The sequence below is a fragment of the Cyanistes caeruleus genome, unplaced genomic scaffold, assembly GCF_971803275.1.
Source record: "Cyanistes caeruleus unplaced genomic scaffold, bCyaCae1.hap1.1 HAP1_SCAFFOLD_91, whole genome shotgun sequence".
Taxonomy (NCBI): domain Eukaryota; kingdom Metazoa; phylum Chordata; class Aves; order Passeriformes; family Paridae; genus Cyanistes; species Cyanistes caeruleus.
In genome coordinates, this window is record NW_028255895.1 from 1574022 (window position 1) to 1642406 (window position 68385).

At 49.4% G+C, this 68385-nt stretch overlaps 3 protein-coding genes across 3 annotated transcripts in view; 2 read left to right on the forward strand and 1 right to left on the reverse strand.

The window, feature by feature from the left end:
* Positions 1-17616: 17616 nt before the first annotated feature.
* On the forward strand, positions 17617-20920 carry LOC147646597 (maestro heat-like repeat-containing protein family member 7). The gene is made up of 9 exons (XM_086873283.1): positions 17617-17748; positions 18015-18129; positions 18302-18439; positions 18653-18829; positions 18966-19121; positions 19280-19381; positions 19752-19854; positions 20135-20191; positions 20482-20920. Exons 1-9 carry the CDS (start codon positions 17675-17677, stop codon positions 20679-20681), a joined length of 1122 nt encoding a protein of 373 aa, XP_086729409.1. The 5' UTR covers positions 17617-17674; the 3' UTR covers positions 20682-20920.
* An 18353-nt stretch (positions 20921-39273) lies between these two features.
* On the reverse strand, positions 39274-45209 carry LOC147646598 (maestro heat-like repeat-containing protein family member 7). Its single transcript, XM_086873284.1, has 16 exons — positions 44603-45209; positions 44348-44503; positions 44014-44078; positions 43755-43904; positions 43417-43565; positions 42965-43112; positions 42529-42716; positions 42302-42439; positions 41909-42023; positions 41599-41736; positions 41209-41385; positions 40917-41072; positions 40657-40758; positions 40331-40433; positions 39994-40050; positions 39274-39703 (listed from the first exon to the last, which is right to left on the reverse strand). Exons 1-16 carry the CDS (start codon positions 44724-44726, stop codon positions 39504-39506), a joined length of 2166 nt encoding a protein of 721 aa, XP_086729410.1. The 5' UTR covers positions 44727-45209; the 3' UTR covers positions 39274-39503.
* A 22134-nt stretch (positions 45210-67343) lies between these two features.
* Positions 67344-68385, forward strand: part of LOC147646599 (uncharacterized) — a 3769-nt gene continuing 2727 nt past the window's right edge. The window contains exons 1-2 of the mRNA XM_086873248.1: positions 67344-68150; positions 68279-68329. Of these exons, the coding sequence (XP_086729374.1) occupies positions 67581-68150; positions 68279-68329 (621 nt within the window). The 5' untranslated portion in view covers positions 67344-67580. The remainder of the gene's footprint in view (positions 68151-68278; positions 68330-68385) is intronic.

Genomic DNA, 68385 nt, shown 5'->3' on the forward strand with positions numbered 1-68385 from the left:
TATGGAATTTTGTGGGATTTTTCTTGAAGTTTGTGGACATTTGTGGACATTTTATGGAATGTCTCTGGAATTTGGTAATATTTTGCGGAGATTTAAGGAATTTTGTGGGATTCTTCTGCAATTTTGTGGAATTTCTCTAGAATTTTGCGGAATATTTCTTAGATTTTGTGGGAATTGGAGATTTTGTCGGATGTTTCATGAATTTGAAAGAATTTTGAGAAGGTTTAAGGAATATTTTGACATTTTCTTGGAAATTTGTGGGATTTTCCTGGAATTTTGTGGAGTTTCTCTAGAATTTTGTGGCATTTAGAGGAGACTTGAAGAATTTTGTGGGATTTTTCTTAGATTTTGTGGGAATTGGTGGAGATTTCGTGAGATGTTGCAGGAGTTTGGTTGGGTTTTGAGGGGATTTAGGGATTTTTGTTGGATTTTTCTGGAATTTTGTGGGGCTTTTCCAGAATTTTGTATGATGTTTTTTGAATTTTGTAGAATTTCTGTTGAATTTTGTGGTATGTTTCCGGAACTTTGTGGGATATTGAGGAGATTTAGTGAATTTTGTGGGATTTTTCTTGAATTTGGTGGACATTTGTGGATATTTTGTGGGATGTTGTGTGGAAGCTAAGGCCCAGCGCTCGGAAGATATCGGGATGTAACGGAAAGATAGTAACCCCCCCTCCTCCACAGAGTATGGTAATGCTCCCTGCAATTGGCCAACAGCACCTGGCTGTGATGAAAGCAGATGGGACTGACATAGTGACCCTCGGTTATAAAATGTCAAATTCTCCAGCAATAAACGCCATTCTGCCATCCATCACATTGGTGTCGTGGGTAATGGACCGAGTGGCCAAAGATGCTGGCCACCGTGCTGTTCCTGGAACCAGGGTGTCTGCCTTGCTTAAAAGACAACAAATATCCCACAAAATACCAGAAACATCCCACAAATTTCTGCAAAATTCAAGAAAAATCCCACAAAATTCCCGAAGGCTTCTCAAAACCCTACCAAATTTCTGAAACATCCAACAAAATCTCTAATTCCCACAAAATCTAAGAAAAATTCCTCAAAATTCTTCAAGTCTCTTCAAAATCCACAAAAATCACACAAAAATCCCATAAAATTCCAGAAACATCCCACAAAATCTCCTCAATATCCCACAAAATTCCAGATAAATTCCACAAAATTCCAATATAATCCAAAAAAATTCAATAAATCACCTCAATATCCCACAAAATTTCAGAAACATCCAACAAAATGTCCACAAATTTCCACAAAATTCCAGAAAAATCCCACAAAATTCCCTAAATCTTCTCAAAACCCAACCAAATTCCTGCAACATCTTACAAAATCTCTACCAATTTCCACAAAATCTAAGAAAAATTCCTCAAAATTCTTTAAGTCTCTTCCAAATCCCACAAAATTCAAGAGAAATCCTCAAAATTCCAGGAAAATGCCACAAAATTCCCTAAATCTTCTCAATATCCCACAAAATTCCACAAACATCCCACAAAGTGTCCACAAATTTCCACAAAATTCAAAAAAAGCCCCACACAATACCAGAAAAATCCCAAAAAATTTTTTAAATTTTCTCAAAACTTCACGAAAGTCAGGAAACATCCCACAAAATCTTTACAAATTAACACAAAATCTAAGAAAAATACCTCAAAATTCTTCAACTCTTTTCAAAATCCCACAAAATTCCAGAAAATTCTAAAACATTCCATAAAATTCCACAACATTCCAGCAAAATCCCAAAAATTACAGAGGAATAAAAAAATATCCCTAAATCTTCTCAAAACCCTTCAAAATTCCAGGAACATCCCACAAAATGTCCACAAATGTCCACAAAATTCATGAAAAATCCCACAAAATTCCCTAAATCTTCTCAAAACCCTGCCAAATTCCAGAAACATGCCACAAAATCTTCACCAATTCCCTCAAAATCTAAGAAAAATCCTTCAAAATTCTTCCAGTCTCCTCAAAATCTTACAAAAATCCCACAAATTTCCAGAAACATCCCAAAAAATCTCTTCAATATCCCACAAAACTCCTGAAAAGCCCCTCAAAATTCCAGAAAAATCCCACAAAATTCCATAAATCTCCTCAATACCCCAAAAAATTTTTGAAAAGCCCCTCAAAATTCCAGAAAAAAATCCCACAAAATTCCCTAAATCTTCTCAAAACTCTACCAAATTCTGGAAATATCCCACACAATGTCCACAAATGTCCACAAAATTCAAGAGAAATCCACAAAATTCCAGTAAAATCTGATGAAATTAGTGCTCAGGAACACACATCATCACAGAATGATTATATGAAGGTGCTTTATTGAAGAGCTCTGGGTGTCAGGGGTACACAGACCCAAATCTGACCCATCTTGCTTTTGAGCTGAACATGTTTTATACTCTATCGTTATACAACTTAGATATTAACAATTAAACTTACATTGTTCTATTGTATGCATTGTTTTTGCCCAAGCATGGATTTCTCGTGATCCCCCCCAGCTTCCTAACATTGTTCCTCATGTTCTTTAAACAATAATTATATCTAATCACATCTAACAATTCTATCATTTATCATATATTGATTCCACAGGTGCAGTTTCACATGATCTTTAGCAAGCACAAGGCCTAACATTTCCAGGGCCTACTTGTCCCACGTCTTTCCAAACCCAACTTTCTAAGTCCCCAGATTTTCTAAGATTTTAAGACCTTTTACTCTCAGTTCCATCTGATCCACCTGTGCCTTTTCCTTTCTCCAGAGAACGATCAAAAAGCTCTGCTGAAGGCGGCGTTTCCCGGAGGAAGCAGTGGCCCATGGGCAGCCTCTGCTGCAGGAAGGGAGGCCATGCCAGGCACAGTCACAGGAGGTAATTGCTGTGCCTCTGGGCCTGAGCCCTGCTGAGGCTTGAGCTGCCATCTCTGCTGCTTGGCTGTGCCTGCCCTTCAGGGATGTTGCACAGAGCATGGAAAGGGTATTGAGAGTAACCAGAGCCAGCCCAGAGCTCCCCAGGCCCCTCTGCAGCTTTGGCCATGTCCATTGACATCTGGCTCCCACAGCCTTACCCAAACCCCTCGCAGTGCCCAGTTCCCTAAGGCAGAAGGGGATCTCAGCACACCATGGAATGGTTCTGATGTGTGCTGCCTTCTAGACTGGGACCATGACATGGATTATCTGAAAGTGCTGGTTAATGGTGGTTTGAAGACCTTGCCAGACGCTGGAGGCAAGTTCTCTATGTCCCTTTCCACACAGAATAATCAGTGTCAATGTGGCAAGAGCACTCTCACGTTCCATTTCCCTTAAGAGTCTGAAGGTTGATGGATTCTGGAAATGTCGCCCTGCTCCCTTCTGGAGCCCTGAGTGATCCCACAGCATTGCTGTCAGTGGGAGGAAGGAGCATTTAGCTGTCAATTTTCTTCCCGTGTGCAATGCCAGTGTCTCCTTCCATGTGCTCTGTGCAGCCACGGAGAGGAGCAGAGAGGGAAGGGGCCAGGCCCAGGGCTGTGCCCCAGGGCTGTGCCTTGTGTGGCTCCTTTGCCAGCCCCAGGGAGCCTGAGCTGCTCCCACTGCTGCTGCCAAGCCCTGGCCCTGCCTGGGGCTCAGTTCAGAGCTGCTGGCAGCTCCAGGGAGTCCTTTCTCTCCTGACTGCCATGCAAGGGGCTCTTTCCATCCCAGTGTGGGCCCACTGCAGGCACGTGGTCCCCCTGCTCCTGCTCCGGAGTGCAAGGCAGAGATGAGGGAGTGCCTTGGAGGGCACCAGTCACCCAGGTGCACTCACTGCCACTCCAGCCTGAAGGAGAATTTTCAGCAGTGTCACGGGAGCTGTTCTGCCCTGCCTTTCTTTGCAGATGAACTTGATGATGAAGATGATCTGGATTCCCAGTCCGTATCAGTTACTGAGCCTGATAATGAGGAAGATGATGAGGGTAGGTCAAAGCCTTTCCTTCTGGGAGACCAATGGAGGAATTCAAACATCTGGACATAATCCTGAGTGATCTGGAGAGATGCCGTGGTGGGTCCATGTCCCTCAGCCTTCTCCTGAGACTCAGCAGCCGGGGGCTTTCTCTGCACATCTGGACACGCCATGCCCAGCACAGCGGGAAGGGATCCATGGCAGCCTCGCTGCTCCACTGCTGCTTTCCTGGCCTGCAAGGCTTTTTCCCAGCCTGGCCTGGCTGCAGCTTCTCCCCAGCCTCTGCAGGAAGGCGTTTGGCATCAGCTGACAGGGAGCCCAAACAGCAGCACAGGCCATGCACACCCTGAGATCCCCTGCAATTTCCCGGTCTCAGGGTAGGTCAGGTGTAGGGGCTGTTTGGAGGATGGAGGGCCATGGAGCAGCTTCAAAAGCCTGGGCATTTTCCTGATCCTTATCCATGTTTTTGCAAAGTATTGCCTGGACAAGACCAGCACAGCACAGAGAAATTGTGCCATGCAAGCTCAAGGGCTTGAGCAGTCTTGTGCCAAGGGGTGGCAAGGTGCCTGCAGGCCCCAGCTCTGGGGGAAACAGAGAACGTCCTGGCCGTATCCAGCGTGCTGCCAGCTCAGCAGTGGAGCACAGCACAGGCTCACGCTGCCCATTGCTCCCACAGATGCAGCCGGCACCACAAGACATGCTCAGAAGATCTGGGAGAGCATGAGAAGAGTTTTCTACCAGGGAACACATGGTTTGACTAAGTTAATGGCCATTGTGGCTGGTGGAGCACTTTTCCTGATGATGTGCTATGCTGGAATCTGGTATTGCTGGAAGAGAAAACGGTGAGTATTTTGCTGATCTCGGCCTCAAGCAGTCGGGAAGCACTCCCAGTGAGGCTGCTGTGCACTTGTGGCTAGTCCTTAGTTGCCCAAATAACTCTGCCAAGAGTTCTGCTGCTGCCCAGGGCTTTCATTGGCCTCTTAATTGCTGGGCCTTGTCCTGGGGAGCCCGCTGGGGCTGCAGCCAGTGCTGGCTCCCACTGAGGCTGCCTGGCCAAGAGCAGCCCCAGGAGCAGCGGGCAGAGGCAAAGCAAGGTGGGCAGGAGAAAGAGCGGGAATGAGATTGCCCTTGAAAGGCAGAGGCGCTCTGGGGCCCGCTCCTGGCCAGGGACCCTGCCCAGAGCCATCCCCTGCTCGCCGGGGCCTTGAGGGGCAGCTGTCCAGCTGGGCCAAGCTGTGCCAGCAGCTCCAGCCGTGCTGGGGAGCCTTGGCCGCTCTGGGCCCTGCTGTGCAGGAGGGTCCCTGCGTGCCAGCGGCAGCTGGGGGCCTCAGCCACCTCCTCTCTCCACAGGAGCACCTCTGCACCTTCAGAAGAGCAGCCAAAGACTTTAATCACCGAGAAGCTGACCTCTCATCCCCACTCTTCACCTCTGTCTTCCTCTGCTCTGCTGCGGCTCCATCCCCGTCTTGAGGGCGTCCCAAGACCCACACCTGCAAAGTGAGAGCCTCTGCCCCTGAGCCCCCTGGCCCTGGTCCCTGGCCAGGACTGAAATTGGGCAGCCCCTGTCCACCAGAGCAGGGCTTGGCCTATGGTTTTTGTTCAAATAAAGAGATGGAGCTTTCACCTCAGTGTCTGGCTGGTACCACCAGCAAAGCCCTCATGGCACCAGCCCTGGCTGAGCTCCATGTCCAGGAGCAGCCAGGGGTGCCCACAGTGTGGGCAGGCAGGAGCCAGGCAGGGGCTGCCATGACCAGTGGTGGGGCCACGAGGGGCTGGGGGAGCCCATGCTGAGCGTCCCTGGGTTGTGAGGGCACATTTCCTTCAGTGGCATCACCTGGGCCTGCACCTCATGAGGCACCCAGGGCTAATTTGGGCTCTCTGCTAAGGTGTGCAGGGATCCCCCATGAGGTGTGCAGCGGGGTTAAATTGAGAGGGTTTTTTCCTCTTCTCAGCACAGCAAAGGGGACACTCTTGGCTGAGGTTTTGCAGAGCTGGGAGGAAGCCTCTTGCGAGCCCTTGGGCCCCGCCTGTGGGCACAGCGGGCAGGCAGAGCCCATCCCTTGAGGCCAGTCCGGGCTGCTCGGGCCGGGCCGGGCCGGGCCAGGTGAGGGCCCCGGCAGGGAAGGGCTGTGGCCGTGGGCTCTGATGAGGCTGCCGAGCTTCACCCTGGCCCTGTGCTGCGGCCAAACACACATTTACAGCCACAGCCATTCTCTGGGGCACAGGAGGCACCCGGGGCTGGAACTGAGGCCATGGCTTCTCACCCTGAAGGGAGGCTGGCTCTCTTGGTTTGGAGGGCACAGCTTAGATCCCAGTTCCCTTTGTAAACCTGCTGGGGAAGTCTGGAGGGGCAGAGAGTTCCAACCCTTCTCATTGGGAAGTGTGGCTGATGCTGTGGGGTTTTTCAATTTTTTGCCCTCTGAATTTGTGTCCTGGAAGAGGGTTAAGTTTGCTTGCTCTCACAAAGGCCCTTTTCTTCTTGGTGCTCAGTGGGACTGCAATGCAGCCGGGGTTGAAGGAGGATCTGTGGCCGCTTGGGCCATGATTGTGGGACACTGTGTGGGACCTGCTACTTTTGGCTGTGATTTGTGGTGGTGCTTGTGCAGGCCTTTTACAGTAACTGACTTCAGTTTGTTCACCTTGTCACCAAAGGTTGGGAATAAATCTCTTGAACACCCCTGTAATATTAAGAGACAGGCATTGCTTTCTTGAAGTGCTGCATGCACAGGCCATGGGGATCACAGGGCCTTCTTGGTGGGGTCTTCAGGGAGCCTGGTGGTCATTGAGGGAGGAAGCTGATTCTACTGGAAAAAAGAGGGTTTTCCATGTGTGGAAAAGAATAACCTCTCACTTCCCCATCCCTTTATGTACAAAGTTATACAGGCAAGTGCATTCAAATATCTCTATCTGCCATGTCAAACTATTTTTCTTTCTCTACCTATCTATCTATCTATCTATCTATCTATCTATCTATCTATCTATCTATCTATCTACTTTACTAATCTATGAAATATTTTTATGCACGAGATTTTGTTTATATATAAATTATGACACATCTATTGAGAGCTGGAAGATGATACCATCCATGTTTGATATAGCAAAGCTTGGGTTTAGGAACACACATGAAGTGTGATTTCTTTCTTGCTAGACATATGCTGGCTCGTTTAGATTGACTATGAACTGATATCCTGCAAAGCTGGAAAATGCCTGGTTGCCATTGCTGTGATATCCTTTAAAATCCTTTTTTCATTTTTATTTTTTTTCTTTTGTGCTGGTTGGTAAATACCTTTCTTCCTTAAGCTCTTTGCTGGCAATATTGGAAGTAGAAAACAACAGAATACTGCATTTTTTGGATACTTGATAGCTGTCCTGTGAAATTTTATTGTAGTATCTTCTGTCTAATACCCACTCAGAATTAAATCAGCTGGTCAGCTACTGAGCACAACTTACTGCACAGCTGCAGCTCAAGTTTCCACAGTGCAAGTGGCTTTTTCTTCTTCTGTACGTGTATCAAACACAACCAAGTGCAAGGCTGCTGACAGAGGAAAGAGCCTTGTTTAGTGGAGCCTGGACTTTGGGAAGGTGGTAACTGTTAGATCAACACCCAGCAAACTGCCTAAATTCCTTTTTGTGACTGCTGTCTAGAGACTTTGGCCTGGCTTCTTGAGGAGGTTCAATTTTCATTTAGAAATGGCACGAGAACACTCCGTGTGCTCCCGTGGAGCCAGGGCTGTCCCAGGACACATGGAGCTGGGACAAAGGGCACATTGATTCTCATCTCAAGAAGCCACCTGAGCTCCTCATGGCAGCAACCCCACGCACTGCTAATGGATCCATTACAATTAACTCAGCACACAGCTTGGAACTTGAAGCTCTGACATACGGAGCTTGTTCAGTTCTGCCATGGAGGAATGGAGTTTGGAAACAAAGAGGTTTAGCAAGGAGATCCACGCACAGCTAAACTCTTTGTACTCTAGCAAAGGAAGTCTTAGGATGCAAAACCTCACCCATCCTCTGGTTTTACCCCTCCATTGAGCCAAATTCTTGGTCTTCATTCCTGTGTCAGTAGGAAAATATGACAGGGAAGTGGAGATTTTCCTTGGCTTCTTCAGCTGGCCAGCTTGTAACCTCATCCTCTGCCACAAACAGGAACAGACAAACTGGGATTTTGTTATGAAACTTACTTGGTGTTTGATTTTACCCAGAAGTAACTGAGATTCACTGAAATATTTACAAGCCATAAATGATGGATTTTTTGTGGTTGCTAGAATCTTTCAGATTTTACAACTTTTCTGCTGCACGAGAACCTGGCACTTGCAGAACTCTTGCCCCATGCACTTCTCTAGTGCTTCTTGCAGAGAAGTGCTTTGGGATTAATCAGGATGAGTGCCACGTTCACGTGTGGTTTATGGAGCCCACAGGACAGGGAATTGTCTTTGCTGAGGGCACTGGCTGTCATTCCAAAACCTGCATCACTTTTTCTACAGTAATCCTTGTGAGAAAGGTTGTTCTTTGCCATAGAGATTTTTAGTCCACATTTTTTATCTCAAACATCCAAAAGTTTTCCATCTCACAGGTTTCTGATGCTGATTTTTCCATTCCAGTCTGTTGTTGGCCTTGTCAGGAAAATTCATCTACAAACACCAGAGGTTTATGTCTAAAAAGGAGACAGAGGAGTCCTTTTACTTGATTTGAATAAAGGGAGAGGCCATGGGCCATTCTCCTGGGGTCTCTCAAATTTTTGGAGGACACAGCCTCCTTTTTATCCGAATTTCCCAGCCACGTCCCTGTCTCTTTCCCCACTGGCTGAGGTACTTGAGAGGTCCAGACTCCCCGGACTGCCTGATACCTAAGATTCCCCTCTAATGTATAACCCTCCTTCTTCATTTTTAATTCTTATGGAATTTATGGTTTTCCCCCATTGTTTCTTTCATCTTTCAATATCAAATTTCATTTATCAGCGAACTTACAGTTTGTTTGTAAAGGCAAATATCTTTCTTCCATTCATCAATCAGAGGAATCCTTCCCATTGTTTCTTTTATCTCTCAGTGCTAGTTTTATTTACCAGCAGACCCACAGCTTGTTTCTAAAGACAAATCTCTCATTCCTCTCAACCTCTCTTTTTAAAAAAAATTTCTTACTAATTGTCTTTACAAACTTTAGTTATCATTGACTTTATTTCCTATTCCTCGATTTTTTTTTTTGTTTTGCAATTATTTGCAGTGACATCAATTTCTGTCCTTTTGTAGCTATTCCTGGATTAGTAGCTATGGCTACTACCTGCATCCTTTTTAGCACACGTTTAAGAAATTGTACTAAGCAAGGGATCATGCATGCTAAAAGATAAGAGTTGCTACAGCACAAGAAAAGCATTTCTTAAACCCACAGTTTACTAGATAACCACGAAAACATATCTTATTCTCATTCTTTCCATGTTTGGACTGATACATGAGTTAACTTTCCCATTGCTTTTGTAATTTGTTTCACCACCTTTTAGCTATCATTTAATTTGCCCCACTCTCCCTTCTTCTGCTGACAGTGTTTGCATTTCTAAGCTCTCACACGAAGCTTCTACCTGCAGTTCCATTTAAATCTGTTTTGTTGGATCTGGACCAGAACCTATTACAAAGGATTTGAGTTTTGTTTCAGTGTTGCTACTTCTACTGATTGTCGTGGACAACACGTGTCCTGCTTGTGGAATTGTTTTGGGGGCAGCTTAAAAATAAGGGCTCCAAAAAACCTTCTCTTTCCCCTCTGCTTTATAGCCTTCAAAATCTTTTTGGTAATTATGGAAGGAACACCTTGCTTAGCTGCTGGTAGTGAACTTAACAAACATTTGATTCTATTTGCCTTGATATCTGAAACAATTATAAGGAGGGAAGCTGGGGGTCTAACACTCTGAACCTAAAGTCTGGTCAGAAATGCTTTTTCCCACGTATGTGCTTCTTGTTCTATTTAGACAATAAATGCTTTTTTCAGAAGAATGAAGCCACCATAGACTTCGTTCTTCATCTCAAAATCTTGTTTATTATGGACTTAACTCGTTGTTTAGGTTTGACTGTGCTGGGCAGCCACGGCCAGTCTTCAGATCTTCCTGGCCTTCCACAGACTTCACAATTTTTCAGGTAAAAGGATTTGCTACTTCTTCTCTTATGGTTAAAAATTACTTTTCTACTTTTGGTTTCAACTTCAAGTGGCTGACAATATCAAGGTAAGATTATTAAGGCAGACATTTTAATGGTGTAATTTAATTTCCTAACTTAACTTTTACTTTCATGTTGTCTTTACACGACCTGTAGAGGCGAGTGAAGGCACAGAAAGAGCTTTAACATAAAGAAAACAATGACAGTGAGGATTGGCCTCTAATGACTGGAGATTTGCAAGAAGGGATGCCCACACAAACTATTTCAGCAGCCAGGCTGTGGGAGGCACATGGGGCTTCCCCTGATGTTGATGGCCTGGCTACTGCTCCAGTCCCCTCTTGTGGAGCATCAGTGGCAGCCTGCCGAGCTTCTCCTCTAGCTGAGATGTCTGAATTTCTGGGGCCTTAGAGACCTTGACTCGAGAGGGATGGCTCTACCCGTGTTCAGCTCTCCTGACGGCTGTTTCTGTGCTCAGCAACACTTGCACAGGTCTACACTACTTTGCTGCTGCTGCTGCTGCTGCTTCTCTCTACTCCTTCACTAGGACTCAATCTCCTGGCTGGATGTTGTGAACAGCAAAGTCTAAAGGCAGGCTCTGTGCTAGCTGAGCTTCTTGTCAAAGAGCTTTTACAAGAGACACTATCCAGGCTACATATTGTTTCCAATAGATATCCTTTATCCCTACCCCCAGGTAATTCTCAAGGCTGAGGATTACCAGGATAAGGAATTCTAAACATCAGTTCAAAGGGAGATAATTGAGTATCCCCACTGGGTCTGGCCCTTCTTCTTGCCCAAGCCAGTGGCAAGAGCCGGCATCTTAGTTTCTATCACCAGCTTCAGAAGGTGTTTCTTTATTTCCCCATTCATCTTTTCATCTCAGCCAGAACTCTGGGGGTGCCAGGGGCTATGGAGGTTCCATTGGATCCTTAAAGCAGTCAAAACTCTGAGACATAAACTTTGAAGAATTTAAGATTTTAGAGAAGCTGAGGCCTTAATTAGAAAGAAGCCTTGCTAAATCTAAATAAAATAAATAGATGTGCCTTGCTAAAATTAAAGGGAGCTAGAGAAGCTTTGCTAAAATTAGAGGTTAATCATTGGCTAATAACTAATTGTCTGTCAACTCTATGCTTGTTCAGCTGGGCTTATAATGAGAAGCAATGAATCTGGTAAGGAACTTGAAGAACAGAAGAGAATTGCAAATCAGAAACTCCTGGAAGACATGAAACTAGGAGCCCAGCCAAGGGTCCATTTGTCACTTTGCATTGAAAAGGTAGAAAGGTCAGAAGGAGGAAGAGCCATATCCCTTCCCTCCCTTCTCTCACCCCTCCTCATAAAAGGACCACCAACCCATTTCAAGGAACAAACTACGCATGCTTAATTGCTTTTTTCCTAATTAGCATAGGAAGCAGAGTGTGGGTGGCAACGGGGTTATGAATATGCATTTGTGTTCCATATTTCTGGAAATAAAAAGCCTGTATTCACCAGTATTCGGGGCCGTGTGTATTAAGGGGTGATCTGACACATGGGCCCAGCGCTGCTAATAATCATACACTTTTTAACCCTAAACCAGTTCAAGAGTCTTTGTCTGTCTCAGTTGGATAGTGATACTAGACCATATCCATATTTTAGTAAATCAGTCTTAGAATGCAGCCAAAAATTGCATGTGGAAAAAGGAAAAGAACTTGTGGGTTTGGGAAGATGAGGATGGATTTTGTTAACAGCACATTGGAAACAGCACCAAGAGAAGGAACAATTGTTTTTGGAATGCTCCCATGTGAAGGTACAGCAGGTTTTAGTCTTGAGCTCAGGTTTGTTTGTGCAAGTGAAACAACAAAAACAACAATGATGATGATGATAATGATAGCAATAATGATAATAATAGTAATAATTATAATAATGATAATAATAATAATCAATAATATATATTTATATCCAAAATTAAAAATTGATAATGTGAAATAATGTTGACAATACTAATTTGTGAGCTTTGGTTGCTCACTGTAACACTAAATACCCTACAAAAAAGGACTAGCAAAGGCCCAAATGTCAATGGTAAACTTTGTGAATTGTATACACAGAATAAAGGAGGAAGGGGTGAAGTTGGCTGTTTTTATATGGTTTGCTGATGCTGTGATGTGGAATGCTTTGTCTGTTCCTGGGAAAAATACAGAGATTAAAACTGCTGGGTTTTTCATGTACCACACTATCCACAAATGGCAGGATTGGTTCCATGGCTGAAGAGGCTGTTAATAGAGCAGTTGATAAAATGAGGAGATGGGAACCTGTCCCGGTGGAGAACCCATCTCCCAGATGGGCTCCATGCCCTTAACAATGGGCCCACTGGGAAATGGAAACCCCTGGGTGTGCACGGCTGCACCCAATTTGCAAACACAGCCATGGACAGTGAGACTTGGACTGCCTGGGAAATTGTTCTGGCTGTGATGGCCCCTGCCAGGGCCAGCCCAGAGGCTGCAGGGCTGGACCTTCATGCACTGGAATTCATTAGGAGAAATCAGAAGCAAATGAGAGTTTACAATGCAGGAATAAGAATTCAGATTCCTCCAGGACACTTTGGTTTGATAACTGCTCACTGGAGCTTGGCGTTGCAAAGGGTTCATGTCATGGGAGGAGGAATTGATGCAGATTATCAAGGAGAAATTGAAGTAAGTCTGTTAAACAATAATGAACAAGATTTGGTTTTCCACCACAATGCAGGGTAATACAGTTATCAATATTGCAGTTTTAAAAACAATTGTAAAAAAAGGACATCCACCTCAAATCACCTCCATTTGAGGAGATAAAAGATATGAATCCAGCAGTCCTAATAAAGGAGCCAGAGTGTGGGTCCAGAGGCCAAATGGCCCTCCCAAGCCAGCTGAAGGAACATCTCTGGACAAAGACAACACTGTTGGAATCCTGAGACCTGGGCAGGAACAATGGGAATATGTCCCTGCAGCCAAGTGTTCTCTGCCAGAACAAGTCGATGGGATGGGATATTGTTTTACAGACCCTGCCAGACCAAATCTCCCTGTTTGCCCCAACGGCCCCTTTGGAAAATGCTCAGATCCACGGGGCTCCATGTGAAGGCTGATGTGACCCTGAGGGACTTCCACACCAATTCCAACCAGGAGCCTGGCTGTCCCTCAGGGACTGGGACCCAGCACCTCTCCAGCCGAAGGGAAAAGGACCCCAGCAAGCCTTGTTAGCCACAGACAGCGCGGTAAAGCTGAACAGCAAAGGACCTTGGGGACATTATTCTGGAATTCAAAAGGTGCCAGCTCCATGGACAACAGAATTATTGTTCCTAACATGAATGAGAGTGAGGAAAAAGAATGAGTAAGCTTGTGATGGTAAAGCACAGAAATCCTTTCACATTGTGGCCTCCAACTAGAACAGGGCTTGGTTTCTCCGGAAGGGAAATCTCAGTCAATCCTGTAAAACTGATAATTGCATTCCTGTGTTCCACAGCACAGTTTTCTCTGAGTGTCCCTGCACTGGATCCGTTACGAGTCAGAGCCCATTGACAGAGTTTTGGCCACCCCACAGGGTGAGCCCTCCGAGGGAACCCCATTCCTCCCAACCTGAGCTGAGAACATACCCAGCAATTAGTTACATTGAGTATTTTGGCTACTTTGATCTTTAAATTTTCAAAATAATTTTGATGACTAATGCCTTGATTAAACTTCAGAGGTGTTTCTGGCAAACAAAGATCCTGGCTGACTCTCAAGATACAACTTACAGGTGTTGGGGGTTAGGTGTTATTTATTTTCTATTTAGTTCTGGCTTGCCTGTGGAATTTTTACTCATGACTTGCAGGGAAAACTTAACTGCGGGTACCTGGTGGGTGCTTGAGGAAAAACAAAGAGTTTGGCTGGGCCCAGGGGGGGAAGGGGGCAGGAAAAGGGGAGGGTGGGGACAGTTTGGTGGCTTCTTCAGTTTCGGAGAAGAACACTTTGGGTACAGAGCTGTTGTGGTGGGGAGAAGGGAATTTCGCCATCACCCAGATGGAGCTGCTGCTTCTTCTCCTTCTTCCCTCTTCGTTGGTGGCCTCACACCCCCTGTCCTGCCGGGACGTGTGGCAGTGCCAGCCACCGCCACGGAGCTGCTGATCCACCTCAGCCACTGGCCCGGGATCTCAGCTCATCCCTGCTGTTCCAGCTGAGTGTTCCTCAGAGCCCTGCAGGAGCACCAGCACTGACTGTCAACCCGAGGCGGTTTGTGAAACAAAGCCTCTCCTCCATCCTTTCCCGTCTCAGCCCAGAAAGCTGTCACGGGATTCCTGGTTCTGTTTTCTTGCTAACGCTGTAGTTATTGTTGTTTGTTTGCCTGGTTATAAATACTAGTAAAGAACTGTTATTCCTATCCCCAGATCTCTGCCTGAGAGCCCCTTGATTTCAGGATTATCATAATTCGGAGGGAGGGGGTCTACATTTTTCATTCCAAGGGAGGCTCCTGCCCTCCCTAGCAGACACCTGTCTCTCAACACTGAGACATTTCCATGAGTAAATTTTGCAAAGTTTTCAATAAAATTCTTATTGATAAATTTGACTCCATTTCATTTCTAACAAGCTGTTCCTAAAGATCCCGTCACGCTGTCTTAGACACTTTGGGCAAGGGATTCCTTCCAAGCTGTGCCACTTGGGGGGGGGATGGGGGCGGCCCCAGGGCGGAGGGCAGGGTGTGCAAGGCCCCTTTGTGACACGCTGCAGCACGGTCACCGTGGGATGGTGGCAACGGGAGCAGATGTCAATGGGCCCTTTGTGACACATGCTGACATAGGAGCTGGCGGTGACAGGGCCACGCCACAGTGCTCGGTGCACGCGACGGGTCAGGACGCGCCAGAGCGGTGCTGTGAGGAGCCCCCGCACAGCGCACTCCTTTGTGTCGGACCTGGAGCTTTTCTGAAGCACTGTTCCTACAGGTGACCTCGAGGCCAGACCACAGGTCTTGCTGACTTGTGGCCTTCCCGAGGCTTCCTTCTTAAGGTTCTCTTGAGGGCAGACCGTGGGACTTGGTGACCCGGAGCTTTGCCGACGTGTCGCCAATCCCTGCAGTCTCTGCCCTTGAGACCAGACCACAATCCCTGTTGAGGAGCCTCCTGTCCTTGTGGCAGGAGCCCTCAAGACCCAAGTGCAGGACTCGCTGTCTTGCAATCTTGCCAGGACTTGAGTCTTGCAGGTGCCTTCCAGGCACGACTGCAGGACTTGCTGACTCCGAGCTTTTCTGAGCCATCTCTCCTGCAAGCAGCCATAAATCCAGTCACTGCCATGGAGCAGCGACCCCCAAGAGTGCCCAAGTTGGCCTGGCTTGAGGAGGAGGAAGAAGAAGGCTCTGGAGCTGTCCTGGCACAGGAGTCTGAAGAGGTGCAGGAGTTCCAGGCACCACAGGAGGGTGAGTTGCAGAGCTCGGCCTTAGGGCTAGTGCCTGTTGCCAGCTTGGCCCCATCCCATTCCATGCCATGCCATCCCCTGTTGCTGTTCCTATGGAAAGGATGGGAGAGTCCGAAAGAAGATAGGGAGCAGCGACCCCCAAGAGTGCCCAAGCTGGCCTGGGTGGAGGAGGAGGCGGAGGAGGTCGAGGAAGAAGGCCCTGGAGCTGCCCCAGCACCAGAGACCGAAGAGGTGCAGCAGTTGCAGCCGCTGGAGGAGGGTGAGTGGCAGAGCTGGGCCACAGGGCTGGTGCCTGCGGCCATCTTGGCCCCATCCCATCCCATTGCATCCCATCTCATCCCATCCCACACTGTCCTGTGGACACACACCCATGGACAGCACAAAAAAGGGGCTGGGGCTGCCCCCGCAGCAGTGGCCGTGCTGCATCCCCTGGGGTATCCGCGGGACTGTCCCTGCCTGGGGAACGCAGGGCTGGGCTGTGCTCTCCGGCCTCTCCCGCAGCCCCTCAGCTCTGGCTGCTCTTTGCCAGATGCAGCCATGGACGGCACACAAGAGCAGGACACCGCCCGTGGCCGCTTCCGCAGAGCAGCGCAGGTACCTGCAGCCATCCCCACCTGTGCTGGGCCTGCTGGCACTGCTCAGCCCAGCACTGCACTTGGAGCACTCCATGCAACTTCCCTGCCTTCCTGCCCTTCTCCTACAGTTTCTTTACCAATTCATCACGAGAATTGGCAAGGAAGAGACCAGTCCCATGGACACTGAGGTCAAAGCATCCTCAGAGGTCTTGGCAGAACAGAGCAGCGCTGCCCAGCTGGATCTGCTTGTAGAGTCAGCTCTTTTCAATCCAGAGCAAGTAAGCAGCCTGTGGCCAGCCTTTGATCCTCCAGCAATTGCTTGGCTTTCCCAAGCCACGCCTGCTGCTCACTTGAAGCTTTTGAGGCCATGGCAGTGGGCTGGAAGAGAAGCACTTGTCTGGGGAAGAAGCTGGGCACATTGCTGACTCCCTCTGCTAGCATTCCAAGTCTCCCTGTGCCTTCTCCAGGTGCCCGGCGTGGTGAGGTACATCCACCAGTGGCTCATGGCCAATGAGGCTGCTGAGCACAGGATGGACTGGGCCCTGATGCAAGTGGCCGAGGCAGAGCCCGATGATGTGGCCATCACTCTCCTGCGGGTGGCCCCAACGTGTGACAGGTATGGGGCCCAGCTGGCCCAAGGCCTCAGGGCTCCCCAGCCCATCACCCTGTACAGCCCGGCCCAGGGCTGTGAGCAACACAGACTTGCAGGGCCCTCTGGCTGCTCCCTTTGCCAGCCCTGCTACAAAGTCGGCCCCCGAGCCCGCTGCCGTGCTGCCAGCCTGCCCCTCAGGGGCCTGTCCCCACAGGGCTGGGCTGCCTGGCTGCTGCTGCTGCTCAGGGGCAGTGGGCACAGGCAGAGCTGGCGGCCAGCTCAGCTCCCCGCTGCTGCCCAGCCCACGGTGCTGTGTCTGACCCCGCAGAGCTGCTATGGCCATGTGGACGACCATCTTGCTCTCGCCCTGGATTTCAGAGGAAGTGACACCGCTCCTCATCAATGTGGTGGGGAGCTGGCCGCAGAAAAACCTGGGCACCTCTGATGGGGACAAGACGGCTGTCTTTTCCCTGACTGTGAGTTTCTGGAGCTGGCCTTTGCTCACTGCAAGGCCGGCCGCCTCTCCAGCAGCTCTGTTGCCTCCTTCCCCCACTGCATCTCCCTGCTTCAGGCACTGGCCACAAACCTGGCCTAGGGGCAGCTTCAGGGCCACCAGGCCCGCTGCTCCCCCTGCGTCTGCCCCGGCCTCTCCCTGCCACGCTCAGGCCCTGCCACACGGACGCCCCGGCACTGAGCGCTGTCTCGGGCTGCTTTGTCCTCTGCAGGCAACTCTGGTGATGTGGAAGATCCTCCAGGGGCCCTGTTGCCCACAGATCCTCACAGTCTATTTCCCCCGCCTCTTCGTGCATCTGCTCTTCCAAACGTACTTCAGTACTTTGTATATGACAGAGGACGTCCATACCTTCTGGAAGGAATGCCAGGAGCAACACGGCCTCTCCACCAGCCCCAACAGGTGCTCCATGCCACTCCTCCTGTCCCTGCCACTTCCCCAGCCTCGGAGCCAGCGCTCCCAGCGTCACCTGGGCTTTGCTGTGCACACAGGTTTGCAGTGCAGACCCTGAAGGCCCTGCTCTGCAGTCTCCACTTGGAGCATGTGGTGGTGGCAATGGAACGCAAGCGTGGCTGGGACACGCTGCTCTGTGCTGACACCCACCACTATGCCGTGGGTCTGCTGGCCAGGTGAGCCCCCCTTCTCCCCACTGCCTCTGGCATTTGTGCCCCCTGCCCGGGATGCCCCCCACAGTCCCCGTGGCCATGGGCCTGAGGGCCTCGTCAGCGAGGGATGGCCAAGGAGACTGCAAAAGGCTGCGAGAGGAACCTGTCCTGGAGCAGCCACATCTCAAGGGCCCTAATCGCCTCACAGGGTGCTGGGGCAATAGGACAACTGTGTCCATCAGTCCTCCGCACCCTTGCTGAGACTCTTTCTGCCATTTTCCGCCTTCCAGGGTAATGCGCCGTGCATCCATCCACTTGTGCAAAAGCATCTTAAGCTACCTGCTTGAGGTGCTCAGCAAACCGTTGCCACTCTGGGATGTCTCTGCCATGGCATTCCTTGTGGAGGTGAGCCTGATGGCCAGCACTACCTCGCTCAGCTCCCTGCCAGCCCTGTCCCCTGGCAAAGCCACAGCTGCCTGGGACGGCACCTGCGCCCTGTGCTGCTGCCTGAACCCAGCCCTGCGCACTTCCAGGCTCCTGCCGGCCGGCTCCCCTCTCACTGCCCTGTGCCTTTCAGCTCCTAGATTGCCTGGACTTGAGTGACTGTGGTGACAGCCTAATGGACATCTTGTATAAGTACCTGTGGTACAATTCCACAGAGATGCATCACCAGGTGCTCAGGGCTCTCCTCCTGCTAAAGGACCGTCCCTCCATGGTGAGAAGGGGGCAGCAGCTGAAGCCGTGTGGGCAGCATGAGGCTGGGCAATGCTGTCACTTGGCCTTGGCTGGCCTTTGCCTTGCGCGCTGAGGCAGCTCCTCGCAGCTCTCCTGCCTCCTGCTTCAGCTGCCCGAGTGCTTTGGGACAGCCCTTTGGCCTCTGGGCCCTGCGGCAGCTGCCCGGGCTTTCACACCCTTGTGTTCTGCACAGGCCGAAAGAATTCAGAGCCTGACAGGAAGACTAGTGCACCTCCTGTGGGACTTGGACAGTGACGTGGCCAGGATGAGCACTGCTCTTCTGAGCCATATTTTCCTGAAAGAAGACACCCCAATATCCTGGCGCAGGGCCCTGCAGCTGGCTGAGCCGCTCCTGAAACTCCTGGACAATGTAAGGCTCTGTGCCCCAGCCACGGCCACTGCCTGCTGCCCGGACACTTTGTGCCCTGTGCATTTGCAGACCTGTGCCGATGTGGGCCATAAGAAGCCAATGATAAGGTCATTTTTCCTTCCTTCCTTTCATACAGCCTGATAGCCACGTGCAGCTGCTCTCCATGTCTCTCCTTCAAAGAGTGATGTCTTCGGCAAAAGAAGAAGGAAGAAAGCCCCTGAAGGAACGAGTGTACCAGAGCCTGCTCCCACTCTTTTTCCACTGCCAAGATGAGAATCGGCATGTGGCAGAGGTGAGGACTCCTGGGCTGCTGCTGCGCCTTGGCAGGGGGCTCAGCTGCCTCCTGCCCTGACGCAGGCTTGCAGGCTGCAGCCTCCTCCAGCCCTTGGCACTGGGACACTCCTGTGCCCTGCCTTGTGGGGCCATTTGCGGCTCTCTGCTGCTCCCCAGGCCTCTCGGACAACGCTCCTTCGCGCGGCTGACTTCCTGAAGAGGCCAGACCTGGAGAAAGCTGTGAGGAAGGAGAAGCTGTGGAAGTTTGCCAAGCTCGTGGTAAGGACAGCCTGGAAGTCCCAGCCTCAAGCTACAGAAGCCCCCTGGCCCCGGTGGTCGGTGTGTGGGGCTGGCAGCTGTGCCCCTGCCCACTGCTGCAGCCGGGGGCCGCACGGCTTCTTCTCCAGCCGCCTGTGGCCCCGAACCGGGTGCCGATGGAGCCCCAGCCCAGCGGGGCTGCGGGCCGGGCCGGCACCGCGGCTCCCCGGGCAGCAGCCGGCCCTCTGCCCCCTCCAGAGCCCGGCGCCAGCAGCTGCTGGCCGGGCCTCAGGGCTGGCCGGGCACGGGAGGCCGGGACTGGCCGCAGGCAGCAGCGCCCGGCCGAGGGGCAGAGCCCGCGCCAACCCTTCCCTCCTGCCGCTCTCTCCAGCTGGCAGACCACAGGATCCCCTTGGCCGAGCACCTGCGCCGGGCCCTGCAGTACCTGCAGGACCCACAGGAGACCCTGCGAGCGACGGCCATCAGGGTCATCGGTGAGTCCCGAGCCCGGGCTCCCTCCCCGCCCCGCCGCAGCTCGGCCCCAGCCCCGGCTGCTGCCCCGGCAGCGGCACCCGGGCCCGGCGCCCTGGAGCCCCGGCTGCCCTCGGGGCTGCTGCTGCCGGCCTCTGGCAGCCGTGCCCTTGGGCTGAGTCAGGATGCGGCAAGGGCCCGGGCTGAGCCCTGCCGGGGCAAGAGGCCCTGTGGCCACAGGGCTGGCAGCGCCGCTGGCAGGGAGCTGTGCTGCTGGGACCCTGACAGGCTCTGTGTTCTCAGGGATGGCCGGGGAGCAGCTGAGGGGGCAGCACGCAGAGCTCCAGGTGTTGTGCAGAGGTGAGCCAGGGCAGCGGGCTGACAGCAGTGGCTGTCGGGGGCAGCTGCAAGCCCTGGCCAGGCTGTGGAGGGCTCTGCTCCCTGTGCCGATGAGGGGCGGCGTGGGCATAGCACAGTGAGATTTCAGGACCACGTGGGGCATTTGTGGCCAGCAGCTTCGGGCTGACCCCCTTGGTCCCTGCTCCCTCCTGGCCAAGGCAAGAGCTGGCTGGCATGGCCCTGGCAGGGGGCTCTCGCTGGGCCCCCGCAGCTCTGGGGTCTGAGCGTGGCTCTGTTTGTCTCTCTTGCAGCCCTCGAACGCCTGACGGAGGACAGAAGCGGTGCCGTGTCAGACCTGGCACTTGAGACGCTGTATGTCCTCCGGGCCATCCAGAGTGCCCGATATTCCATCCTCCAGAGGGTGCACGATCAATTCCTCAGGGCATGGAGGACACGGCCTCGTCTGTCGGGCCTGGGCTGGCTGCGCTGCTGGAGATGTGCTCAGCGCTGATCTGGGACGTTCTGTTTGCTGGGGCCACCTGGGCCAGCCGGGAGTTTTTATTTCATAAGGATTGTTTTCTTCTATTTTTTTCTTTTTAGTATGTACATAATATAGGATATGTTAGGGCTGAGAGGCTCTATCTTCTGGGGCCACATGGGCCATCTGTTATTTTTTTTTTCATAGAGATTATTCTTTTCTTCGTTTCGTTTCCATCTAGTATGTAAATAATATAGGATATGTTATAAACCACAAGAGTCCCAAGACCTTTCTTTTGCTGCCCAGGTTGTGTGGGGCATAGGGGAAGAGAGGGAAAAGGGTTCTTGTGCTCAGCAACCTGCCGGGGCGTGCAGTGGTGCAGGGGAAATGGCCAGAAGCCCCTTGGCCTTTGGTGGTTGTGCTGAAGCCACAAGCCCTGTGGCAGGCAGGAAGCGCCATCTGTGTCCTGCTGCCCGTGTGTTGCTGCCGTGATGGCTGAGGAGCTGCTGGAGCTCCTGTGGGGCTGCGGCGCTGCTGCCGGGCCAGGCTGGGGGAGCCCCTGAGGGCACGGGGTGCTGGGAGGCTGTGAAGGGATGAGGGGCTGCGGAGGCCCAGACGGGACAAGGCAGTGGGAAGGCACGAGGGGGATGTGTGAGGGAGTGGGTGGCAGGAGGTTCCAAGGGGACAGAAGGCCCTGGAGGAGCCGGGGTGGTGGAAAGCCCTGAGGAATTGGGTGTCAGAGGCCATAAGCAGCCCCCGGGCAGCCGCCTCTTCCCTGACACCCGGCTGCTCCGGTGCTTCCCCAAAATGTCTCCCAGGCCTGCAGCAGAAGGCCTGGAGGCTGGGACACCACCCCAGCGGGAGGGTGGGGACAGCCCGAGGTGCCCAGGCTGGGCTGGCTGGGGACATGGAGGGCAGGGAGTGCTGCCAGGCCACGGCCACTGGGTGCCTCCAGGAAGGGGCAGTGGGCAGAGGCAGGGCTGGCGGCCAGCCCGGGCCCTCGCGGCTGCCCAGGCCACGCTGCTGTGACCGAGGCCCCCCTGACGCAGAGCTCGGGGCCCACAGAGCTGCTGCCACCATGGGGAGGGTGGCGATGTCTCCTCCAGCAGGGCTGCCCAGTGGCTGCTGCCCAAGCAGCTCTGGAGCCCACAGAAACAGCAGCAGAGTGTGCCCAGGAACAGCAGCAGCCCCAACGTCGGCACCTGCGCACTGCGGCGTCCGCAGCAGCCGGGTGCCAAACAGGGGGAGGCTGTGGGCACAATTGCCTTTGCTTTGGCAAAAGGCTTCAGCAGAGTTGGCCACAATGGCTTTCTCTTCACTTGCAGCCTTACAACAACGCTTGCCAGCTTCAGCTGCAGCCTGTGCCCGTGACTGACTTGGATGGCCGTGCTTGAGGGCGAGCTCGCCTTCCACACTCAGGTGTCCCAAGGCAGAGGCACTGGCACCATCCTGAGAAAGAGAGAGAGAGAGAGAGAGAGAGTCTGATGGGGCAGGAGGCCTGTGCTGCAGCTGCCCTCCCTCTCTTCTGTCCAGGCACCTTAAAGACACATGAAACCAAATCCTGGACTTGCTTGGAACAATGGAAGAAGCAGCATGTGCTGAAAAAAAGCAGGGACTTACACGGCTCAGTTTTGCTCTCCACTTGGGCAATCCCAGAATCCCTGAGCACTTGGTGTTGCAAAGTATCATCAACATCATCCAGTCTCCAAGCACACTGCCATGGGCACAGGTGGTGTGCAGGCAGAAGGTGTCACTAGAATTGGGAGAACACTTTTCCATGTTGACCTTTTCCTCTCCTGGATTTCAAGCAAAGATGAAAATATCATCTGGTGAATGACAGGTGAATAGTGTAGCTCACAGAACTAGGAGTAGGAGTCTCCAGTGGCCCATGGTGTGTCCATTCAACCATTGTTAGATTGTCCAGTTGGAGCTCAGCGCGGTGCAGCCCGGGCAGAGGCACCAGGCTGGTCCATTTCAGCATCCCAAAGTCTTGGTGGCTCCCTGTGCACCCGTTGTCTCCTGAATCCATTCTTGAACTCCCAGTTACTGCTGTGCAGGACATGAGAACACAGGAGCAGCTTGTTTGGCTCATTCTTGCCTTTGCTGCTCCTGCCTAAAGGAATCATCAGGACTATATGCTGATGGAATGGGATCGCCAAACAGCAGGGACTTTGTCTGTAGGGTCTAAAACTAAAACCTTGTCTGACTGCTCAGACACTCTAAAATCCAGGGTGAGAATGACAGCTTTGGTATGGAAGAATCCTAGAAATCTTGACTTGTGATTTTTCTAGTCAAGGATTTGAATGCCAGTGTGGAAATTACCAAAATATTCAAACTTGTTTTCATTGGCAACCGCTTTGAAATGGCATCAGCACACCTCCAGGGGACAGGGTATGACAGTGGGGACAGTACTTGGCAGCTCATGGCTTCAGATGTGGGAGGTAAATATTTTGCCTAGGTACACATTTAAGTTCGAGTTTTCCCAGGGTTTGGATTGACTGGTCGTTGCAGGTAACTTTAATCAATGCAAAAGGATGTAAAAGCAGAGTTTCTGGAGAATGTGCACTAGGGAGGAAATAGGGAGAAAACCTTGAACACAGCCAGCAGGCTCTGGAAAAATTTATAAAAGTTAAAATTAAAAATAGATGTAGCTCTCTGACTGTTCAGGCAAGACTCTTTGTGTCTGGAGTTGATCGTAAGATGCTTTAAAATCTTAGGAAATTCAGGAACTCAGAAAGAATTTAGGCTTGGCAAGCCCTGGGAAAAGTAGGCCCGGGGAAATGTTAGGCCTTGTGCTTGCTAAAGATCATGTGAAACTGCATCTGTGTAATCAATATATGATAAATGATACAATTGTTAGATGTGATTAGATATAATTATTGTTTAAAGAACATGAGGAACATTGTTAGGGGGCTGAGGTGGGATCACGAGAAATCCATGCTTGGGTAAAAACAATGCATACAATAGAACAATGTAAGTTTAATAATTAATATCTAAGTTGTATAACGATAGAGTATAAAACATGTTCAACTCAAAAGCAAGATGGGTCAGATTTGGGTCTGTGTACCCCTGACACCCAGAGCTCTTCAATAAAGCACCTTCATATAATCATTGTGTGATGATGTGTGTTCCTGAACTCTAACATTTTGGTGCCCCAGATGGGACCTTGTGAGTGCTGCTGAGCGAGCTCGCGACCTGATCCTGCTCCAGCCGGCACCGAGGGATTCTCGGGGAGCCCATCGGCCGCGACCGTCTGCGCTGCTCACAGCGTCCCCAGGAGAAGAGGTAAGGTGCTTTCACTTTGGTTTGGGTGCCTGCCAATAAGACGCAGCAAAAGCTGCGCTTGGTTGGGCTAAAGGAATTCCTGTTGGGATTGCCTGGGCACCGTCCGTCAGACGACTGCGAAAGCGTTGCAGGTTCGGCATTTGTGGTGTATTGTAGTTGTGACATGGAGAAGCTTAAAGGGGTTTTGGGCAGCAATGCTCTCATAGCAGGAACTTCTCCTTTGGGGTGCTTCTTAGCACATTGGAAACAAGGTCACTTTGGGGAAGAATTACATAAGGCTAAATTGATTTTGGCGAGATCTCCCCATGGAAAAACACTCCAGCGTCCCCCCCATCTCATCTGTTGGTAGTGATAACCTCCTCTGCTCTCTTTCTTTACTTTGTTTTCTTTATCTCTCTCTCTCTCTCTCTCTCTCTCTCTCCCCCTCCTCTATCACATAACACTTGTTGTCACTAAAATAAATGTACATTATTGCTGTTGTGATTTAAACTGAAATCTTTTTGTGTTCTTTTTGTCCTCTGAGATCAAAGAAACTTCTCGCGACTCCCACTGGCGTTAGCGAATCATGACATTTAAACTGGAGTCACAGACAGGATTTCTGACAGACAGAAGGGGCTGCAGGTTTGTTGTGCAGTCTGTATTAGGGGAAAGATGTTTTGCTCCAGCCGCACCCAGCCCGACACTCCCAAGAGAGTGAGCGGTGTCTAGAAAGCAAGGGGGGCAACTCGAATTTCCCACAAACTGCACACGCTGAGGTGAAAAGCACCCCACACTCACTTGAGGGCTCTGTCTGCAGAATTTCACAAAAGATCTCTTAGTGCAAAAGGGTGGGAATGTTTTTGTTGTTGTTGTGTGTGTGAATTTTGAGTGCTTGGTGTAGTGAAGAGACAATCAGAATTTTAAACTGAAAGAGTGCCTCCTGAGCAGATTTGGTCTTTTTACCCACACAGGGAAGCAAAAAGCAGTGTGTGTGTGTGTGTGTGTGTGTGTGGGTGGGTGGGTGTGTATAATTGAAGTTTATACCTCCCTGTAGTGGTTTTCCCTTTGTAAAAATGACTGAAAAGGGCAGTGCAGAAGTTAAAGCTGCATTTTATGCTCTGTTAGCAAAACACAATGCCAGACCTTCTCCAAGAGGGAAAAAGTGGGCGCTTAGTTACTGGTTTAATTTGGAAAATGTGATTGATAGAGTATGTTCTTTACAAGGTGAAAGAAAATTTAAATTGGTCAAAAATCAAACTCTACTCTGCTCAGTTTTGGGAGCTTGTTTTACAGCAGCTCCAAAAACTGGCTTTAAGGAAAGAAGTGAGGAAAGAACTAGAATAGACTTCTTCTAAAACCTAATTGAAATTTTGCAAAAACAATTCAATGAAGAAAAGAGTAAGATCCATCTGTTGCGAGCAGCCCTCCAGGATGAAAATTCAAAAATGCTGACTCGCTAAAAGAAACAGAAGAGGGGGAAACCCCTCTCCTGAATCAAATTTACCCTCCAAAAGAGCTAATTCATTCCAGTAGAAATGATGGACCTGTAAAAATGGCAGAAGAAAAATCAGAGAAAGCAAAGGTGTTAGATGCATTGGTTCTCTTAAGGAAAACCCAGACAAGAGAAAAGAAATCTCTCACTGCCGGTATTGGTGGTCACTGGAGATAAAGAAGGGGGTCCCCAGCAAGGTAATAGATGGCTTCTCACTTCAAAGTTGAGTGAAGTTGTTTCTAATTGGCACTGTCCCAAGTTCATTGTATGGAATGCCCCATTGGATAACCCAGCACAGCTCCACAGGCTCTGGGCTGTGAGCCAAAGCCGTCTCCTTCTCAGCTTCTGGGAATGGAGCCCAAAGAGCCTCAGAATCAGGGAAACTGGGAACTCTGCCTCTCCTGGGTGAGCAGAGAGGCAGAGGTTGCTTTTATTTCAAATGCTCACTAGAGATAACAAAACTGGAGACATACTGATTACAGCAATAGTGTGTAGAGAATATTTGAACAGAAGGTGGGCATGATATTTTAGTAAAGGCCTGTCTGCACAAACCAGCCTTTGGTATAAGTTGTGATATTAAAGGCTCATGTCCTTGAAACTTTCCTGAAGCAGAGAGAATGAAGCAAAACAACATCCTTGTGTATAAGAGAAAAAATGTAAACCTGTGTGGATTAACCAAGAGTAACTTGCTTAGCCCGGGGACCCTGTAAAACCCTATAAAAGTGTGCTGAAGATAGAAATAATCGATGTTCTCCATACTTCTGTGAAGACTAGGCTGAATAGTCTGAGCTGTTTCTCAATAATAGTGGGTCCTATACATCCACTTTTTACTTTTGTAGTTAACACTGGAGGCCAAATTTCTGTGTTGACCAATAAGGACTAGTGCAGGATTTGAGAGTAACAAATGGAATAACTAAAGATATTTACCCAGTGGTAGCTAATCCTTGCACTTTGTTAACATCTATAAAAGAGAAAGAGAAATGGTTTACTGTACTTGATTTAAAAGATGCCTTTTTCTTCATACCCCTTGACAAAAAAAGTAGGTAACTGTTTGTCTTTGAGTGGGAAAATCCAGAAATAGGAAGGAAAACTCAGCTCACCTGAACATGACTCTGACAAGGATACAAGAACAGTCCAACCCTATTTGGAAGCCAGCTGGGGAAGGAGCTGGAGATTTGGACCAAGAACGGGCAAGTAGTGAGAAAACAATACCTGCTGTTACAGTATATTGATGGTGTACTGATAGCTACAGAAGAGAAAACAACCTGCATAAAGGTACCAATTGAAATTTGAAATCAGCTGGGAATGGGAGGATATAAGGAGTCTAAAGAAAAGGCACAAATTGCCTGGCAGACTGTGATTTCCCTGGGATGTGAAATCTCACACAGGCAATGTAAGCTGGGTACTAATTGTATTCAAGCTATTTGTGCTATTGCAGAACCCCAGAACGTGCATGAGCTGCGAGTCTTCCTTGGGATGACAGGGTGGTGCTGCCTGTGGATCATGGACTATGGACTAATTGCAAAAGCCCTGGATGAGGCCCAGAAGACGCAGCCGTTTACCTGGGGCAGAGCACAGAAGGAGGCCTTCCTCAAACTGAAGGAGGCATTGACAACTGCTCCGGCGTTCGGATTGCCAGATTTGTCCAAAGATTTCCAGCTCTTTGTGCATGAAAGACTACACCTAGCACTGGGAGTGCTGAGCCAAGGTTTGGGAAGCTGGGAAAGGCCGGTAGGCTGCTTTTCCAAACAGCTTGACAAGGGGAGTGCTGGATGGCCTTCATGCCTGCGGGCAGTTGCAGCCAGCGTGATGCTGCCACAAGAAGCCAGGAAACTCACCATGGGTAGACACATAGATGTCTGTGTGCCACACATGGTGAGCACTGTTTTAGAACAAAAGAGGGGCCATTGGCTATCTCCAAGCAGGATGATGAAATTCCAGGTAATCCTGACTGAGCAGGATGATGTCACACTAAAGACAACTGACCTCTTGAATGCAGCTCTGTTCCTGGGTACCACAACTGAAGAAGGCCCATTAGAGCATGACTGTGTAGAAGTAATAGAGGACACCTATTTGGCAAGAGAAGACCTGAAAGACATCCCACTGGAGCAAGCAGAGTGAGAGCTATTCACAGATGGAAGCAGCTTGGTGGAGAACGGGACCAGATACGCTGGATATGCGGTAACAACAGTCAGTGCAATGGTGGAGGCAAAAGCATTATCAGCAAATCCATCTGCCCAGAGGGCAGAACTGGTTGCCTTAAGCAGAGCACTAGAATTGAGTAAAGGGAAAAGGGGAAACATCTGGACTGGCTCAGAGTGTGCTTTGGAGTAGTGCATGTCCATAGAGTGCTGTGGAAGGAAAGAAGACTGCTGTCTGCTCAAGGCACACACATTAAACATCAAGATGCAGTCCTGCAATTGATAAAAGCAATACAAAAACCTGAACAAGTAGCAATTATGCACTGCAAAGGACACCAATCAGGAAACTCCAAAATTTGTGAAGGGAATTGAAAGGCAGACTGGACAGCTCGACAGATTGCTCGAGAAGTGCAAAGAACAATGGCATTGATATCTTTAAAAGTTAATGTATCTCAATTTAATTTGCCTCCAAAACAAATATATTCAATAGGAGATGAGAAATTGGGGCATTTGCTAAATGTTTTGAGTTTTGAGACAATTTAGGGAATTTTGCGGGATTTTCATGGAATTTTGTGAGAAATTGAGGAGATTTAGGGAATTTCGTGTGATTTTTCTGGAATTTTTGGACCTTTGTGTAGATTTTGTTGGGTGTTTCTGGAATTTGTTAAGGTTTTGAGGAGATTTAGGGAATTTTGTGGGATTTTTCATGAATTTTTTTTATATTTGAGGACATTTTGTAGGATGTTTGTGGAATTTGGTAGGGTTTTGAAAAAAGTTCGGGATTTTTGTGAGATTTTCTGGGATTTTGAGGTAACTTGAAGAATTTTGAGGGATTTTTCTTAGATTTTCTGTGAATTGATGTAGATTTCGTGGTATGTTTCAGGAATTTGGTTGGGTTTTGAGAAGATTCAGGGGATTTGTGAGATTTCTCTCGAAATTTGTGGGGCTTATAAATTTTGTGGGATTTTTCTTAAATTGTGTGGACATTTGTGGAGATTTTGTGAGCTGGTCCTGGAATTTTGTGGGATATTGAGGAAATTTAGTGATTTTTGAGAAATTCTTCTTGAATATTGTGGACATTCGTGTAGATTTTGTGGGATGTTGCAGGAATTTGGTAGAAATTTGAGAAGATTTAGGGAATTGTGTGGGGCTTTTCCAGAATTTTGTGGGATTTGGAGGAGACTTGAAGAATTTTGAGGGATTTTTCCTAGATAATGTGGAAGTTTGTGGAGATTTTTTTGCGACGTCTCTGGAATTTTGTAATGTTTTGAGAAGATTTAGGGAAGTTTGTGGCATTTTTCTGCAATTTTGTGGGTCTTTTCCAGAATTTTTTGCGATATTGAGGAGACTTTGTGGGATGTTTCTGGAATTTTGTGGGATTTTTGTGGGATTTGTACGAGACATGAAGAATTTTTGGGGATTTTTCTTAGATTTTTTTGGAAATTGTTGGAGATTTTGTGAGATGTTGCAGGAATTTGGTTGTGTTTTGAGAAGATTGAGGGAATTTTGTGGGATTTTCCTGGAATTTTGTGGAATTTCTCTAGAATTTTGTGGGATATTGAGGAGATTTTATGAGATGTTTGTGGCATTTTGAGGAGACTTGAAGAATTTTGTGGGATTTTTCTTGAATTTTGTGGCAATTTGTGGACATTTTGTGGGATGTGGCTGGAGTTTGGTCGAGTTTTGAGAAGATTCAAGGAATTTTGTAGCTTTTTCCTGGAATTTTGAGGATTTCTCTTGAATTTTGTGAGATTTGGAGGAGACTTGAAGAATTTTGAGGGAATTTTCTTAGATTTTGTGGGACATTTGTGGAGATTTTGTGAGATGGTTCTGGAATTTTGTGGGATATTGAGGAAATTTAGTGATTTTTGGGGGATTTTTCTTGAATTTTGTGGACATTTGTGGAGATTTTCTGGGATGGTGCAGGAATTTAGTTGTGTTTTGAGAAGATTTAGGGAATTTTGTGGGATTTTTCTGGAATTTTGTGGAAATTCTCTAGAATATTTTGTGATATTGAGGAGATTTTGTGGGATGTTTGTGGGATGTTTGTGGAATTTTGAGGAGACTTGAAGAATTTTGAGGGATTTTTCCTAGATTTTGTGGAAATTGTTGGAGATTTTGTGGGATGTTGCTGGAGTTTGGTAGGGTCTTGAGAAGATGGAAGGAATTTGGTAACATTTTCCGGGAATTTTGAGGATTTCTCTTGAATTTCTTGGAATTTGGAGGAGACTTGAAGAATTTTGAGGGAATTTTCTTAGATTTGGTGGAAATTTGTGGGGATTTTGTGAGATGTCTTTGGAATTTTGTAATGTTTTGAGAAGATTTAGGGAATTTTGTGGGGATTTTCCAGAATTTTGAGGGACTTTTAAGAATTTTGTGGGAGTTTTCCTGAATTTTGTGGAAATTTGTTGATATTTTGTGAGATGGTTATAGAATTTTGTGGGATATTGAGGAAATTTAATGAATTTTGTGGGATTTTTCTTGAATTATGTGGACATTCGTGGACATTTTGTGGGATGTTACAGGAATTTGTTAGGGTTTTGAGAAGATTTAGGGAATTGTGTGGGGCTCTTCCAGAATTTTGTGAGATTTTTCTTTGATAATGTGAAAATTGGTGGAGATTTTGTGAGACGTCTGTGGAATTTTGAAATGTTTGGATAAGATTTAGGGAATTTTGTGGCATTTTTCTGCTATTTTGTGGAATTTCTCTAGAATTTTCTGTGATATTGAGGAGATTTTGTGGGATGTTTCTGGAATTTTGTGGGATTTTTCTACGATTAGGAGGAGACTTGAAGAATTTTGTGGGATTTTTCCTAGATCTTGTGGAAATTGTTGGAGATTTTGTGAGATGTTGCAGGAATTTGGTTTGGTTTTGAGAAGATGTAGGGAATTTTGTGGGATGTTGCTCGAATTTTGTGGAATTTCTCTAGAATTTTGTGGGATATTGAGGAGATTTTGTAGGATTTTGTGGGATGTTTGTGGGATTTTGAGGAGACTTGAAGAATTATGGGGGAATTTTTTTAGATTTTCTGGACATTTGTGGAGATTTTGTGGGATATTGCAGGAATATGGTTGTGTTTTGAGTAAATTTGGGGAACTTTTGAGATTTTTCTGCAATTTTGTGGGATTTTGTGGGATGTTTGTGGGATTTTGAGGAGACTTGAAGAATTTTGTGGGATTTTTCTTGAATTTTGTGGACATTTGTGGACATTTTGTGGGATGTAGCTGGAGTTTGGAAGGGTTTTGAGAAGATTGAAGGAATTTTGTAACATTTTCCTGGAATTTTGAGGATTTCTCTTGAATTTTGTGGGATTTCGAGGAGACTTGAAGAATTCTGAGGGAATTTTCTTAGATTTGGTGGAAATTTGTAGACATTTTGTGAGATGTCTGTGGAATTTTGTAATGTTTGGAGAAGGTTTAGGGAATTTTGTGGGATTTTTTTAGAATTTTGAGGAGCTTTTCAAGAATTTTGTGGCAATTTTCTTGAATTTTGTGGAAATTGGTGGAGACCTGAAGAATTTTGAGGGAATTTTCGTAGATTTTGTGGAAATGTGTGGAGATTTTTTGAGATGTCTGGTATTTTGTAATGTTTTGAGAAGATTGTGGGAATTTTGTGGGATTTTTCTGGAATTTTGAGAGGCTTTCAAGAATTTTGTGGGAGTTTTCTTGAATTTTGTGGAAAATTTTTGAGATTTTTGTGAGATGGTTCTGGAATTTTGTGGGATATTGAGGAAATTTAGTGATTTTAGTGGGATTTTTCTTGAATTTTGTGGACATTTGTGGAGATTTTGTGAGATGTTGCAGGAATTTGGTAGAAATTTGAGAAGATTGAGGGAATTGTGAGGGGCTTTTCCAGAATTTTGTGGGATTTGGAGGAGACTTGAAGAATTTTGAGGGATTTTTCTTAGATAATATGGAAATTGGTGGAGAGTTTGTGGGACGTCTCTGGAATTTTGTAATGTTTTGAGATTTAGGGAAGTTTGTGGCATTTTTCTGTAATTGTGTGGGGCTTTTCCATAATTTTCTTTGCTATTGAGGAGATTTTGTGGGATGTTTCTGGAATTTTGTGGGATTTTTGTGGGATTTGGTGGAGAGTTGAAGAATTTACGGGATTTTTCCTAGATTTTTTGGAAAGTGGTGGATATTTTGTGAGATGTTGCAGGAATCTGGTTGGGTTTTGAGAAGATGGATGGAATTTTGTGGGATTTTCGTGGAATTTTGTGGAATTTCTCTAGAATTTTGTGGGATATTGAGGAGAATTTGTGGGATGTTTGTGGGATTTTGAGAAGACTTGAAGAATTTTGTGAGAGTTTTCTTGAATTTTGTGGGAATTTGTTGAGATTTTGTGAGATGGTTCTGGAAATTTGTGGGATATTGAAGAAATTTGGGGATTTTTTTGGCATTTCTGTGGACATTTGTGTAGATTTTGTGGGATGTTGCAGGAATTTGGTTGGGTTTTGAGAAGATTTAGGGAATTTTGTGGCAATTCCTGGAATTTTGAGGATTTCTCTTGAATTTTTTGGGATTTGGAGGAGACTTGACGAATTTTGAGGGATTTTTCTTAGATTTGATGAAATTGGTAGAGATTTTGTGAGACGTCTCTGGAATTTTGTAATGTTTGGAGAAGATTTGGGGTATTTTGTAGCATTTTTCTGCAATTTTGTGGACTTTCTCTAGAATTTTCTGTGATATTGAGGAGATTTTGTGGGATGTTTCTGGAATTTTGTGGGATTTTTGTGGGATTTGGAGGAGACTTGAGGAATTTTGAGGGATTTTTCTTGAATTTTGTGGAAATTGGTGGAGATTTTGTGACATCTTGCAGGAATTTGGTAGGGTTTTGAGAAAATTTAGAGAATTTTGTGGGATTTTTCTGGAATTGTGTGGGAAGTTTGTGGGATTTTGAGGAGACTTGAAGAATTTTGCGGGATTTTTCTTAGTTTTTTTTGGAAATTGTTGGAGATTTTGTGAGATGCTGCAGGAATTTGGTTGGGTTTTGAGAAAATTTAGGGAATTGTGTGTGGCTTTTCTAGAATATTTTGGGATTTGGTGGAGGCCTGAAGAATTTTGATGGAATTTTCGTAGATTTTGTGGAAATGTGTGGAGATTTTTTGAGATGTCTGTGGAATTTTGTAATGTTTTGAGAAGGTTGTGGGAATTGTGTGGGATTTTTTTCTGGAATTTTGAGGGGTTTTCAAGAATTTTGTGGGAGTTTTCTTGAAGTTTGTGGAAATTTGTTGAGATTTTGTGAGATGGTTCTCGAATTTTGTGGGATATTGAGGAAATTTAATGAATTTTGAGGGATTTTTCTTGAATTTTGTGGACATTTGTGGAGATTTTTTGAGATGTTGCAGGAATTTGGTAGAAATTTGAGAAGATTGAGGGAATTGTGTGGGGCTTTTCAGAATTTTGTATGATTTGGAGGAGACTTGAAGAATTTTGAGGGAATTTCCTTAGATTTTTTGGAAATTTGTGGAGGTTTTGTGAGATGTCTCTGGAATTTTGTAATGTTTTGAGAAGATTTAGGGAATTTTGTGGCATTTTTCTGCAATTTTCTGGAATTTCTCTAGAATTTTCTGTGATATTGAGGAGATTTTGTGGGATGTTTCAGGAATTTTGTGGGATTTTTCTGGGATTTAGAGGAGAGTTTGAGGATTGTGAGGGATTTTTCCTGGATTTTGTGGAAATTGGTGGAGATTTTGTGAGATGTTGCAGGAATTTGGTTGGGTTTTGAAAAAATTTAGGGGATTTTGTGGGTTTTTTATTAAATATTGTGGGAATTTGTGGAGATTTTATCAAATGTTTCTGGAATTTGGTTGGGGTTTGAGAAGTTTCAGGGAATTTTTTAGTATTTTTCTGCAATTTCCTGGGATTTTTCTTGAATTTTGTGGATGTTGAGAAAACGTGAAGAATTTTGTGGTGTTTCACTGGATTTTTTTCTGGAATATTTCTGGAGTTTTTAAAAATTAGAGTAGATTTTTGGGATATTTTTGGAATTTAGTGGAATTTTGTGCAATTGCATCAGATTTTTCTGTAATTTCTGGGGGTTTTGTGGAATTTTGTGAATTTGTTAAAGAATTTTGTGGGATATTTAAAAGCTTTAGGGATTTTTGTGGGATATTTCTATAATTTTGTGAGATAATTCTGGAATTTTCAGGATTTTGAGTCTGTTTGGTGAATTTGGTGGTATTTTTCTGGAATTTTGTGGGAATTTCAGGAGGTTTTGTGTGATTTTTGTGGAATTTTGTGGAGTTTTTCTGGAATTTTGTAGGATTTTGAGAACATTTGGGGCAATTTTTATGAAGATTTTGATAAAAAAGCTGGGGAAAAAAGTGTTAAAACTGCTGAAATTTCAATAAACAAAGGAGAAAAGCAAAATCATCCCAAGGGACCTAAACTGCGCGCTAAATCCGCATGGTTTGGCCTAACATCAGCCAAATGGGGTGTCATGGAGTAGCTTTACCTTTAAGACAGCTTAGTAAGAGCGGAAGTTGAAGCTGCTGGTGGCTGATGGGAGTTTTTCCTCCTGACCAATTATCGGTCATTTCCAAGAATTGACAGCAGATCTGACTATTAAAAAGTGAATTCAACTTGTAAACACTCCCTTAAGAAGTACAGACAGAATTCTCTTATTCTCTTTGGTTTCCGGCTTCTGAGGAGGTAACAAGGCTCTGTCTCAGCCTCCTCCCCCCCTCTCCAGGCCGACAAGGCCTCGGGGTGGAAGTGGGGAGGGGGAAGAGAAGCAGCGCTCGTCAGCCAAGCTTGGTTTTCAGTTTTAGCTGCTAGACTGAAACTTAACACCATGAACTCTTGCAGTTTTCCTAAAGCTTTTAATTCTTTTACTACCTGGATAAACATACAGATTACTCCTTTTCTCAGAAAAACAGAGAGAGACAATCAACATAGAGAAGACATCATAGAACCACCAAAAACAGTGAAGAAAAGAGTTAAGTTTAAATAAGAAAGAGAGAATAAGGAGATGCTTTACAGCTGAAATATCTTTCTATTAAAGCTATGGAGATGGACAGTAATAGTATAAAAAGACTCCTTTAATTCATGATAAGAGTATTAGGAGGAATGAGATATTCAAAGTGTAACTTTTGAGCAGAAGAGAGAGAGAGTACTTGTGATACTGTGAGTTGCTGGAGTTGAGTTGAGTGAAGATTTTGAAGCTTTGGGGGGCAAAGAGAAAACTGTTTTCCAGGAAGGCTCACAGAGACAAATAAAGAAGACTTCTGCCTTTGAATAACTTATCCTTAAAAATAAAATTCCTAAACTCTGTGACCCATACACACCTCGGAGATGTGAAATGGGAGGAGAAGATCTAATGACAGATTTCCGAGCAGCTGGCATTAGAGAAATAAAAAACTATGATGAAAAATAGTTTTCTTGTGAGAAACTCTGTAAGCTAACAGAAAGAGACTTCTGTTTCTCTACAAAGACTGATGAAAAGACTGTAGCAAGAATTAAGACTGTTTTTAACCACCAGAGTCCTAAAGTTATTTGTCTCTATGTTGTCATGTGTACAGAGAAATAGTTAAGATGTAGAAGATAAGGGAGTTTTCTGAAAGTTTATTCTGGTATTCTTATTCTTGTAATTTGTTAATAAACTGTCTTTATTCCTTTTAAGTTTTTAGCCTGTTTTGCTCTTGTTCTAATCCATATCTCACAACAAGAAATAAGTAATTTTTTAGTTACTGGTTTAAAACCACTACAGGGAGGTATAAACTTCAATTATACACACACACACACACACACACACACTGCTTTTTGCTTCCCTGTGTGGGTAAAAAGACCAAATCTGCTCGGGAGGCACTCTTTCAGTTTAAAATTCTGATTGTCTCTTCGTTACACGAAACACTCAAAATTAACACACACAACATCAACAAAAACATTCCCGCCCTTTTGCACTAAGAGATCTTTTGTGAAATTCTGCAGACAGAGCCCTCAAGTGAGTGTGGGGTGCTTTTCACCTCGGCGTGTGCAGTTTGCGGGAAATTCGAGTTGCCCCCCTTGCTTTCTAGACACCGCTCACTCTCTTGGGAGTGTCGGGCTGGGTGCGGCTGGAGCAAAACATCTTTCCCCTAATACAGACTGCACAACAAACCTGCAGCCCCTTCTGTCTGTCAGAAATCCTTTCCGTGACTCCAGTTTAAATGTCACAATTCGCTAACGCCAGTGGGAGTCGCGAGAAGTTTCTTTGATCTCAGAGGGCAAAAAGGACACAAATGGATTTCAGTTTAAATCACAACAGCAATAATGTACATTTATTTTAGTGATAACAAGGGTTATGTGATAGAGGAGAGGGGGAGAGAGAGAGAGAGAGAGAGGGGAGAAAGAAAACAAAGTAAAGAAAGAGAGAGGTTATAGCTACCAACAGATGAGACAGTGTCACAGGGGTCTTTTTCCGTGGGGAGATCTCACCAAAATTAATTTAGCCTTATGTAATTCTTCCCCAAAGTGACCTTGTTTCCAGTGTGCTAAGAAGCACCCCAAAGGAGAAGTACCTGCTATGAGAGCATTGCTGCCCAAAACCCCTTTAAGCTTCTCCATGTCACAACTACAATACACCACAAATGCCGAACCTGCGACGCTTTCGCAGTCGTCTGACGGACGGCGCCCAGGCAATCCCAACAGGAATTCCTTTAGCCCAACCAAGCGCAGCTTTTGCTGCGTCTTATTGGCAGGCACCCAAACCAAAGTGAAAGCACCTTACCTCTTCTCCTGGGGACGCTGTGAGCAGCGCAGACGGTCGCGGCCAATGGGCTCCCCGAGAATCCCTCGGTGCCGGCTGGAGCAGGATCGGGTCGCCAGCTCGCTCAGCAGCACTCACAAGGTCCCATCTGGGTCACCAAAATGTTAGAGTTCAGGAACACACATCATCACACAATGATTATATGCAGGTGCTTTATTGAAGAGCTCTGGGTGTCAGGGGTACACAGACCCAAATCTGACCCATCTTGCTTTTGTGCTGAACATGTTTGATACTCTATCATTATATAACTTACATATTAATTATTAAACTTACATTGTTCTATTGTATGCATTGTTTTTACCCAAGCATGGATTTCTCGTGATCCCACCCCAGCCCCCTAACATTGTTCCTCATGTTCTTTAAACAATAATTATATCTAATCACATCTAACAATTCTATCATTTATCATATATTGATTACACAGGTGCAGTTTCACGTGATCTTTAGCAAGCACAAGGCCTAACATTTCCAGGGCCTACTTTTCCCAGGGCTTGCCAAGCCTAACTTTCTTTCTGAGTTCCCGAATTTCCTAAGATTTTAAAATGTTTTACGATCACCTCCAGACACAAAGAGTCCTGTCTGAACAGTCACAGTGCTACATCTATTTTTAATTTTAATTTTTATAAATTTTTCCAGAGCCTGCTGGCTGTGTTCAAGATTTTCTCCCTATTCCCTCCCTAGTGCACATTCTCCAGAAACTCTGCTTTTACATCCTTTTGCATTGATTAAAGTTACCTGCAATGACGAGTCAATCCAAACCCTGGGAAAACTTGAACTTCAATGTGTACCTAGGGAAAATATTTACCTCCCACATCTGAAGCCATGAGCTGCCAAGTACTGTCCCCACTGTCATACCCTGTCCCCTGGAGGTGTGCTGATGCCATTTCAAAAGGGTTGCCAATGAAAACAAGTTTGAATATTTTGGTAGTTTCCACACTGGCATTCAAATCCTTGACTAGAAAAATCACAAGTCAAGATTTCTAGGATTCTTCCATACCAAAGCTGTCATTCTCACCCGTGATTTTATAGTGTCTGAACAGTCAGACAAGGTTTTAGTTTTAGACTCTAGAGACAAAGTCCCTGCTGTTCGGCGATCCCATTCCATCAGCATATAGTCCTGATGATTCCTTTAGGCAGGAGCAGCAAAGGCAATAATGAGCCAAACAAGCTGCTCCTGTGTTCTCATGTCCTGCACAGCAGTAACTGGGAATTCAAGAATGGATTCAGGAGACAGTGGGTGCACAGGGAGCCACCAAAACTTTGGGATGCTGAAATGGACCAGCCTGGTGCCTCTGCCCGGGCTGCACCGCGCTGAGCTCCAACTGGACAATCTAACAATGGTTAAATGGACACACCATGGGCCACTGGAGACTCCTACTCCTAGTTCTGTGAGCTACACTATTCACCTGTCATTCACCAGATGATGTTTTCATCTCTGCTTGAAATCCAGGAGAGGAAAAGGTCAACATGGAAAAGTGTTCTCCCAATTCTAGTGACACCTGTGCCTGCACACCACCTGTGCCCATGGCAGGGTGGTTGGAGACTGGATGATGTTGATGATACTTTGCAACACCAAGTGCTCCGGCATTCTGGGATTGCCCAAGTGGAGAGCAAAACTGAGCTGTGTAAGTCCCTGGTTTTTTTCAGCACATGCTGCTTCTTCCTTTGTTCCAAGCAAGTCCAGGATTTGGTTTCATGTGTCTTTAAGGTGCCTGGACAGATGAGAGGGAGGGCAGCGGCCCCATCAGACTCTCTCTCTCTCTCTCTCTCTCTCTCTCTCTCTCTTTCTCAGGATGGTGCCAATGCCGCTGCCTTGGGACACCTGAGTGTGGAAGGCGAGCTCGCCCTCAAGCACGGCCATCCAAGTCAGTCACGGGCACAGGCTGCAGTTGAAGCTGGCAAGCGTTGCTGTGAGGCTGCAAGTGAAGAGAAAGCCATTGTGGCCAACTCTGCTGAAGCCTTTTGCCAAAGCAAAGGCAATTGTGCCCAAAGCCACCCCCTGTTTGGCACCGGGCTGCTGCGGACGCCTCAGTGCGCAGGTGCCGACGTTGGGGCTGCTGCTGTTCCTGGGCACACTCTGCTGCTGTTTCTGTGGGCTCCAGAGCCGCTTGGGCAGCAGCCACTGGGCAGCCCTGCTGGAGGAGACATCGCCACCCTCCCCATGGTGGCAGCAGCTCTGTGGGCCCCGAGCTCTGTGTCAGGGGGGCCTCAGTCACAGCAGCGTGGCCTGGGCAGCCGCGAGGGCCCGGGCTGGCCGCCAGCCCTGCCTCTGCCCACTGCCCCTTCCTGGAGGCACCCAGTGGCCGTGGCCTGGCAGCACCCCCTGCCCTCCATGTCCCCAGCCAGCCCAGCCTGGGCACCTCGGGCTGTCCCCACCCTCCCGCTGGGGTGGTGTCCCAGCCTCCAGGCCTTCTGCTGCAGGCCTGGGGGACATTTTGGGGCAGCACCGGAGCAGCCGGGTGTCAGGGACCAGGCGGCTGCCCGGGGGCTGCTTATGGCCTCTGACACCCAATTCCTCAGGGCTTCCCACCACCCCGGCTCCTCCAGGGCCTTCTGTCCCCTTGGAACCTCCTGCCACCCACTCCCTCACACATCCCCCTCGTGCCTTCCCACTGCCTTGTCCTGTCTGGGCCTCCGCAGCCCCTCATCCCTTCACGGCCTCCCAGCACCCTGTGCCCTCAGGGGCTCCCCCAGCCTGGCCCGGCAGCAGCGCCGCAGCCCCACAGGAGCTCCAGCAGCTCCTCAGCCATCACGGCACCAACACACGGGCAGCAGGACACAGATGGCGCTTCCTGCCTGCCACAGGGCTTGTGGCTTCAGCACAACCACCAAAGGCCAAGGGGCTTCTGGCCATTTCCCCTGCACCACTGCATGCCCCGGCAGGTTGCTGAACACAAGAACCCTTTTCCCTCTCTTCCCCTATGCCCCGCACACCCTGGGCAGCAAAAGAAAGGTCTTGGGACTCTTGTGGTTTAGAACATATCCTATATTATTTACATACTAGATGGAAACGAAACAAAGAACAATCTCTATGAAACAAAAACTAACAGATGGCCCATGTGGCCCCAGAAGACAGAGCCTCTCAGCCCTAACATATCCTACATTATTTACATAGTAAAAAGAAGAGAAAAAAGGAAAAGAACAACCCTTATGAAATAAAAAATCCTGGCTGGCCCATGTGGCCCCAGAAGACAGAGCCTCTCAGGTCAGCTCTGAGTACACCTCCAGCAGTGCAGCCAGCCCAGGCCCGACAGACGAGGCCGTGTCCTCCATGCCCTGAGGATTTGGTCTTGCATCCTCTGCAGGATGGAGTATCGGGCACTCTGGATGGCCCGGAGGACATACAGCGTTTCAAGTGCCAGATCTGACACGGCACCGCTTCTGTCCTCCGTCAGGCGTTCGAGGGCTGCAAGAGAGACGAACAGAGACACGGTCAGATCCCAGAGCTGTGGGGGCCCAGCGAGAGCCCCCTGCCAGGGCCATGCCAGCCGGCTCTTGCCTTGGCCAGGAGGGAGCAGGGACCAAGGGGGTCAGCCCGAAGCTGCTGGCCACAAATGCCCCACGTGGCCCTGAAATCTCGCTGTGCTCTGCCCACGCCGCCCCTCATCGGCACAGGGAGCAGAGCCCTCCACAGCCTGGCCCGGGCTTGCAGCTGCCCCCAACAGCCAACACTGTCAGCCCGCTGCCATGGCTCACCTCTGCACAACACCTGGAGCTCTGCGTGCTGCCCCCTCAGCTGCTCCCCGGCCATCCCTGAGAACACAGAGCCTGTCAGGGTCCCAGCAGCACAGCTCCCTGCCAGCGGCGCTGCCAGCCCTGTGGCCACACGGCCTCCTGCCCCGGCAGGGCTCAGCCCGGGCCCTTACCGCATCCTAACCCAGCCCAAGGGCACGGCTGCCAGAGGCCGGCAGCAGCAGCCCCGAGGGCAGCCGGGGCTCCAGGGCGCCGGGCCCGGGTGCCGCTGCCGGGGCAGCAGCCGGGGCTGGGGCCGAGCTGCGGCGGGGCGGGGAGGGAGCCCGGGCTCGAGACTCACCGATGACCCTGATGGCCGCCGCTCGCAGGGTCTCCTGTGGGTCCTGCAGGTACTGCAGGGCCCGGCGCAGGTGCTCGGCCAAGGGGATCCTGTGGTCGGCCAGCTGGAGAAAGCGGCAGGAGGGAAGGGTTGGCGCGGGCTCTGCCCCTCGGCCGGGCGCTGCTGCCTGCGGCCAGCCCCGGCCTCCCGTGCCCGGCCAACCCTGAGAAGCCGTGCGGCCCCCGGGTGCAGCAGTGGGCAGGGGCACAGCTGCCAGCCCCACACACTGAGCACCGGGGCCAGGGGGCTTCTCTAGCCTTTGGCTGGCACTTGCAGCCCGCCCTTACCACGAGCTTGGCAAACTTCCACAGCTTCTCCTTCCTCACAGCTTTTTCCAGGTCTGGCCTCTTCAGAAAGCCAGCCGCGCGAAGGAGCGTTGTCCGAGAGGCCTGGGGAGCAGCAGAGAGCCGCAAATGGCCCCACAAGGCAGGGCACAGGAGTGTCCCAGTGCCAAGGGCTGGAGGAGGCTGCAGCCTGCAAGCCTGCGTCAGGGCAGGAGGCAGCTGAGCCCCCTGCCAAGGCGCAGCAGCAGCCCAGGAGTCCTCACCTCTGCCACATGCCGATTCTCATCTTGGCAGTGGAAAAAGAGTGGGAGCAGGCTCTGGTACACTCGTTCCTTCAGGGGCTTTCTTCCTTCTTCTTCTGCCGACGACATCATTCTTCGAAGGAGAGACATGGAGAGCAGCTGCACCTGGCTATCAGGCTGTATGAAAGGAAGGAAGGAAAAATGACCTCATCATTGGCTTCTTGTGGCCCACATTGGCGCAGGCCTGCAAATGCACAGGGCACAAAGTGTCCAGGCAGCAGGCAGTGGCCGTGGCTGGGGCACAGAGCCTTACATTGTCCAGGAGTTTCAGGAGCGGCTCAGCCAGCTGCAGGGCCCTGCGCCAGGATATTGGGGTGTCTTCATCCAGGAAAATATAGCTCAGGAGAGCAATGCTCATCCTGGCCACGTCACTGTCCAAGTCCCACAGGAGGTGCACTAGTCTTCCTGTCAGGCTCTGAATTCTTTCGGCCTGTGCAGAACACAAGGGTGTGAAAGCCCGGGCAGCTGCCGCAGGGCCCAGAGGCCAAAGGGCTGTCCCAAAGCACTCGGGCAGCTGAAGCAGGAGGCAGGAGAGCTGCGAGGAGCTGCCTCAGCGCCCAAGGCAAAGGCCAGCCAAGGCCAAGTGACAGCATTGCCCAGCCTCATGCTGCCCACACGGCTTCAGCTGCTGCCCCCTTCTCACCATGGAGGGATGGTCCTTTAGCAGGAGGAGAGCCCTGAGAACCTGGTGATGCATCTCTCTGGAGTTGTACCACAGGTACTTATACAAGATCTCCATTAAGCTGTCACCACAGTCACTCAAGTCCAGGCAATCTAGGAGCTGAAAGGCACAGGGCAGTGAGAGGGGAGCCGGCCGGCAGGAGCCTGGAATTGCGCAGGGCTGGGCCCAGGCAGGAGCACAGGGCGCGGGTGGCATCCCAGGCAGCTGTGGCTATGCCAGGGGACAGGGCTGGCAGGGAGCTGAGCGAGGTAGTGCTGGCCATCAGGCTCACCTCCACAAGGAATGCCATGGCAGAGACATCCCAGTGTGGCAACGGTTTGCTGAGCACCTCAAGCAGGTAGCTTAAGATGCTTTTGCACAAGTGGGCGGATGCACGGCGCATTACCCTGGAAGGCAGAAAATGGCAGAAAGAGTCTCAGCAAGGGTGCGAAAAACCTCTCCCAGGACTGACTGACACAGTTGTCCTATTGCCCCAGCGCCCTGTGAGGGTATTTGGGCCCGTGAGATGTGGCTGCTCCTGGGCACCCTCCTCTCACAGCCTTTTGCAGTCTCCTTGGCCATCCCTCGGTGACGAGGTCCTCAGGCCCATGGCCATGGGGACTGTGGGGGGCATCCCGGGCAGGGGGCACAAATGCCAGAGGCAGTGGGGAGAAGGGGGGCTCACCTGGCCAGCAGACCCATGGCATAGTGGTGGGTGTCAGCACAGAGCAGCGTGTCCCAGCCACGCTTGCGTTCCATTGCCACCACCACATGCTCCAAGTGGAGACTGCAGAGCAGGGCCTTCAGGGTCTGCACTGCAAACCTGTGTGCACAGCAAAGCCCAGGTGACGCTGGGAGTGCTGGCTCCGAGGCTGGGGAAGTGGCAGGGACAGGAGGAGTGGCATGGAGCACCTGTTGGGGCTGGTGGAGAGGCCGTGTTGCTCCTGGCATTCCTTCCAGAAGGTATGGACGTCCTCTGTCATATACAAAGTACTGAAGTACGTTTGGAAGAGGAGATGCACAAAGAGGCGGGGGAAATAGACTGTGAGGATCTGTGGGCAACAGGGCCCCTGGAGGATCTTCCACATCACCAGAGTTGCCTGCAGAGGACAAAGCAGCCTGAGACAGCCTCAGTGCCGGGGCATCCGTGTGGTGGGGCCTGAGCGTGGCAGGGAGAGGCCGGGGCAGACGCAGGGGGAGCAGCGGGCCTGGTGGCCCTGAAGCTGCCCCTAGGCCAGGTTTGTGGCCAGTGCCTGAAGCAGGGAGATGCAGTGGGGGAAGGAGGCAACAGAGCTGCTGGAGAGGCGGCCGGCCTTGCGGTGAGCAAAGGCCAGCTCCAGAAACTCACAGTCAGGGAAAAGACAGCCGTCTTGTCCCCATCAGAGGTGCCCAGGTTTTTCTGCGGCCAGCTCCCCACCACATTGATGAGGAGCGGTGTCACTTCCTCTGAAATCCAGGGCGAGAGCAAGATGGTCGTCCACATGGCCATAGCAGCTCTGCGGGGTCAGACACAGCACCGTGGGCTGGGCAGCAGCGGGGAGCTGAGCTGGCCGCCAGCTCTGCCTGTGCCCACTGGCCCTGAGCGGCAGCAGCAGCCAGGCAGCCCAGCCCTGTGGGGACAGGCCCCTGAGGGGCAGGCTGGCAGCACGGCAGCAGGCTCGGGGGCCGACTTTGTAGCAGGGCTGGCAAAGGGAGCAGCCAGAGGGCCCTGCAAGTCTGTGTTGCTCACAGCCCTGAGCCGGGCTGTACAGGGTGATGGGCTGGGGAGCCCTGAGGCCTCGGGGCAGCTGGGCCCCATACCTGTCACACGTTGGGGCCACCCGCAGGAGAGTGATGGCCACATCATCGGGCTCTGCCTCGGCCACTTGCATCAGGGCCCAGTCCATCCTGTGCTCAGCAGCCTCATTGGCCATGAGCCACTGGTGGATGTACCTCACCACGCCGGGCACCTGGAGAAGGCACAGGGAGACTTGGAATGCTAGCAGAGGGAGTCAGCAATGTGCCCAGCTTCTTCCTCAGACAAGTGCTTCTCTTCCAGCACGCTGCCATGGCCTCAAAAGCTCCAAGTGAGCAGCAGGTGTGGCTTGGGAAAGCCAAGCAATTGCTGGAGGATCAAAGGTTGGCCACAGGCTGCTTACTTGCTCTGGATTGAAAAGAGCCGTCTCTACAAGCAGATCCAGCTGGGCAGCGCTGCTCTGTTCTACCAAGACCTCTGAGGATGTCTTGACCTCAGTGTCCATAGGTCTGGTGTCTTCCTTGCCAATTCTCTTGATGTATTGGTAAAGAAACTGTAGGAGAAGGGCAGGAAGGCAGGGAAGTTGCATGGAGTGCTCCAAGTGCAGTGCTGGGCTGAGCAGTGCCAGCAGGCCCAGCGCAGGTGGGGATGGCTGCAGGTACCTGCGCTGCTCTGCGGAAGCGGCCACGGGCGGTGTCCTGCTCTTGTGTGCCGTCCATGGCTGCATCTGGCAAAGAGCAGCCAGAGCTGAGGGGCTGCGGGAGAGGCCGGAGAGCACAGCCCAGCCCTGCGTTCCCCAGGCAGGGACAGTCCCGGGATGCCCCAGGGGATGCAGCACGGCCACTGCTGCGGGGGCAGCCCCAGCCCCTTTTTTGTGCTGTCCATGGGTGTGTGTCCACAGGACAGTGTGGGATGGGATGAGATGGGATGCAATGGGATGGGATGGGGCCAAGATGGCCGCAGGCACCAGCCCTGGGGCCCAGCTCTGCCACTCACCCTCCTCCAGCGGCTGCAACTGCTGCACCTCTTCGGTCTCTGGTGCTGGGGCAGCTCCAGGGCCTTCTTCCTCTTCTTCCTCTTCCTCCTCCACCCAGGCCAGTTTGGGCACTCTTGGTGGTCGCTGCTCCGTATCTTCTTCCAGACTCTCCAATCCTTTCCATAGAAACAGCACCAGGGGATGGCATGGCATGGAATGGGATGGGGCCAGGCTGGCAACAGGCACTAGCCCTAAGGCCGAGCTCTGCAACTCACCCTCCTGTGGTGCCTGGAACTTCTGCACCTCTTCAGACTCCTGTGCCAGGACAGCTCCAGAGCCTTCTTCTTCCTCCTCCTCAAGCCAGGCCAACTTGGGCACTCTTGGGGGTCCCTGCTCCATGGCAGTGACTGGATTTCTGGCTACTTGCAGGAGAGATGGCTCGGAAAAGCTCGGAGTCAGCAAGTCCTGCAGTCGTGCCTGGAAGGCACCTGCAAGACTCAAGTCCTGGCAAGACTGCAAGACAGCGAGTCCTGCACTTGGGTCTTGAGGGCTCGTGCCAGAAGGACAGGAGGCTCCTCGACAGGGATTGTGGTCTGGTCTCAAGGGCAGAGACTGCAGGGATGGGCGACACGTCGGAAAAGCTCCGGGTCACCAAGTCCCACGGTCTGCCCTCAAGAGAACCTTAAGAAGGAAGGCTCAGCAAGGCCACAGGTCAGCAAGACCTGTGGTCTGGCCTCGAGGTCACCTGCAGTAATAGTGCTTCAGAAAAGCTCCAGGTCCGACACTAAGGAGTGCGCTGTGCGGGGGCTCCTCACAGCACCGCTCTGGCGCGTCCTGACCCGTCGCATGCACCGAGCACTGTGGCGTGGCCCTGTCACCGCCAGCTCCTATGTCAGCACGTGTCACAAAGGGCCCTTTGACATCTGCTCCCGTTGCCACCATCCCACGGTGACCGTGCTGCAGCATGTCACAAAGGGCCCTTGCACACCCTGCCCTCCGCCCTGGGGCCGCCCCCATCCCCCCCCAAGTGGCCCAGCTTGGAAGGAATCCCTTGCCCAAAGTGTCTAAGACAGCCTGACGGGATCTTTAGGAACAGCTTGTTAGAAATGAAATGGAGTCAAATTTATCAATAAGAATTTTATTGAAAACTTTGTAAAATTTACTCATGGAAATGTCTCAGTGTTGAGAGACAGGTGTCTGCTAGGGAGGGCAGGAGCCTCCCTTGGAATGAAAAATGTAGACCCCCTCCCTCCGAATTATGATAATCTTGAAATCAAGGGGCTCTCAGGCAGAGATCTGGGGATAGGAATGACAGTTTTTTACTAATATTTATAACCAGGCAAACAAACAACAATAACTACAGCGTTAGCAAGAAAACAGAGCCAGGGACCCCGTGACAGCTTTCTGGGCTGAGACGGGAAAGGATGGAGGAGAGGCTTTGTTTCACAAACCCCCTTGGGTTGGCAGTCAGTGCTGGTGCTCCTGCAGGGCTCTGAGGAACACTCAGCTGGAACAGCAGGGATGAGCTGAGATCCCGGGCCAGTGGCTGAGGTGGATCAGCAGCTCCGTGGCGGTGGCTGGCACTGCCACACGTCCTGGCAGGACAGGGGGTGTGAGGCCACCAACGAAGAGGGAAGAAGAAGAAGGAGCAGCAGCTCCATCTGGGTGATGGCGAAATTCCCTTCTCCCCACCACAACAGCTCTGCACCCAAAGTGTTCTTCTCCGAAGCTGAAGAAGCCACCAAACTGTCCCCACCCTCCCCTCTTCCTGCGCCCTTCCCCCCCTGGGCCCAGCCAAACTCTTTATCTTTCCTCAAGCACCCACCAAGTACCCGCAGTTAAGTTTTCCCTGCAAGTCATGAGTAAAAATTCCACAGGCAAGCCAGAACTAAATAGAAAATAAAGGACACCTAACCCCCAACACCTGTAAGTTGTATCTTGAGAGTCAGCCAGGATCTTTGTTTGCCAGAAACACCTCTGAAGTTTAATCAAGGCATTAGTCATCAAAATTATTTTGAAAATTTAAAGATCAAAGTAGCCAAAATACTCAATGTAACTAATTGCTGGGTTTGTTCTCAGCTCAGGTTGGGAGGAATGGGGTTCCCTCGGAGGGCTCACCCTGTGGGGTGGCCAAAACTCTGTCAATGGGCTCTGACTCGTAACGGATCCAGTGCAGGGACACTGACAGAAAACTGTGCCGTGGAACACAGGAATGCAATTATCAGTTTTACAGGATTGACTGAGCTTTCCCTTCAGGAGAAACCAAGCCCTGTTCTAGCTGGAGGCCACAATGTGAAAGGATTTCTGTGCTTTACCATCACAAGCTTACTCACTCTTTTTCCTCACTCTCATTCACGTTAGGAACAATAATTCTGTTGTCCATGGAGCTGGCACCTTTTGAATTCCAGAATAATGTCCCCAAGGTCCTTTGCTGTTCAGCTTTACCGCGCTGTCTGTGGCTAACAAGGCTTGCTGGGGTCCTTTTCCCTTCGGCTGGAGAGGTGCTGGGTCCCAGTCCCTGAGGGACAGCCAGGCTCCTGGCTGGAATTGGTGTGGAAGTCCCTCAGGGTCACATCAGCCTTCACATGGAGCCCTGTGGATCTGAGCATTCTCCAAAGGGGCCGTTGGGGCAAACAGGGAGATTTGGTCTGGCAGGGTCTGTAAAACAATATCCCATCCCATCGACTTGTTCTGGCAGAGAACACTTGGCTGCAGGGACATATTCCCATTGTTCCTGCCCAGGTCTCAGGATTCCAACAGTGTTGTCTTTGCCCAGAGCTGTTCCTTCAGCTGGCTTGGGAGGGCCATTTGGCCTCTGGACCCACACTCTGGCTCCTTTATTCGGACTGCTGGATCCATTCCTTTTATCTCCACAAATGGAGGTGATTTGAGGTGGATGTCCTTTTTTTACAATTGTTTTTAAAACTGCAATATTGATAACTGTATTACCCTGCATTGTGGTGGAAAACCAAATCTTGTTCACTATTGTTTAACAGACTTACTTCAATTTCTCCTTGATAATCTGCATCAATTCCTCCTCCCATGACATGAACACTTTGCAAGGCCAAGCTCCAATGAGCAGTTATCAAACCAAAGTGTCCTGGAGGAATCTGAGTTCTTATTCCTGTATTGTAAACTCTCATTTGCTTCTGATTTCTCCTAATGAATTCCAGTGCATGAAGGTCCAGCCCTGCAGCCTCTGGGGTGGCCTTGGCAGGGGCCATCACAGCCAGAACAATTTCCCAGGCAGTCCAAGTCTCACTGTCCATGGCTGTGTTTGCAAATTGGGTGCAGCTGTGCACACCCAGGGGTTTCCATTTCCCAGTGGGCCCATTGTTAAGGGCATGGAGCCCATCTGGGAGATGGGTTCTCCACCGGGACAGGTTCCCATCTCCTCATTTTATCAACTGCTCTTTTAAGAGCCTCTTCAGCCATGGAACCAATCCTGCCATTTGTGGATAGTGTGGTACATGAAAAACCCAGCAGTTTTAATCTCTGTATTTTTCACAGGAACAGACAAAGCATTCCACATCACAGCATCAGCAAACCATATAAAAACAGCCAACTTCACCCCTTCCTCCTTTATTCCTTGTATACAATTCACAAAGTTTACCATTGACATTTGGGCCTTTGCTAGTCCTTTTTTGTAGGGTATTTAGTGTTACAGTGAGCAACCAAAGCTCACAAATTAGTATTGTCAACATTATTTCACATTATCAATTTTTAATTTTGGATATAAATATATATTATTGATTATTATTATTATCACTATTATAATTATTACTATTATTATCATTATTATTATCATTATCATTATCATCATCATCATCATTGTTGTTTTTGTTGTTTCACTTGCACAAACAAACCTGAGCTCAAGACTAAAACCTGCTGTACCTTCACATGGGAGCATTCCAAAAACAATTGTTCCTTCTCTTGGTGCTGTTTCCAATGTGCTGTTAACAAAATCCATCCTCATCTTCCCAAACCCACAAGTTCTTTTCCTTTTTCCACATGCAATTTTTGGCTGCATTCTAAGACTGATTTACTAAAATATGGATATGATCTAGTATCACTATCCAACTGAGACAGACAAAGACTCTTGAACTGGTTTAGGGTTAAAAAGTGTATGATTATTAGCAGCGCTGGGCCGATGTGTCAGATCACCCCTTAATACACACGGCCCCGAATACTGGTGAATACAGGCTTTTTATTTCCAGAAATATGGAACACAAATGCATATTCATAACCCCGTTGCCGCCCACACTCTGCTTCCTATGCTAATTAGGAAAAAAGCAATTAAGCATGCGTAGTTTGTTCCTTGAAATGAGTTGGTGGTCCTTTTATGAGGAGGGGTGAGAGAAGGGAGGGAAGGGATATGGCTCTTCCTCCTTCTGACCTTTCTACCTTTTCAATGCAAAGTGACAAATGGACCCTTGGCTGGGCTCCTAGTTTCATGTCTTCCAGGAGTTTCTGATTTGCAATTCTCTTCTGTTCTTCAAGTTCCTTACCAGATTCATTGCTTCTCATTATAAGCCCAGCTGAACAAGCATAGAGTTGACAGACAATTAGTTATTAGCCAATGATTAACCTCTAATTTTAGCAAAGCTTCTCTAGCTCCCTCTAATTTTAGCAAGGCCCATCTATTTATTTTGTTTAGATTTAGCAAGGCTTCTTTCTAATTAAGGCCTCAGCTTGTCTAAATTCTTAAATTCTTCAAAGTTTATGTCTCAGAGTTTTGACTGCTTTACGGATCCAATGGAACCTCCATAGCCCCTGGCACCCCCAGAGTTCTGGCTGAGATGAAAAGATGAATGGGGAAATAAAGAAACACCTTCTGAAGCTGGTGATAGAAACTAAGATGCCAGCTCTTGCCACTGGCTTGGGCAAGAAGAAGGGCCAGACCCAGTGGGGATACTCAATTATCTCCCTTTGAACTGATGATTAGAATTCCTTATCCTGGTAATCCTCAGCCTTGAGAATTACCTGGGGGTAGGGATAAAGGATATCTATTGGAAACAATATGTAGCCTGGATAGTGTCTCTTGTAAAAGCTCTTTGACAAGAAGCTCAGCTAGCACAGAGCCTGCCTTTAGACTTTGCTGTTCACAACATCCAGCCAGGAGATTGAGTCCTAGTGAAGGAGTAGAGAGAAGCAGCAGCAGCAGCAGCAAAGTAGTGTAGACCTGTGCAAGTGTTGCTGAGCACAGAAACAGCCGTCAGGAGAGCTGAACACGGGTAGAGCCATCCCTCTCGAGTCAAGGTCTCTAAGGCCCCAGAAATTCAGACATCTCAGCTAGAGGAGAAGCTCGGCAGGCTGCCACTGATGCTCCACAAGAGGGGACTGGAGCAGTAGCCAGGCCATCAACATCAGGGGAAGCCCCGTGTGCCTCCCACAGCCTGGCTGCTGAAATAGTTTGTGTGGGCATCCCTTCTCTCAAATCTCCAGTCATTAGAGGCCAATCCGCACTGTCATTGTTTTCTTTATGTTAAAGCTCTTTCTGTGTTTTCACTCGCCTCTACAGGTCGTGTAAAGACAACATGAAAGTAAAAGTTAAGTTAGGAAATTAAATTACACCATTAAAATGTCTGCCTTAATAATCTTACCTTGATATTGTCAGCCAGTTGAAGTTGAAGCCAAAAGTAGAAAAGTAATTTTTAACCATAAGAGAAGAAGTAGCAAATCCTTTTACCTGAAAAATTGTGAAGTCTGTGGAAGGCCAGGAAGATCTGAAGACTGGCCGTGGCTGCCCAGCCCAGTCAAACCTAAACAACGAGTTAAGTCCATAATAAACAAGATTTTCAGATGAAGAACGAAGTCTATGGTGGCTTCATTCTTCTGAAAAAAAGCATTTATTGTCTAAATAGAACAAGAAGCACATACGTGGGAAAAAGCATTCCTGACCAGACTTTAGGTTCAGAGTGTTAGACCCCCAGCTTCCCTCCTTATAATTGTTTCAGATATCAAGGCAAATAGAATCAAATGTATGTTAAGGTCACTACCAGCAGCTAAGCAAGGTGTTCCTTCCATAATTAACAAAAAGATTTTGAAGGCTATAAAGCAGAGGGGAAAGAGAAGGTTTTTTTGAGCCCTTATTTTTAAGCTGCCCCCAAAACAATTCCACAAGCAGGACACGTGTTGTCCGTGATGATCAGTAGAAGTAGCAACACTGAAACAAAACTCAAATCCTTTGTAATAGGTTCTGGTCCAGATCCAACAAAACAGATTTAAATGGAACTGCAGGTAGAAGCCTCGTGTGAGAGCTTAGAAATGCAAACGCTGTCAGCAGAAGAAGGGAGAGTGTGGCAAATTAACTGATAGCTAAAAGGTGGTGAAAGAAATTACAAAAGCAATAGGAAAGTTAACTCATGTATCAGTCCAAACATAGAAAGAATTGAGAATAAGACATGTTTTCGTGGTTATCTGGTAAACTGTGGGTTTAACAAATGCTTTTCTTGTGCTGTAGCAACTCTTATCTTTTAGCATGCATGATCCCTTGCTTAATACAATTTCTTCAACATATGATAAAGAGGATGCAGGTAGTAGCCATAGCTACTAATCCAGGAATAGCTACAAAAGGACAGAAATTGATGTCACTGCAAATAATTGCAAAACAAAAAAAAAATAATCCAGGAATAGGAAATTAAGTCAATGATAACTAAAGTTTGTAAAAACAATTAGTAAGAAATTTTTTTTAAAAAGAGAGGTTGAGAGGAATGAGAGATTTGTCTTTAGAAACAAGCTGTGGGTCTGCTGGTAAATTAAACTAGCACTGAGAGATAAAAGAAACAATGGGAAGGATTCCTCTGATTGATGAATGGAAAAAAGATATTTGCCTTTACAAACAAACTGTAAGTTTGCTGATAAATGAAATTTGATACTGAAAGATGAAAGAAACAATGGGGGAAAACCATAAATTCCATAAGAATTAAAAATGAAGAAGGAGGGTTATACATTAGAGGGGAATCTTAGGTATCAGGCAGTCCAGGGAGTCTGGACCTCTCAAGTACCTCAGCCAATGGGGAAAGAGACAGGGACGTGGCTGGGAAATTCGGATAAAAAGGAGGCTGTGTCCTCCAAAAATTTGAGAGACCCCAGGAGAATGGCCCATGGCCTCTCCCTTTATTCAAATCAAGTAAAAGGACTCCTCTGTCTCCTTTTTAGACATAAACCTCTGGTGTTTGTAGATGAATTTTCCTGACAAGGCCAACAACAGACTGGAATGGAAAAATCAGCATCAGAAACCTGTGAGATGGAAAACTTTTGGCTGTTTGAGATAAAAAATATGGACTAAAAATCTCTATGGCAAAGAACAACCTTTCTCACAAGGATTACTGTAGAAAAAGTGATGCAGGTGTTGGAATGACAGCCAGTGCCCTCAGCAAAGACAATTCCCTGTCCTGTGGGCTCTATAAACCACACGTGAACGTGGCACTCATCCTGATTAATCCCAAAGCACTTCTCTGCAAGAAGCACTAGAGAAGTGCATGGGGCAAGAGTTCTGCAAGTGCCAGGTTCTCGTGCAGCAGAAAAGTTGTAAAATCTGAAAGATTCTAGCAACCACAAAAAATCCATCATTTATGGCTTGTAAATATTTCAGTGAATCTCAGTTACTTCTGGGTAAAATCAAACACCAAGTAGATTTCATAACAAAATCCCAGTTTGTCTGTTCCTGTTTGTGGCAGAGGATGAGGTTACAAGCCGGCCAGCTGAAGAAGCCAAGGAGGATTTCCACTTCCCTGTCATATTTTCCTACTGGCACAGGAATGAAGACCAAGAATTTGGCTCATTGGAGGGGTAAAACCAGAGGATGGATGAGGGTTTACATCCTAAGACTTCCTTTGCTAGAGTACAAAGAGTTTAGCTGTGCGTGGATCTCCTTGCTAAACCGCTCTGTTTCCAAACTCCATTCCTCCATGGCAGAACTGAACAAGCTCCGTATGTCAGAGCTTCAAGTTCCAAGCTGTGTGCTGAGTTAATTGTAATGGATCCATTAGCAGTGCGTGGGGTTGCTGCCATGAGGAGCTCAGGTGGCTTCTTGAGATGAGAATCAATGTGCCGTTTGTCCCAGCTCCATGTGTCCTGGGACAGCCCTGGCTCCACGGGAGCACACGGAGTGTTCTCGTGCCATTTCTAAATGAAAATTGAACCTCCTCAAGAAGCCAGGCCAAAGTCACCAGACAGCAGTCACAAAAAGGAATTTAGGCAGTTTGCTGGGTGTTGATCTAACAGCTACCACCTTCCCAAAGTCCTGGCTGCACTAAACAAGGCTCTTTCCTCTGTCAGCAGCCTTGCACTTGGTTGTGTTTGATACACATGCAGAGGAAGAAAAAGCCACTTGCACTGTGGAAACATGAGCTGCAGCTGTGCAGTAAGTTGTGCTCAGTAGCTGACCAGCTGATTTAATTCTGAGTGGGTATTAGACAGAAGATACTACAATAAAATTTCACAGGACAGCTATCAAGTATCCAAAAAATGCAGTATTCTGTTACTTTCTACCTCCAATATTGCCAGCACACAGCTCAAGGAAGAAAGGTATTTACCAACCAGCACAAAAGAAAAAAATAAAAATGAAAAAAGGATTTTTAAGGATATCACAGCAATGGCCACCAGGCATTTTCCAGCTTTGCAGGATATCAGTTCAAAGTCAATCTAAACAAGCCAGCATATGTCTAGCAAGAAAGAAATCACATGTGTGCTCCTAAACCCAAGCTTTGCTATATCAAACATGGATGGTATCATTTTCCAGCTCTCAATAGAAGTGTCATAATTTATAAAGTAACAAAACCTCATGCATAGAAATAGATTAGTAAGGTAGGTAGGTAGGTGGAAAGATAGATAGATAGAGAGATAGATAGATAGATAGATAGATAGATAGATAGATAGATAGATAGAGAAAGAAAGAAAGAAAAATAGATTGACAAGGCAGATAGAGATATTTGAATGCACTTGCCTGTATAACTTTGTATAGGAAGGGATGGGGAAGTGAGAGGTTATTCTTTTCCACACATGGAAAACCCTCTTTTTTCCAGTAGAATCAGCTTCCTCCCTCAATGACCACCAGGCTCCCTGAAGACCCCACCAAGAAGGCCCTGTGATCCCCATGGCCTGTGCATGCAGCACTTCAAGAAAGCAATGCCTGCCTCTTAATACTACAGGGGTGTTCAAGAGATTTATTCCCAGCCATGGTGACAAGGTGAACAAACTGAAGCCAGTTACTGTAAAAGGCCTGAACCAGCAGCACCACAAAGCACAGCCAAAAGCAGCAGGTCCCACACGGTGTCCCACAATCATGGCCCAAGCGGCTGCAGATCCTCCTTCAACCCCGGCTGCATTGCAGTCCCACTGAGCACCAAGAAGAAAAGGGCCTTTGTGAGAGCAAGCAAACTTAACCCTCTGCCAGGACACAAATTTAGAGGGCAAAAAATTGAAAAACCCCACAGCATCAGCCACACTTCCCAATGAGAAGGGTTGGAACTCTCTGCCCCTCCACACTTCCCCAGCAGGTTTACAAAGGGAACTGAGATCTAAGCTGTGCCCTCCAAACCAAGAGAGCCAGCCTCCCTTCAGGGTGAGAAGCCATGGCCTCAGTTCCAGCCCTGGGTGCCTCCTGTGCCCCAGAGAATGGCTGTGGCTGTAAATGTGTGTTTGGCTGCAGCACAGGGCCAGGGTGAAGCTCGGCAGCCTCATCAGAGCCCACGGCCACGGCCCTTCCCTGCCGGGGCCCTCACCTGGCCCAGCCCAGCCCGGCCCGAGCAGCCCGGACTGGCCTCAAGGGATGGGCTCTGCCTGCCCGCTGGGCCCACAGGCCGGGCCCAAGGGCTCGCAAGAGGCTTCCTCCCAGCTCTGCAAAACCTCAGCCAAGAGTGTCCCCTTTGCTGTGCTGAGAAGAGGAAAAAACCCTCTCAATTTAACCCCGCTGCACACCTCATGGGGGATCCCTGCACACCTTAGCAGAGAGCCCAAATTAGCCCTGGGTGCCTCATGAGGTGCAGGCCCAGGTGATGCCACTGAAGGAAATGTGCCCTCACAGCCCAGGGACGCTCAGCATGGGCTCCCCCAGCCCCTCGTGGCCCCACCACTGGTCATGGCAGCCCCTGCCTGGCTCCTACCTGCCCACACTGTGGGCACACCCGCCTGCTCCTGGACATGGAGCTCAGCAGGGGCTGGTGCCATGAGGGCTTTGCTGGTGGTACCAGCCAGACACTGAGGTAAAATCTCCATCTCTTTATTTGAACAAAAACCATAGGCCAAGCCCTGCTCTGGTGGACAGGGGCTGCCCAATTTCAGTCCTGGCCAGGGACCAGGGCCAGGGGGCTCAGGGGCAGAGGGTCTCACTTTGCACGTGTGGGTCTTGGGACGCACTCAAGACGGGGATGGAGCCGCAGCAGAGCAGAGGGAGACAGAGGTGAAGAGTGGGGATGAGAGGTCAGCTTCTCGGTGATTAAAGTCTTTGGCTGCTCTTCTGAAGGTGCAGAGGTGCTCCTGTGGAGAGAGGAGGTGGCTGAGGCCCCCAGCTGCCGCTGGCACGCAGGGACCCTCCTGCACAGCAGGGCCCAGAGCGGCCAAGGCTCCCCAGCACGGCTGGAGCTGCTGGCACAGCTTGGCCCAGCTGGACAGCTGCCCCTCAAGGCCCTGGCGAGCAGGGGATGGCTCTGGGCAGGGTCCCTGGCCAGGAGCGGGCCCCAGAGCGCCTCTGCCTTTCAAGGGCAATCTCGTCCCCGCTCTTTCTCCTGCCCACCTTGCTTTGCCTCTGCCCGCTGCTCCTGGGGCTGCTCTTGGCCAGGCAGCCTCAGTGGGAGCCAGCACTGGCTGCAGCCCCAGCGGGCTCCCCAGGACAAGTCCCAGCAATTAAGAGGCCAATTAAAGGCCTGGGCAGCAGCAGAACTCTCGGCAGAGTTATTTGGACAACCAATGACTATCTACAGGTCCACAGCAGACTCACTGGGAATGTTTCCCGACTATGAGCAGCCTTTCAAGAAGCTGTTTGAGGCCGAGATCAGCAAAACACTCACCCTTTTCTCTTCCAGCAATACTTGATTCCAGCATAGCACATCAGCAGGAAAAGTGCTCCACCAGCCACAGTGGCCATTAACTTAATCAAACCATGTGTTCCCTGGTAGAAAACTCTTCTCATGCTCTCCCAGATCTTCTGAGCATGTCTTGTGGTGCCGGCTGCATCTGTGGGAGCAATGGGCAGCGTGAGCCTGTGCTGTGCTCCACTGCTGAGCTGGCAGCACGCTGGATACAGCCAGGACGTTCTCTGTTTCCCCCAGAGCTGGGGCCTGCAGGCACCTTGGCACCCCTTGGCAGAGGCTGTGCCCCCCAACAGAGCCCAGAAAGCTGAGAGCAGAGCCCGGGGGCAGCACAGCTGCTTGGCAGTGGCTCCTTCCAGGGACACGGGCCAAACCCATCCCTGAGCAGCCACTGCCACTCCTGACCCTCCCTTCCCTGTGACAGCTCCCCCAGCCCAAGGAGAAAAAAAAACTGTCCAAAAATTCCTTTGTTTATTCCCATTACCTGGAAGGTCCTGTATGTAGTAATGGTCTTGAGGATCTGATTCTTTTCAATGGTGTTTTGTTGGTTTTTTTTGTTATTGAGACAGATGAGGCAGACTTGTTGTTTTTAGATTTGGTAGGTATGGTTTTTTTCTTAGTATGATTGTTTTCTTATAAATCCACATGTTAAGTTATTTTTATTTAGATATTTTTGATTCCTAAGCAATTATCTTGAAAATCTGTTGTTCACTTCTTTGTTAATGTTCTATCTATAAACAATTTTGACTCTGTTTTTATAGGAATAAAAAGATCTCAGAAAGCTGTATTTTTAATTTTGTTCACATTCTCTCCCCACTCCCAACATTTACTGTGATACTTTTGGAAACATCCCTGACGATAGCTAGAGTTATTTGGGAAGTGCTTGGCTTAACCTGGGAAATGGATTATTATTTTTGCTGCTCTAAACCTACATTGTTCCAAGCTTCACAGCCACTGTCCTGATGGATACCTGTGTGAATTAAAACAATGTTTGTGAGGCAGCTGAAGAGCTCAGACTTCAGGGATTAAAATACCTTGGAGAAGGAGGAGGAGGAAAGGGTAAAACAGCCTGTTTCCATGGCTGTTTTTTCATTTCTAGTATGCCAGAAGTATGGTAGGCTACAGCTGTCTTCAAATGTCATTGAATTAGAGAAAAACTCTCTCCAGGGAAAATGATGCAACACTTTGCCTCACAATCCATCAGCCTTAATTACAGTGAGAGGTAGGTCTTAATTATAATGTGATTAGAGCAAATCAACATTGTGTGAATGGCAAGAATTTGCTTGTCAACAGACGAATATGTCCCACTGAAGAATGAACAAAATCTGCCTTTACTTGGAAGAAAGGAGACATGGAGCAATGCAGTATTTGGGTTTTATCAGTGGTAAATGGGGCAAGAAGCTGTAACAACTCACCTGTTTTACAGAACACAAGCACTGATACAGCCAATAGTGCACCCACACTGAAGGGATCTTCAGAACATTGCTTTATTTCTTAACAAGAAATGGGCAGCAAAATGCTGGCATTTATCTGAGCTGGAAGCCCTGTTCCTCTCCTGTTTCTCCTTGAGCACACTGTTCTTTGCAGACTTCACTGTGCAGCCCATCAATCCTCTCTTGGCCAACAGCTAAATGGCACAACTACCGAAACACAGGTGCCAGCATCATCACCCCAGCATTATTCCAGCACTGCTCTACTGGTGCACAGCAGCACAGAATGGCTTGGCTTGGAAGGGACATTTAAAGGCCATCTAGTGCAGTGCCCTGCAGTGAGCAGGGACACCTTTGGATCAGGTTGCTCAGAGCATGAGCTTGAATGTCAGCAGGGATGGATGCCCACCTCTCTGGGCAACCTGTGCCAGGGTTTCAAAACCCACAGTGTAAAAAACATCTTCATTAGGTCTAGTCTGAATTTACTGTCTTTTAGATTGAAAACATTCCCCCTCAGTCTTGTCACAACAGGCCCTACTAAAAATTCTGTCCTGTCTTTTCTAAAAGCTCCCTTAAAGTACTGAAAGGTAGCAATCAGGTCTGCGTGGAGCCTTCCCTCTTCCAGGCTGAACACCCCCAGCTATCCCAGCCTGTCTCCAAAGCAGAGGGGCTCCAGCCCTCAGAGCATTCTGTCCCTCCTCTGGACTAGCTCCAACAGGACCATGTCCTTTCTGTGCTGGGCACCCAGAGGTGGATGCAGTACTCCAGGTGGGCTCACACCAGAGCAGAGGGGTGGTGGAATCACCTCCTTCAAGCTGCTGGGCAGCCTCCTTTGGAGGCACATGGCTGGCTCATGTCCAGCCTCTCTCCTTGCAGCAGCCACAAGTCCTTCTCAGCAGGGCTGCTCTCCATCCCTTCATCCCCCAGCCTGTGGGATCAGCTGGGCTGGGACCCTGTCATAGCCCTTGGACAGAGCTGCTGGGCAGGTTGAGCTCCCTGGTGAAGAAGGCAGATCCCACTCCCCACACAATTCCACCCTGGCCATGAGGTCACAGCAGCCTGTGGGGTGACAGCAGGCTGAGGTGACAGCAGGCTCTGAGGTCACAGAGGTCCCAGAGCCCCGTGGTTGCACAGCACCACGAGGACCGAGCAGTCAGTCCTTGACCACGACTGTTGCGGCAGCAGCGGCGGCGGCAGCAGCGGTGCTGACATTGGGACAGCGGTGTCAGGACAGTGGTGGCAGCAAGAGCTGCAGGACTGGCAGAGGGCAAGGCACCATGGCCTTTGCTCTGCGCCTCCTCCTCCTGCTCCTCCTGGCAGTGGCCCTGCCTGACAGGGCTGCCCAGGCTGCTCCGCAGCGAGCACAGGGAGCAGGTGAGCCCGCGGCCTGGCTTCCCTTTCCTGGGACAGCACTTCCTTCTCCTGGGAAGAGTTGGGGATGGTTTTCCACAGGCCTTTAGGGAGGCTTTCCTCTGTGGGAGGGAGAGAGTCCCCAGGGGCCCTGGGCTGGTCCTGCTGCCTCTGCAGGGATGTTGCACAGGGCCTGCAAAGAGGCTGGAGAGTGACCAGAGCCAGCCCAGAGCTCCCCAGGCCCCTCTGCAGCTTTGGCCATGTTATTTGACATTTGGCACCCAGGGTCTTACCCAACACCCTTGCAGTGCCCAGTTGTCAAAAGTAGAAGGGGATCTCAGCACACCATGGCAGGGTTCTGATCTGGGCTCCCTTCTAGATTGGAATCACAACTTGCATTATCCAGAGGCCCTGCTGGATGACAGCTTGAAACACTTGAGAAATGCTGGAGGTAAGTTCTCAATGGTCCTTTCCTGGCAGAATAAGCAGTTTAAATATCCTTGCACCACTGCAGGTGTCAGAACAGAGACATACACGTGTGTGCCCTTGCCCTTTGCCATCCCCTCACCTCTCCCGTGGCTCAGTGCTGCCTGTGCAGATGAGCAGAGGTGACAGAAGCTTCTGTGGCTGTTGAGTTACAGGTGTGTCTGCAGGCAGGACTTTCCCAGCTCCTGGGTTGGTAACTGTACGCAAGCCCGGCTCCCATCGCAGGGGTGAGTGGTGTGTCCCTCCTGACCCCACAGGCTGAGCACTGGTTTTCTGAGATCCATTCCTGCAAAGGGAAACTGTTTTCTCTTAAGGTCCTCCAAGTGGAAAGAACAAAGCTGCAGGACACCAGAAACTCCATGTGCCATCAAAACCCATGAGGCAAATGCTGAAGGAAATGCTGCAGGGAGGACAAGGTGGGACCATGTCCCTCAGCCTTCTCCTGAGACTCAGCAGCCAGGACCCCTGCTCTGGCCCTGTCACCCCCCACCAGGGATGTTGCACAGGGACTGCAAAGAGGGTGGAGAGTGACCAGAGCCAGCCCAGAGCTCCCCAGGCCCCTCTGCAGCTTTGGCCATGTCCACTGACATCTGGTACTCATGATCTAACCCAAACCCCTTGCAGTGCCCACTACCCCAAGGCAGAAGTGGATCCCAGCGCACCATGGACGTGGCTCTGATCTGTACTGGCTTCTAGACTGGGATCAGGACATGGATTATCTGGAAGCCCAGCTAGATGACAGCTGGCAAGACTTGGAGAATGTTCGAGGCAAGTTCTCAATGTGCTTTTCCTGATGGAATAATGTCAAGGTGGCAAGAGCTCACTCATGTGCCATATGCCTTAACATAATCTCAGGGCTGAAGGATTCTGGAAGCCTTGCCCTGCTCCCTTCTGGAGCCCTGAGTGATCCCACAGCATCGCTGTCAGTGGGAGGAAGGAGCATTTAGCTGTCAATCTTCTTCCCATGTGCAATGCCAGTGTCTCCTTCCATGTGCTCTGTGCAGCCACGGAGAGGAGCAGAGAGGGAAGGGGCTGTGCCCCAGGGCTGTGCCTTGTCCAGCTCCTTTGCCAGCCCCAGGGAGCCTGAGGATCTCCTACAGATGCACAGGAGCTCTTCTGTCCTGCCTTTCCTTGCAGCCAAGCCTCTTGGTGAAGGTGATCTGGCTTCCCAACCCACGTCCAGGACTGAGACTCTGGGAGATGGCGAGGGTAGGTGAAGGCCTTTCCCCCTGGGAGAGCTGCCAGCTCAGAGCCCAAAGCTCAGCCAGGGCAGCATCGCTGCAGGTGTCAGGACAGAGCCGTGCACGTGTGTGCCCTCACCCTGCACGATCCCCTCACTACTGCTCAGAATTGGCAGCTTTTTGGAGGAGGGAGGGCCCTGGCCCTGGCCCAAAAGCCAAGGCATTTTTTGAACCTTATCCCCATATTTGACAAGCATGAGGTCCTGAAAATGCCAGCACCCAAATCAAGAACTTCTCCATCTGGTTCAGCTGTGCCTCTTCCTTTCTCAAGGGATGGACCAAAAGACCATGCAGGTGGAGACGTTTCCCAGAGGAAGCAGTGGCTCATTGGCAGGAAAGAAGGCGATGCCAGGCACAGGCCCAGACACAGGAGGTAATTGCTGTGCTGGGCTCAGCCCTTGGCGGGGCTGTGTGCCAGCAGCTCTTCCCCTAGGGCTGGCCCTTGCATGACCCAGCAGCAGCCAAAGCTGGAGGCACCTCGGCTTCCAGGCCTCTGGAGCTCGTTTCCAGCTCCTGGGAAATGGGACTCATGCACCAACATCTATCCTACTGCAGCTGCTCCCAGAGGTAGCCGTGAGCGCCCAGAGGCCCGAGGCACAGGAGCAGCCCCGAGCGGGAGCCCTGCCACGAGCCCAGGGCCACAGCCAGCCCTGGCTCCCAACTGGGCAGGGGCTGCACTGGCCTCTGACAGGCCCTGGCTCTGTCCCCTTGGGCTGGGGGAGATGTCATGGAGAAGGGAGGCTCAGGGGTGGCAGTGGCTGCTCAGGGATGGGTTTGGCCTGTGTCCCTGGAAGGAGCCACTGCCCAAGCAGCTGTGCTGTCCCCCGGGCTCTGCTCCCGGCCTTCTGGGCTTTGTTGGGTGGCACAGCCTGTGCCAAGGGCCAACAAGGTGCCTGCAGGTCCCAGCTCTGGGGGAAACAGAGAACATCCTGGACATTCCCACCGTGCTGCCAGCTCAGCAGCGCAGCACAGCACGGGCTCTCACTGCCCATTGCTCCCACAGATGCAGCCAGCACCACAACACGTGTTCCCAATTCCCAGAAGGACATCAGAAGAGGTTTCTGTCAGGGAACACGCTGTTGGCCAGAAGTAATGGCAGGCCTGATTTTTTTGGTGCATTTCTTCGTTTTATGTGGTGTTGGAATCTGGTATTGCTGGAAGACAAAACGGTGAGTGTTTTGTTCATCTTTCCCTCAAACAGCTTCTTCTGAAAGTCTATTGTAGAATAGAAACATTCTCAGTGAGTCTGCTGTGGACCTGTAGATAGTCAGTGGTTGTCCAAATAACTCTGCCAAGAGTTCTGCTGCTGCCCAGGCCTTTAATTGGCCTCTTAACTGCTGGGCCTTGTCCTGGGGAGCCCGCTGGGGCTGCAGCCAGTGCTGGCTCCCACTGAGGCTGCCTGGCCAAGAGCAGCCCCAGGAGCAGCGGGCAGAGGCAAAGCAAGGTGGGCAGGAGAAAGAGCGGGGACGAGATTGCCCTTGAAAGGCAGAGGCGCTCTGGGGCCCGCTCCTGGCCAGGGACCCTGCCCAGAGCCATCCCCTGCTCGCCGGGGCCTTGAGGGGCAGCTGTCCAGCTGGGCCAAGCTGTGCCAGCAGCTCCAGCCGTGCTGGGGAGCCTTGGCCGCTCTGGGCCCTGCTGTGCAGGAGGGTCCCTGCGTGCCAGCGGCAGCTGGGGGCCTCAGCCACCTCCTCTCTCCACAGGAGCACCTCTGCACCTCCAGATGTCCTGCCAAACACGTTAGTCTGGGAGACCTGCACCTCTCATCCTCCATCTGCAAGCCAGTGTCCGTTGTCCCTGCCACAGCTCCATTATCAGCTTATTGCTGTGCCGCCACCACCCAGAACAGGACCCTCTGTCCCTGCAGGTGCTGGCCCTGGTGCCTGGCCAGGCCTGAATGTGGGCCCCTCCTGCCAGGGAAGGGCTTGAGCAACACCTTTGGGCTTCTGCTCTGGGCTCTGGCTGGTACCACCAGCACTGGCACAGCTGCTTGGCTGGCCACAGCCTTGGCTGGGCAGGCAGCAGCCGGGCATGGGGCACCATGTTGACTTTGTTTTTCATTTGTAGAAATTAGAAATTTTTAGAACCCTTTAGAGATATTGTTGGTAGCAAGTAATCCCCAAATGTTTCTTCCCAATATTCACAGTTGTTTAGGATTTTTCAAATTAGTTTTAGAATTCTGAAAAGGCGACCTCGTTTTGCCTTTGCTTTTCATTTTTAGAAATTTGAAATTTTTAGAAATATTTAGAAATATTTTTTGTAGAAAGAAATCTACAATTATAGATTATTATTTCCATAGTAGTTCTGTATTTTTCAAGGTAGTTTTAGAATTCAGAAAATCTTGGAACATTTTTACACATCTAGAATAAAAACTGAAATTGCAGTCAATTGGTAATCTTTATTCTAGGAAGAACTAAGACACCCCAAAACACCCAGCCTACTGGAGAGGCTCTTTTCCCGCTGGAGATTTTTACCTCGTCTCAACAACTAACCTAAGACCTTTCCCCAGATATTTTTCGGGACTTCTGACAAGCTCCCCTCTTAGGCTTCAGAGGGAATCTTTGAGCACAGTGAGAATCTCCCGCTGTGCAGGAGGGTCCCCGTGTGCCAGCTGCAGCTGGGACCTCAGCCATCTCCTCTCTCAATAGGTGCCCCTCTGCAGCTTCACAAGAAAGGCCAAACACCTCCCTCAGGGACACCTGCACCACACATTTCACATCTCCATGCCCATGCCCAATGTCCCTGGCACAGCTGCATTACCAGCTTGCTGCTGTGCAGATGCTGCCAGCACCCACAGCAAGGCCCTGTGTCCCTGAAGGGACCCGCCCTGCTCTGTGGCCTGGACTGAAGGTGGGTCCCTCCTGCCAGGGCAGGGCCCAGCACAGCTCTTCAGTTCCAATAAAGAGATGGAGCTCTCACCCCAGTGTCCAGCTGGTACCACCAGCAAAGCCCACACAGCACCAGCCCTGGCTGAGCTCCATGTCCAGGAGCAGGCAGGGCTGACCAGAGTGTGGGTGGCAGGAGCCAGGCAGGGGCTGCTGTGACCAGCAGCGGGGCACTGAGGGGCTGGGGGAGTCCGTGTTGAGCGTCCCTGGGATGAGGGCACATTTCCTTCAGTGGCATCACCTGGGCCTGCACCTCCTCCAGTGCCATGACCAGGAAAAGAGGAAACCATCAAGAGCATCTCCTGGGACACCACCTGACCAGCAATGTCAGCAGGCAAAACCAAGGTTTTGTTTAGCAATGACCCTTTGAAGAAGTCAAAGATTGACAGTCAGGGCAGTCCAGTAGTACAGATGGGAGTACTTCCCTCTGGGAAGGGGCTCCTGTCATTTCATAGTCTCCATCCCCTGCTGGGAACCGCAGAACTCCGGCCAGCCCTGCTCCCCCCGTGCCCTTGTCAGACTTGGGGGGAGGAGGCTGAACCGGAGCCCTGTGACCTCTTCAAAAGCCAGAAACCAAAGAGAAAGAGAAATTCCTGGGATTAAGGTTTAAAGGGTGGTGTTCACAGGTTGATGTCACTCTTCAATGGTTAAAACTACCGTCAGTTCTCAGAAATGGCCAGTTACTGGCCAGGAGGAAAAACTCCCATCAGCCTCCAGCAACCTTAACTTCCATAGCTGTTTCTCTTTTTTTTTAAATGTCAATATATCAAACACCACAGCAGTAACAGCCCCAGTGTTCCACTCTCTCTGACACCACAGCAGTGACAGCCCCAATTTCCTCCTCCCTGTTACACCTGTCGTGGTTTTAAAGCATTAGTTCAAAAATCACTGGAAAACTTATTCATTTCTTGCTGTGAGATGTGGATTATGAGAAGGGCAAAAGATGCTTAAAACTTAAAAGGAATAGAGTAAGTGTCGTGGTTTTAAAGCAGTAACTAAAAAAAATTACTAGAAAACTCACTTATTTCTTCCTATGAGATATGGATTAGAACAAGAGCAAAACAGGCTCAAAACGTCAAAGAAATAAATAAAGTTTATTAATAAAACTACAAGAATAAGAACACCAGAAAAAACTTCCAGAAAACACTTTTAACCCCCACTACCCACCATTCTCTTGTTCACATGATAACATAGAGACAAAAAACTTTGGAACTTTGGTGTTTAAAACAGTCCCAATTCCTGTTAGAGTCTTTTCATCAGACTTTGTATAGTAAAAGAAGTCTTCTGCTAATCTATGGAGTTTTTCGCAAGAAAACCATTTCTGTTATAGTTTTCTATTTTCCTGATGCCAGCTGCCCAGAAATCTGTCACCAGTTCACTCCTCCCATTTCACATCACTCTGAGGTGTGTATGGGTCAATGAATCTAGGGATGGCATTTTTAAGGATGAGTTATTCAAAGGCAAAAGTTCTCTTCATCTGTCTCTGTGAGCTTCCCTGGAAACAGAAGTTTTCTCTTTGCCTCTCAAAATGCATCAAATCTTCAACTATTACTTCTCCCCGCTCTGTTCCAGCACCTCACTGTATCACAATTACTCCACCTCTTGCTCAAAATCCACACTTTGAACACTCCATTCCTCCCAATATACTCTGTCATGAATTAAAGGAGTTTTTTCAGGACACTATTGTCCATCCCCATAGCTTTAACCAACAAATATTTCAGCTCATAAAGCATCTCCTTATTCTCTCTTCCCCATCTAAAACTTAACTCTTTTCCTCACTGTCTTTGGTAGTTTTATGATGTCTTTTTCATGTTGATTGTCTGTCTCTGTCTCTCTGGGAAAAAGGAGTAATCTGTATGTTTTATCCAGGTAGTAAAAGAGTTAAAGTCTTGGAAAGCTGCAGATGTTGATGGTGTCAGGTTTCAGTCCAGCAGCAGAAACTGCAAACCAAGCCAGGCCGGCCGGCTCCGTTTCTCCCCCCCCACCCTCTGCGGCCTTGTCCGGCCTGGAGGCGGGAGGAGGCCGAGACAGAGCCTGTTACCTCGTCAGAAGCCAGAAACCAAAGAGAACAAGAGAGCCCTGGCTTTACATCTCAAGGTGGTGTTCACAAGTTGATCTCACTTTTCAGTGGTCAAAACTGCTGTCAGTTCTTAGAAATGACCAATAATTGGTCACAAGAAAAGACTCCCATCAGCCTCTCGCAGCTCCAACTTCCTCCCAGCTCCCAAAGCTATCTTAAAGGTAAAGTCACTCCATGAAAAAGCCCTACCAAATTCATGAACCATCTCAAAAACCTCCACATATTTCCACAAAATTCATGAAAAATCCCCCAAAATTCCCTAAATCTTTTCAATATCCCACAAAATTCCAGAAGCATCCCAAAAAATCTCCACAAATCTCCACAAAATTCAAGGAAAATGCATCAAAATTCTTCACGTCTCCTCCAAATTCTACAGAATTCAAGAGAAATTCCACAAAAATACAGAAAAATCCCACACAATTCCCTAAATCTTCTCAAAACCCCTCCAATTCCAGAGACATCCCACCAAATCTCTACAAAATTCCACAAAATCTAAGAAAAATCCCACAAAATTCTTCAAGTCTCTTCAAAATCCCTCAAGATTCCGGAAAAATCCCATAAAATTATTTAAACTTTTGCAAAATCCCATAAAACTCAAAAAAATCTCAACGAAATTGCAAAAACTAAAAAAAATTCCTAAAACTTCCCCAAACTGTACTAAATTCCAGAAACATCCCACAAAATCTCCTCAAATTTCCACTAAATTCCACAAAAATCTCACAAAAATCAAGAAAAATACCTCAAAATTCCCACAAAATATATTTAGAAAGAAAGATCCCACAAAATTATTTAAATCTGCTCAATATCCCACAAAATTTCAGAAAAATCCCACAAAATTTGAGAAAAGTCACACAAAATTATTTAACCTACATTTGCCTTGGCAGTTTTAGATCCTGGCTGCTCTTGCCCCTCTTCTGCTTGCCACCTGAATTTTAGCAGTACAGCTGCAATTGCCTCTTCCAATCAATGCTACCCACTGTGCTTTTGTGATCGGGATCTCAGGATTTTTGTTTCAGGCATCATGAGTAGCAGACATTAAAATGCTCCCAAGTCCCTGAGCACTAAGTCGAGGGGAATTAAAGCCACACAGGTCACATTTGCAGTGCTCAAACACAGCCCTGTTGCTGCTGCTGCTGCTGAAGTAGAATCAACTGACAGAGGCCATCACAGAAATTGCCTCTGCAGTGGCAAATAAAATGAAAAAATCCACCAGGAGAAAGAAAAACCAGAACTTCCCAATTCACTTCATTGTTTCTTCTGAGCAGCAGAAGAAAAAGGAACAGGGCACCTTTCAGGCAGTTCCACAAGCTCGGGGTTCTCATTTCCTGGGGAATCGGAGATGCAATTGGTCTTGTTAAAAGGATAAAAGCAAAGGGAATGAATTGGGAATTATTAGGAAAAAATGACCCCTCTTACACACAAAGTTCACCAAGTCATTCCCTGCATTTCTCCTTTTCACAGTCTTTCTGTCATCCACTGAGAGGTCCAGCTTATCATGTTCTGGTGCTTATCATGCACTGATTGTGCTCTTGATTTCTACCACTGCAAAAGACATAGAATCATCTAAACTGAACACAGAAACAAACTCTCTCTGTCAGCCCATTTTCATGTTCCAGATCACTTTCAACATGTCCATGGGGCTGTTGGAATGATGAGCTCTCCACTGCTGGCTGCAGGCTCTGGAGATTCTTTCTCCACATTCAGCCAGGCTTGTATTCCCTCACAATTCCTGGTACCTCATCATGTTTTCTTTGGCTAGAAGAGTAACGATGAAAACCTTAGCAATGGCACAACTCCCCAGTGCACAAGGAAAAGAAAGAACAAGTTGTCAGGTTCTTCAACCATTTGTCCTGCTTTGCTGCAAGAGTTGTGCTGCACTCACAGTGTGGGGAGCCAAGAGAAGCTGCAGCTGGGGGCACATCTTGTGACAGGAGCTGCACCTCGTTCTTCAGGACAGGTTTTTGGAAAGAACAGACAGGACTGTGGAGAAAATTCTGGGAAAACTGAAACAGCTTTTTAAAGAAATGAAAATAAAATCAAAAGAGACAACCAATATGTTTTTCTCTATTTTTCTCTATTTATTTTTATGTTCTCCTTTTCCATCTTGCACTGTTTCTCCATCCCATTCATTCCAAGTGGATCTCACCTCTAAGATTTGAGACTTGGCAAGTTTTAGACACTGTAAAATAGCATGAGCTATACCCAGTTTGCCTTCCCCTGTTTTACTTGGAAAGCAATGCTGGAGACACAAGTGCAGTGCTTGGCTCAGGTACAAATTCTGCATTCAGGGAATGTGCTCAGACAGTGTTTGACGCTCAGCAGGGACAAGGTACAGCAGCAGCCAAGGGCATTGCTGTGTCCCTGTGCAGGAGTCCAGACTCTGGCTCTTGGCTCACCAGGGCAAAGTTCCCGTGTTTGGCCAGGCTCAGGGGCTGCCCGGGGAGCGCGGGGCTCTGCGCGGGGCCGAGCAGGCAACGGACAAACGGACACGGGGACAAACGGCCCCGGTGCTTCAGTTGCAGCGGCAGCAGCGGCAGCAGCGGCAGCAGCGGCAGCAGCGGCAGCAGCGGCAGCAGCGGCAGCAGCGGCAGCCGCGGCAGCCGCGGCAGCAGCGGCAGCCGCGGCAAGAAGAGAATTTAGCAATTTTCTGTCTCTCCTCTCCCTCTCCCGCAGTCCCGCATCCTCTCCTGGTCTCCCTTTCCTGGTGCCCCCTCCTCTCCAAGCCTCCCTCTCCCCGTGCCCGGCTGGGCCATGCCCCCAGCCCGCCCCCGGCCCCAGGTGGGGCTGCCCCGTCCCCGTCCCCGTCCCCATCCCTGCCCGTCCCACGGAGGTCTCCTCTTTGCCTGGCTCTGGCTGTGCTGGGCGGGCATCAGTGCCTGGGGCTGGGGCGGCATTGCCACCCTTTGGCTCCGCCTGCCCTGCCCTCGGCCCCAGCCCCGATGCAGGCTCCGGTTCCGGTTCTGGTTCGGGCCCCGGCCCCGGCTCCTCCCGGGGCCCGCGGAGGACACAGGCGGCGCGGCCGCTGTCGCCGCCTCCGCTGCGGCTTCCCCGGTTCGAGCTCCGCCGCTCAGCGGTGCAGCCGCCGGTCCCGAGCCGCCGCTGTCGCGTTCCAATGAGGGAACGCCTGCGGATGCCCGGCCCGGGGAGGTCGGGGAGCGCTCGGGGGCCGTTCCTGGCCCCGAGCCGAGCGCTGACAGCAGCGTCTCTTCCCCAGGGAAGGCGCAGCAGGCCCTGCAGCAGCGCTACAGGATCGACTCGCTGCTGGGCCGCGGTGGCTTCGGCAGAGTTTTCACGGCCACGAGGCTCTCGGACGAACTCCCGGTGAGCGGTGGGGCCGGTGGCGGGCCGAGGAGGAGGAGAGGGCAGACGAGGAGGAGGGAGCAGAGGAGTAGGATGGAGCTGGATGTGGTGGGCGGCGAGCTGAATCCGCTGTTCCCTTTGGCTTGCAGGTGGCCATCAAAAAGGTGCCACGGAACCGCGTCCGGCACTGGGGCGAGCTGGTGAGTGAGCGGGGCCAGCGGCAGAAGCCGGGGAGTGCCAGGCGGGGATGAGCTGG

Coding starts and splice junctions, on each gene's coding strand:
- LOC147646597 (XM_086873283.1), top strand. CDS start 17,675: ATGGAACGCAAGCGTGGCTGGGACACGCTGCTCTGTGCTGACACCCAC. Junction 19,382..19,751: donor GGAAGTTTGCCAAGCTCGTG/GTAAGGACAGCC, acceptor CGCTCTCTCCAG/CTGGCAGACCACAGGATCCC. Junction 19,855..20,134: donor GACGGCCATCAGGGTCATCG/GTGAGTCCCGAG, acceptor CTGTGTTCTCAG/GGATGGCCGGGGAGCAGCTG.
- LOC147646598 (XM_086873284.1), bottom strand. CDS start 44,726: ATGGAGCAGGGACCCCCAAGAGTGCCCAAGTTGGCCTGGCTTGAGGAG. Junction 44,504..44,602: donor GTTCCAGGCACCACAGGAGG/GTGAGTTGCAGA, acceptor TTCTATGGAAAG/GATTGGAGAGTCTGGAAGAA. Junction 42,440..42,528: donor CTCTCCACCAGCCCCAACAG/GTGCTCCATGCC, acceptor CTGTGCACACAG/GTTTGCAGTGCAGACCCTGA.